At 34.9% G+C, this 72,089-nt stretch overlaps 2 protein-coding genes, 1 long non-coding RNA gene and 1 pseudogene across 4 annotated transcripts; 3 read left to right on the plus strand and 1 right to left on the minus strand.

The window, feature by feature from the left end:
• Nucleotides 1–963: 963 nt before the first annotated feature.
• Nucleotides 964–40,706, plus strand: LOC125680449 (large neutral amino acids transporter small subunit 1-like). Of its 2 annotated transcripts, none has more exons than XM_048920051.2 (11): nt 964–1,085; nt 8,089–8,584; nt 10,003–10,131; nt 12,041–12,140; nt 13,306–13,350; nt 14,868–14,991; nt 21,329–21,432; nt 29,500–29,596; nt 31,514–31,663; nt 32,849–33,023; nt 39,095–40,706. In XM_048920051.2, exons 2-11 carry the CDS (start codon nt 8,125–8,127, stop codon nt 39,172–39,174), a joined length of 1,464 nt encoding a protein of 487 aa, XP_048776008.1. In that variant the 5' UTR covers nt 964–1,085; nt 8,089–8,124; the 3' UTR covers nt 39,175–40,706. The 2 variants fall into 2 exon arrangements, with proteins under 2 accessions (XP_048776008.1, XP_048776009.1); XM_048920052.2 differs by lacking the exon at nt 21,329–21,432 and adding an exon at nt 22,736–22,839.
• Nucleotides 36,049–37,309, minus strand: LOC130051656 (uncharacterized). The gene is made up of 2 exons (XR_008799931.1): nt 36,436–37,309; nt 36,049–36,301 (listed from the first exon to the last, which is right to left on the minus strand). It is a non-coding gene; the product is annotated as an uncharacterized LOC130051656 (long non-coding RNA).
• Nucleotides 40,707–61,712: 21,006 nt separating the features above from the next.
• LOC125680494 (fibrinolytic enzyme, isozyme C-like) lies at nt 61,713–64,218 on the plus strand. The gene is made up of 7 exons (XM_048920128.2): nt 61,713–61,844; nt 62,062–62,129; nt 62,540–62,709; nt 62,845–62,935; nt 63,196–63,373; nt 63,628–63,773; nt 64,021–64,218. Exons 1-7 carry the CDS (start codon nt 61,805–61,807, stop codon nt 64,171–64,173), a joined length of 846 nt encoding a protein of 281 aa, XP_048776085.2. The 5' UTR covers nt 61,713–61,804; the 3' UTR covers nt 64,174–64,218.
• Nucleotides 64,219–65,601: 1,383 nt separating this feature from the next.
• Nucleotides 65,602–66,720, plus strand: LOC125679912 (uncharacterized; annotated as a pseudogene).
• Nucleotides 66,721–72,089: the final 5,369 nt, after the last annotated feature.

A 72,089-nucleotide genomic window follows, 5' to 3' on the forward strand; every position in this document is an offset into this window, starting at 1 on the left:
CATATATGCGATTCGTCATTTACATGTACATACAAAATAATGATAAAACAATTGTGATGATAGTTCAGATTCAAGTTTGTTCAAATTATAACCCCCAGGATTAGGGTAGGGTCAGAATAGGGGATCAAAGTTTTACATAGGAACATATAGGGCCTATATATAGGAAAAGTCTTTAAATCTTTGACAGAAGGTCCATGGTTACTAGAATTAATAGCATGCATCCCCAGGTATAGTTGATCAGATTTTTAAGTTTGTTTTAAGCCCCCCCCTCCCAGCTAGGGATAAGAATCATATACCATGATTTTTTTTTTAACCATGTGACTATTTACCATGGTTAATGCCATGACCCTTCGGTGATAGGATGGGTCACAATGTGGGGTCAATATTTTACATGTTGATTCTCTCCAAAATTACTACAAGCTAAACAACGGCAGGCCGCGGTGATTCAGATGAGCGATATGGCCCATGAGACTCGTGTTTTTATTTCCGTGAATTTGTTTTATAAACAAGATCTGAATATATTTTTTTTCCATTCTCATTTGGGAGGTAAAATGGGGTCTCAAGTTATGCACAGTTCCTGAGCTTCTTGTCCATTTGTTCATATAATAAAGATTCAAAAAAAATTTATGTCCCAAAGATGATTGAGTTCAGTAAAGTTTATGTTCCATTGACAGGCCTAATTGTGTTTTTAAAAGTTGGTGTTCCGTGCCCATTTGCCCCATCCCACCCCGGTGATGAAATTGACTAGTCCCTAAAAAATAAACACGTGTAATACAAGTCCCTGTGGATACTACTCATGCGTAACCATGTTTCAAAACTCTAAAAAAAAACAAAATTTCCGTCACAGGTTAGTACATTAAATACAATGAAAAATCAAGTTAAATATAATATTAGAACCTAAGAAAAATGCGTTGTATGAAATATGCAAAGAAACAATTGTTTATGAATATACATATTGCATCATCCTACATACCCATGACTACTTTTACACCCACCCAGTCAACAACACGTTTCTCCAATTGAGCCATTGAAGTAACGAAGGTGATCTAGTCTATTTGAAGTTTTCCTAAAAAGCAGAGCTTAGTGTGAGTTTCTTTTATTTTCATCTGTCACTTGCAGTATCGTGTTGTTTTCTGTGTGTATTTAGTCCAATGCACACCGAAATCCGCACGGCTCCACGCTGTTGGTGTTAGGCCTAATATTTATTCTTTATGATAAAAATCCTCAACACATGTAACGCATGTTTCCTTAAACTACAACCTATTTATTAAAAAAATAGATGTGTCAGTAGTTGCATTATAAAGATAAATTATCAGTGGAAATAAAGGTACCTAGAAAAATCTTATTCTTTATGTAAAAACGTTCACGAATGTTTTGTTTTTTGTTTTGTCTGGGGTTCAAAATCAAATCGTTTACGTTATGCCTCTAGTATGATCTATGAATTTATGCTTTGTATTCAAAACCAAATACATGCGAATTTCATGGTAAGAACATGTCACTAGACTTGTTCATGAGTCTCCATCCATGTTAATTTTAACTAAAAAAAAAAAAAAAAAAGTTTGCTGTTTTCTGTGTTATTTTACTTGTTCTAAGCCCCTATTTATGTTTTGACATTATGAAAAATGCATGGGAGAGCAGAAATTGAAAAAGGATGAGTTTTTTTTTTTTACTCTAACTGTATCTTAGGAAGGTTAAATTACAGGAAGATTTTGAATTAGCATTCAATGGTTTGGTATTTAATTGTAGATAAACATTATACTTGTATTTAGACGAGATGCATTTTTTGTTACTTGCTTCCATTTCCTGGTCAGGGTACCATGTTTTAGATTGGAAATGCATTTTTAGATTGCATATATATTTTAAAATAATACATTTTTCAACAAACAGTGGTATAGATAAGAGAGGAAAAATAGAAAGATTGTAATGGGCCTGTATGTCTTCACAAGTGACAACATAAATCAAGAATAACTATACAAAATATACTTGATGAAAAGAATGTCAAAATATCTGTTTTGAAATATTATAATCTCAAGATGACTCCCACCCCATCCCCTCCTCTGAAAGCCTACGACTGTATTCTAAAAAATATCTCTTAGATATGAAATGAGTAGTAACATCTAAAAGCTAGATAAAGCCTAAGTATATATTTATCAAGTAGTTCTGTATTAATACTCACACTATTTACTCACCCATTCTCTGAGTAATAAGGTGTAATTCATGTCATACCCCTGTTACCCAATATGAAAGAATATTTAATTGATTGATTGATGTTTTCCGCCACTCTCAACAATTTTTCAGTTATATGGTGGCGCCCAGTTTTTATTGGTGGAAGAGAGAACCCAGATACAATGTACCTGGGAATAGACCACCGACCTTCCGAAAGTAAACTGGGAAACTATATAAGAATATTTAACTGTATAAGCAAACATATACCAAGGTTCATAAACATACACAAATATTAGTGACATCAGAAAAAGTTTACTAGTAAGATAAATGGATCTCTGAATATATGGTTACAATACATATGTTACTGTCGTGTAAGGGTGTGTATCTGATAGCTGCATCTTTTTATACATAGGAATTAATTTCAGGCTATCATATGGTCATATTAAATATATAAATAAACATTGAAACTGATATTAAATCAACTGTGAAGGACAATTTTTTGCAGACTGTTCTCAGTTGTTTGATACTGAGGTAACTACATTATATAATTGAACTTGGAAATTATATTTTATGCAAATTATAATTTATATATTCTAATTTTCAAACAAAACACAGAGCATGCTGACAACTTGAACACACTTATAAGATGGATTTCATATTATTGAATTACTTTCAAATAAAACACTAGAGAACTTAATTGGTTACAATTTTTGTCAATACATATGTTATATGTCTTAGTATGGATAGGTAAACGTGTCTGCAGGGTCTATTAATTGTGCTTATATATATGCTTGATGAATACTCATGTCTGAAAATTGTACACAAATTTGCAGTTAGCTCACATTATCTGAAATATATACCGTTTGTTAAATCTTCAGAACACTTGTACGTTACCAATACTTGTGCTACCAGTTGATAGAGAAATGTAGAATATTGACACATATTCATGTGTCACATGTTTGTCACACAACCATAAGTTTACAAGAAGGAAAATTTAAAGATAAACAGTCATGTTTCAAATATGAAAAAGTAAACCATGAATTTTAAATCCAACCAATGGTGAAAATTATTTGCACTGAACATTTAAATACATTGAGATTGAAATAGGAAAATCATTTTTAATCACAATGCAGTACATGATAAATCCATAATAAAGCATTGGAATGTTTTGATACACGCGTAATCTTTGGTAATGTAGGTAATATCTATGCCAGGGGCGTAGCCAGAAAAAAATGACATGTACAAAAAGTACGGAAGGATCAGGGTGGGGGGAGGGACACCTTGAGGCTCCCAGTAGGTCCAGGGCAAAGCCCCAGTGGGTGTCCAAGGGGTGGGGGTTGGGGAGCCCATGGAAGGTCGTGAGTTTTAGCAATTAAATCACTTATTTTTCATGCTTAAAAACAGGGTTTTTGTCAATTTCCAAAACAAAAAGAATTTAGAAAATTATTTTCTAAAGTAATTTATGATGTGAACTCACTCAATGTGTGTACTTGGACTGACTTTACATTCATTTTACAATTTTTCATGTTTTTCGTTGTTTTCGCCTGGTATATATGGAAAATGTTACTGATAACAAAGAATATCCTAATCCGTCTACTACATGTATATACGTGATGTACATTAAAGTGATGTTCAACTTTCTCTGGTAAGGGAGATTGATGATTTGAAATTCAAAAAGGACTTTAAAGTTGATTGTATGGACATCATGATGTTTGAGGCAGAGATATTTTCTCTGAATTTCCCCCTATAGGAAATGATGTGTATGCATTTGCGCACTTGCATTTAGGCAGCTAGGTGCCTGTAAGCCCTTTTCTATTTTTGTTGTTGTTGATAAAGCCAAAATTGTTTGCACTTTTTTGCAACGGTAAAGACTTTAAGTTGATAGTGCCATGTACCTTTTAAGAAGTACTTTCTCTCAGATACCGTGCATTGATTTATTTTCATCTAATTCTCAGCACCATATCTTTGCTCTCTATTTTGCTTCTTTATTTGTAAATCCTCTTTATTTTGTTTAGATGATTGGAAAGTTTTGATTATATAGTTCAATTATTATTTTATTCTTCCTTAATATCCTGAAAAATGTTGATAAAAGTATTCATTTAGATCCAGAGACCTAATCATAAAATTTGAAAAGATTACAGAAAGGTTATCAATTTCATTGGTGGATCAAAAGGGATGGGAGTTATTAACAGTACTAAGTTGAAACCTTCCCCACCCCCTTTTGGTTGAAAATGTTTAAATTTAAAGGTGATTTTCTGACAGTTTGGAGTTTACAAAAGCCCTTTTAGGTTTGAAAAGGTAAAATAGTAAAGTAGTAAAACAAGATAATCAGAATTTAAGACAAAACATATTACATGGAAGACGCATTAGAACTGAACATTGAACACACATGCAAAGAAATGTTCTTATCACAGTGCAGATGATAATGGGAGTATTACGTAAATGATAGGAGAAGTTGAAATTCAAACAGATAAAGAGCACGAAAATAACACAGACAAGTAATTAGCACACAGATCTAGCCTAGTGATACAAGCTGTACATCCATCGTGACAGTCTCCGTCATGGGAGGACGTTTGAGGAGATGACACTTTTACACTCTAAAGAATTGGGTCGAGATTTAAAATTTTCTGGCAAGAGTTTCATAAGACTGGTACTTACATATCTAAAAGACATTTTCCCATAGGATGAAGTTCTTACCTCTGGTATTTAAAGTTTATTGAGTACTTAGAATTGTTGTGTTATGACTTAAAACTGACTAAATCTACCAGAAAGGTCATTGACAATATTAAAACATTTAATTTAATGGTCATACTTCACTTGTCTTTTGATTTCTGTAACAAAATTTCTTAATTTTTATTAGGGTGTGCCATATGGTGAGTGCCATGTAGTAATAATCACTCTGTCCATCCGACAACACTTTTTATGGCATTCGATAACTTTTGAGTCCAGAAAAAAATAAGGATGAATTTACCGTCCAACCATGCTGAACTACCCAACCAGATACATGCATGTAGTCCAATGGTAGAGTACCTGGTGGAGTATTCATTGCAGGGCTTTTCTCACTTGTCTGTCTTCCAGTTTTTTAAAATCTTCATAAATAAATCAAATAGCTTGGGCTTAGATTTGTTTAACTTTTTCTAGTGTTGTTTTTTAACAAAAGTACTGTAGGTCTTTTAACCAAGGTCATTAAGAAATGAAAACATTTGTCTAGCTAGGTCATAAATTGGTAATGGAGAATTAAACATCCTAAGAAACTAATATTTTAAAGATTGCACACATTGCACCGATCACTCTTGTTCTAGGAGTTGTGTGATGTTCAGGTGAGCATTAAGGCCCATAAGCCTCTTGTCTGACATTGCATTACATATAATTATTTCCTGCTACTTTTTCTACATATTTTTGATAAATTATAAAATCATCAATACCTACATGTATCCCCTTGTCATAGAATCTCGTGGTTATACATATACTGAAAATTTATGCTTGCAAGTTTCAAGACTTGTATACACGTGTACTCTCGCTGACATGGAAAAAATACAAGCATTAACGAAATGACCATTCATATATATGTCTTCAGCGTAATAAAGAAAAATTGGAGGTCATGACCAAATAAATTCTCCTACCAAACTGAAATTTCAGAAAGAAAGAAAACATTTCTCAAATTTTTTCCTCCAATGTTGAAATTTGAGACAGGACAATCACTATGATTCTATTTCAAAGTTATTCACTCTAGAAAAAGAATTTATTTTTGAACTAAACATGAAGGCTAAAATTACAAATTTATGTGTTTCTGCTAACATCCAAGTCAGATCGAGGAAGGGCTACATGTTGGTTGGTAGGTCTATAAGGAAATCAATTAAATTTTGTTCTCTGACTTTATTTAAAGAGTTTTAAAAGAAACATTCTGATCACAATCCTGATTAAGTTGCAGGTTACCTACGGTATGTATATATACATGTTGTATTAACATATTGAACAGGGGGAGGGCCCCCCAGGCTCATTTTACAGGATTGATGCAGCTATTGAATATATTATTTGATATAAATGTCCTTTGAAGTAATTACAAGCAGCAACACCAAAGCAATGTTTATTCAGTAATCTCTTGAACATTATGCTTTGAAAAATTCTGGGGAAGGGATTTAGGATTGGTCAGGCTAGCGGAAACGACAGCAGCCTAACTGAATCTATTATGATCATAAGATATTAAACACCTGACTGTGGTATTGGATAAAGCTGTTACTAATAAACAAACATCTTATCAATATGATATTCTAGAAATTTTTCAGGCTATGTTGGTGAAATCAGCTGCAAGTTAATTTGTGTTAATAACTAGATTTTTGTTTAAGAACAAGGTTGTCTATAAAAAAATTTAAGAAATATATGTTCCAGGTCATAATGTAAATGATAAAATGTTTCTTTGGAAATGGGATTTGAAGGTTGCAAACAATTCAGAAAAAATGCGTAACCAAATGCAGGTTATGCTAATTTTCATGCTCCCTAAAAAATTGGGGGGGGGGGGGGGGGCACATAATCACTGTTGTGTCCATTTGTCCAAGTTCCTATCTCCTTAACCTAGCTTTCATCAGAAATTGATATATTATTGAAATCACTAATATTCCTGGAGACAAGGACTTTTGGACCAAGGACTCTCCATATTTTGAATCCGCTTATTTATAATGACCTTTATTTACAAAAAAAACACACCCCAAAACTGTCAATTTCATTCCACCAAAATGTTGTGTTCATTCCTCTTTAAGGCCTACGGGCATCTTGTAGTTTTGTAACACAGCACTGACAGTGTGCTAATATACATTTATTGCATGATAGTGAGATTGTAAGGTCTGTTCACCCAAAAAAATAATATTCCCCATAAGCAATATGATTTTTCTTCAAATCTCCTCAAGGGCCTCTGTGGCGTAGTGGTTAGAGCATTGAGCTCAAATCACACGGCCTCTCACCTCTGCTCGGCGTGGGTTCAAATCCCGCTCGTGCCGGTGAGAAAGTTTCCCAGTTTACTTGCAGAAGGTCGGTGGTCTTTTCCCAGGTACATTGTATCTGGGTTTTCTCTTCCACCATCGGTGGCCTAGTGGTTAGGCTGTCAGACTCTCGACCGAAAAGTCTTGGGTTCGAGGCTGATGTTGTATCCTTGGGAAAGGCACTTTACATGAATTTCCTTACTCCATCCAAGTGTAAAAGGAGTACCTGGCTATAGACAGTGAAAGATATTGTTAGAATGTTAGTGCTCTAGCACCTGTTACGGCAGCTTGCACTATGCTTCCCAGGAAGCAGAGTAATAATGTATTGTAAAGCGCTTTGAACAACATACGCTGGAAAAAGCGCTATATAAAGCTAATCATTATTATTATTATTAATAATAAAAACTGGGCGCCACCATATAACTGAAAAATTGTTGAGTGTGGCGGAAAACATCAATAAATTAATCAATCTTCAAATCTCCTCAATATTCATGCATTAGATTGTTTATTATACGAAAACAAAGCAAGGCTACAGAAATACAAATTTGAAAATACCAAAGAAAAAAGTGCTGGATGTGTTTGTGCAGCTGAACTTGCCCTAATGGTAGCACTGTCTTTTAGAATGTACAATCAAGGAAATGGAGTAGTGTGATAATCATTTCATACATGTATGTTTCCTTTCTCCCTGAATGTTGATATATCTTATATCTGATCTGTGTATCAACCAAAATAAGGTGATTAAACTGTGTAGCAGGAACTTGTAATCCCACCCGAGGTTAATTAATTTCCTTTTACGCCTTACAAAGTATGATAATTCATTTACGGGAAAATACTTGGACAATTAACCATGTAGGTAAGAATATATTAATTTGTTGCACGTCAAACACGTTACTTGACCAACCAGATTCTCTATTTACTTGAGGTATAATAATTCTTTTTGTTCCAGGTCAGCCTTTAATGATACATTTTGGAAGATACATCAATGGGGTCTTCAAAGAAATCTGATGATGTTGGCGATGATAAAGTCGAGAAGGTTGTCATCAAGCGACAGATCACATTACTGCATGGAGTGGCTATTATTGTGGGGATTATTATAGGATCTGGCATATTTGTGTCTCCAGTTGGTATATTGAAAGAAGTCAAATCTGTGGGCCTGTCGTTGGTGATGTGGGTGTTATGTGGCATATACAACACACTTTGTGCAATATGCTATGCAGAACTAGGAACAACGATACCCGAATCTGGTGGAGAATATATCTATATCAAAAGGGCATTTGGAAAGATCCCTGCATTCGTCTGTCTGTGGATAAACTTTTTGCTAATATGTCCAGTGGGAATTGCAGCTTCAGCGTTGATATTTTCACTTTACATATTAAAACCTGCTTTTCCAGACTGTGACATTCCCGAAGAAGGACTTGCCTTGTTGGCTGCTTGTATATTTTGTGAGTATTTGTTTTTGTATAATTGTCTATCATTCAATTTGTCATTGCAAAAAAAAAGTAATTAGTTAGGAGATTATCATTTACCAAACAATAATGCAGGGAAAGGGGCTATATTTGGTATGGGGCTAATTTGTGCCCCTGAAATGGCTTTTCTAAAGCTATGCTCCCAAGAGCAAGAATGGGGACGAAATTGGGTTTAAATTTTCATATGCCCATCTTTAAGTTAGATGGAATGTATTATGGTACAGTGATGTCTGACCACCCTTCCATCTGCCTATTGGTTTGGGGTTTTCTATATTTTTATGCCACTCTTCAAATAAGGGGCATATTGGTTTGCACCTGTTGGTCAATCTATCGATAGATATGTCAATTGGTAGCTAGACCACATGTTGTCTGCTCAATATCTTGAGAGCCATTCACTTGATCATAATGATATTTCACATGTAGGTAGGTTATGAGTAGAAGGAGACCTCTATTGATTTCCAGGTCAAAGGTCAATCCACTCTAGACATATGAAGATACTGTCTGTTTGTTATCTTTAGAACCCTTTCCTTGACAGACATCAAACTTGGTACACTAGTACAGTGTAATGAGTAGATGATCCCTATTAATGTTGAGTTCACCTAGTCAAAGGTAAAGGGTCAAACTGGACATAGTAATATATTGTTTCCTATTTATTTTAAGAATCATTTGCTTGCTTGACACCAAACTTGGTACACTAGTACATATTAAGAAGTAGATGACCCCTATTGAATTTGAGGTCACATGGTCAACTGTCAATCCACTCTGGACACAGGAAGATGTCCGCTCAATATCTTGTACTGTTTTGTCACTATATGTACTATCAATTAAATGATATGCATGTGTATAACCCTTTCCAATTTTACACCATGGGGGCATACATGTTTCTTAAACATTTTTTGAATACATGATTGTATATTTCTTGTGACAAGACCTAAAATTCCTTTGCTACCAAAATTTCACCTTGAGACATTGACCTTGGGAGTTTGACCTACTTTTAAGAAAAGTTAATCTAGACAATATTTCTTGAATTATTTAAGATAGGGCTTTGATATTTTAGATTTTTATTTTAAAACACATCTGACATTTGTTTGTTCATTTCATTGTAAGTTATAGCCTTCACTTAGACTATAGTCCAATCTGATTCAGGCTATTGAATTTACACCACTGCCGAAAAAAGGTTTTTGGCACACACTATGTATTATTGTAAGTGTTCCTCTAGTGTAGTCACAGGGTGCTTCAGGGGTTGTACACCCGGCATAGAGAACAGAAATAAAAAATCCAATTGAAATTGAGTATGTAGTCGTCTTCATGATAATTCAAACTATTTAGTGTGTAACTGTTGTAGGGCTGTAGTGCACTTTAACATAAATTACTTTTCAATATGTTTTATATAGGTCTACTAATAGCAGTGAATTGCCATAATGTCAAATGGGCAGCAAAGGTCCAGGTGGTCATCAGTATAAGCAAGCTAGTTGCGCTGGCCATCATCATCGTCATTGGGATGTATTACATTATTGGCAAAGGTAAGTTGAGATTACACTCGCTACTGATGGGATCATTGAAGTGTTGACTGGCCTGTGTGTCATGGGTTATTTATAAACTATAGAACATCCAATTTTGACAAGAGAGCACTGCAAATGGAACATCCCTATTTGTAAACTGTATTGTTGAAACTGATGCAGTTTATAGTGGTGCAAAATGGGTGCAAATTATGATGGACATCATCATGATAACACATGCACTCTGTAGTCCCATTACCATGTACTCTTCAAGGTCTTTGCAGTATTTAAATGCTTACATTGTTGGTCAGTTTCTTTAATACATGTTATGATGTAGCTAGCAGAAGTATGCCATGTAAGCTCCAGAACTTTTAAAATCATAGTCTATTACATGAAGTGCTTATTTTTGTGTAAATGATAAATTTATGAATTTTAAACCCTTGTATATCTATAATGATTACATGTCCAAGATCATAGCCATCAAAATTATAATCCTCTTTTTGTCTCTTAAATTTGTCAAATTTTACATCCACCCAGAACATCTGTTGTACGGAGTGTCTTGCTTTTGCTGAGACTGTCGATAGGGAATGCCTAACGACAACCACTCGCAAATTATGAACCTCAGAATGTACACGTATCAACATAATGTACCATCTCAAGATTTCTGGAACACTAGAAATTATATATAAAATCAAACTCATTTTTAATGAATTAAATTTTTTGGTTTTTTCACCAGTGGGTTTTTATTTTAGATCAGATGAATGGAAAAGAGATAGAGAGCAATGAGTGAATGCTCTATGAAAGGCTCAGTGTCAGAGAGTCACAAATTGAATCTGTTTGTAATGTAGAGCAATAGGGGGTACAATTCGTCTAATGAATATTCGAGTACCGTCCTGTAGTATAGATTTCAGTTGTTCCCACCATGACCCCGGTCCAGGCTGGAGTCACAATAGGGGTTGAAAATAATATTTGAAAAAAATAGGTTTTGGTAAATTCTCTTTCATAAACCACAAGAATACAGTAAAATTTAATACATATGGGTCATTGTATGATACTGGTGAAAATGAAGAAGTCTCCCTTCAATATATTTTCTTTGCATTGATAATGTTAAAATAAATAATATTGGATATCATTTTATCCAGAGTGAACGTGAGAAAGAAAATTAGATAATGTTTGTGTGATAATGCATATTCTAAAAACTTCTTAAAAAGTTGCATGAATTATGCATGGAAAATGGGACAAAGATGGGTGCATGTCAGAAAATGGGAATGAAGTATATTCCATTTAGATCAGGATGTACAGTTTTTGATTCCCACTATATACAGCAATAGTAGAGCTGTAATTTACTATAAAATTATGTGTGAAATTTAATGTCTTCATGAAAAAAATATGAAATATAATTTACATTTGTTAGTTACATGTGGTGTTCAAAAATGTTGTGTACTGAACCTTTGAGCATGTTGAGTCACATTAGGGGTTGATAGGAATATTTAGATTGAGTTTCATTACAGTATATAGTCTGTAAACTATAACCTATATAGCTTAATAAATGTGAGGCCACAATGCTCACAATCAACTTGGTCCTGCTGTTTTTCTTCAGTAGATTTTTTAAAAATTAACTAGCTACCAAAGGGCTTTGAAGAGATCATATTTATGAAATATTTTTTGTGCATTAATTTTTCAAAGATAATTTGTAATGAACGAAAAATTCCATTTACTAATTTTCTGTTTTTACAGCTACATGTAGCATACAATTTATTGACATATATATTTTGAAAAGAATTATCAGATCATTAGCTACCTTCACTTGCTTTTTCTATGTATATAGTAAGGAGGTGAGACTGACTAGTACATGTTATTCTACAAAGTCTGTGTATTTTTTAATCTAGCAGAATAATTTACCATTGCAATTGTAATTTTGTTTCCATTTCAGGGGAAACAGAGAACTTCAAAAATGCGTTTGAAGGAAGTGACTACAGTGCTGGAACAATTGCTATTTCCTTTTACTCGGGATTTTGGGCCTACAGTGGATGGTAAATAATTCTCCCCCGAAATTGCAATACAATTTATTATGTCAGTACTAAAAGTTAAAAGCATGAATTTTTCTAAAATGTTATAAGACCTCTGTATCAAGTATAAATCAAGTGGCCCAGGGACCATAATGTTCAAATGATTCATTCCTCCAAAGTTTTGGCTAGGAGCAATCCTAGTCCCTGAACCAGGGATTTAGGCCTCAGGATAGAAGATCACGGAGTGAAAATGCATTAAATCTTCAGATATCCTCTCAAAATTGTGAAATTCTTGCCCATTGGTCAGGTGCACATTCCCCTTAAATATTTTCTTCTCGAACATTGAACAACTTAGTTCTACTAAAATTGTGAAATTCATAACCTCTGGGTCTTTGTGGTTTATAGACTGGCTGAAAATGCATTTACTTTAAAATCTTTAGGAATATATAGGAAAATTTTGTAAGTCTTTTAAGAACCATCATGGGGTATATTATAATATGTCAAACTGATGTACAAGAACATCTCATATTTCAAGTTTGTACGCACCATGACTCTCGGGGTTTAGGTCTGCTCATCCTATAATCCACAGATTCATGGCATTGTCACCCTAGGTAATCAATGTTTTTACTTAGAAACATGTAAGAAAATGTTTTGAAGATGTTTTTTAAAGAACCATTTACATGAAATTCTGTTCTTCATAAATACTATTTTAAGATTTAGCAATTATGAAATTTCAAATAAACTGTTCTGTTCCCTATTCTATATGAATGTATGTCAAGTAAATCATGGTTAATTCATCCAAACTTATTCTATATGTTATCTTAAGTTAATAGCAGAGGGCCACCTGCACTCAGATGAAGGAAATTAATATATCATTTCAGCCTTAACACACTGCAGCAATGTTTCTAATGAGGTGCTCTAGATTAATGGTGATCTCTTGAGTTACCTGCTCTCCCCCCCCCCCCCCCCTCCTTTCCTCTTACACCCCCTCCCCCCTCAATTTGCTCAGTTAGGCCGCCTGTTAGCTGTCTAGAATATTCCAGCTTAATAAGACAATTTAAAGAAAATATTAAAAATTTATATTCTGATAGAACAAGCTAATGGAAATTTCAGATGAATTTCAGACATGAATTTTTATGATGATCGATTGTCTTTCAAATAATCTTGAGAAAAATTTCTCTTTTTTCAGGAGTTACTTGAATTTTCTTGTGGGAGAACTTGTTGAACCAGAAAGGTAAGGTATAAAAATGATATTGGAATAAATAATCTTTTCTATTTTTTTTTTTTTTTTTTACAAATCTGGCCGTGCTTGTGTACATGTGTTAAGATTTATTGAGAAATCCGTGACTCTACAATACTTGATATTACGTGTAACTATAAAATCTTGGTTGCATTGCTCGCTGGTGTTCACAGTGCACCCCTCAAAGTTGGATGAAAAACTTCAAGGAAAATGTTGCAGTAACTGGCTTGTTTCCACCGGGGGGGGGGGGGGGGGGGGGGGGGGGGGGGGGGGGGGGGCAATATGAATAAGGTATTTTTATTTGCTCTGCGTTTTGTATTGGAGACACACAAGTGACATATTGCACCCTGTTTTTGTCAGTTGGTGTGATCTTATGTTAACATATTCAACATCTCCAATTGTACATGTACTACTCGGCCAATTTTTTCTGAAGACTAGGCTCACAGACATTTTGATATGGCCTTACTTTTCATTGTAATTATGCCCCCTGCAAATGTGGGGAAGGGGCATGTAGGAATAATGCTACCCATCTATGTGTCTATAATGAAAATGGTTCAGACATTTTAAAAGCTACAGACCCAGAAACATGCTACTACTCCTCTAATATGAATCAAACTGTATCATGCAAAACTTTAAAGACCCAAGATTTTGACTGTACGTACAATGAGAGATCCAATTCCCACGTGACCAACATTTGGATTTTTAGGGCCCTGCATGAAATGTGGAAGCCCTATAGTAATCACTGTCTGCTGTCTGTCAGCATTTTTGTTGTGATGAGATAACTCAGAGTTTCCACCATACAGTTTTCAAACTGTGCACAGAAATACTCTACAATAACAGCAAGACGCCTATAAATTCTGGGGTCACATTACCTTGTCTGTATGTATGTATGTCAACATCTTTGTTGTGATTTTGTATCTATTGAAACTTGTGAAAGGGAGATAATTCAATTTGAATTTTAGAACTGTAATAATGATGTTATTGATATAGATAGTTTATTGAAAAATAATTATTACCCTACAACATCAAGTAAATATATATGCAAAAATGGACCATTGACCTAGTTTTTGGAAATTTTCAAAAAAACTTATAACATTGGTGATATCTTTTACAATCCTAAGAGTACAGCTTTCATATTTGGCATGTGTATTCCTTGTGGCAAAACCTTTCCATTGGTACCAAAATCTTTGACCTGGTGACCTTTGCATCGACTTTTAACCTGTTTTTAGAAAATTCTGATAGAAGCCATATAAATCTTTTAAACCGTAAGACAATGCTTTCAATATATTTAGCATGTGCATTTCTTGTGAAACACCCTTTGCATTGGTGCCAAATTTGTGACCTTGAAATTGACCTCTGACCTACTTTGAAAATTATTCACAGAAATATTGTAATTAGGGGGGGGGGGGGGGGGGGGCACATCATTGTTTCACAAACACATCTTGTTTAAATGGTATGGATGATTATTCATAAAAAAAAACACCCAAAAACTCATTTTTGATTACTTTCAGAAATTTGCCCAGAGCCATCCTTATTTCCATGACTTTAGTGATTGTGACATATTTGATAGCCAATGTAGCATACCTGGGAGTCCTTTCTCCAGTAGAAATGCTTAAGTCACCTGCAGTAGCTGTGGTAAGATGGCATGTTATCTCATAGTATCTCTATTACCAGTCAAAAAAAATTTAGTCTGCCAAAAGTAGGGAATAGATTGCTGCTCAGATGAGGAAGGTGATCCTCTGTTATTTCATAGAGAGGTGTGTTGCCAGCCTTAGACCTGACAGCATCATAGAATACAGGATTCTTGATTTATATATATTGCATTTATAAACAAAAAAGCAATGGCATTATATCATGCATAAAGATATTTGTCCTCAATCAACTCTGTATTCTAATGCAACTTGTATGTATTCTGTATTTTGATTGGTTAACAACTTTGTTTCCAATTTTTAAGTCAGCATTAACAGTTGCATACTGTTTTTGTTTTGTACTCTTTTTTAGCTCACCTGAGTAAGCTTTTCTGACCGCCCGTTGTACGTCGTCTATCTTACCGTCCGTCTGTAATTTTTTTTTTACATTTTCGACTTCTTCTCCAGAACCACTGTGGCAATTTTAACCAAACTTGGTAAAAAGCATTCCTTGGTGAAGGCTTTCAAGTTTGCTCAAATGAAGGGCAAAGGGGAGATAATCACAAAAATGCAAAAATAGGATGGGGTCATTTTAAAATCTTCTCAAGAACCACTGGGCCAGAAGAGCTGAAATTTACATGAAAGTTTCCTGACAGAGTGCAGATGATTCAAGTTTATTAAAACCATGACCCCAAGAGGTACATTGGGGCCACAATAGAGGATCAAAGTTTTACATGCGAATATAGAGGGAAAATCTTTAAAAATCTTTATCTCAAAAACCACTGGGCCAGGAAAGTACAAATTTACATGAATGAAAGCTTCCTGACATAGTGCAGATTCAAGTTTGTTAAAATCATGACCCCTGGGTGTAGGTTGGGGCCACAATAGGGGATCAAAGTTTAACATACAAATGTATATGGAAATTCTTTAAAAATCTTCTTCTCAAAAACCGCTTGGCCAAAAACGTTTACATTTACATGAGAGCTTCCTGACATAGTGCAGATTCAAGTTTGCTAAAATCATGACCCCTGGGGGCAGGGATTAATGTTTTGCATGCGAATATGGGAAAAAAAATATGGGCCAAGGTGACTCAGGTGAGTAATGTGGCCCATGGGCCTGTTGTTAGTGGTCATGTTAGGAAAAAGAACCTAAAAATTATGGCATCACTGAGTGTACTTGTTGTGCATTGTATATATATGTGTGTGTGTGTGTGTGTGTGTGTGTGTGTGTGTGTGTGTGTGTGTGTGCAAAATTGCATTCGAGTAGGAATAACTGTCTTCTCATTTGACCTTGAATGCTGATTTAACAGTCACCAACATCCATTTGAATAACAACTACGAAATATAAAAAAAGTTATTCCAGGAATGAAATATTTTGGAAATACCATGGATAAAGAATATGACCCACGAACCATGAAAAATGGCCTCGAATATTGATAATTTCCGTTTATAATATTCTTCGGGATAGGCTCTCTGAAAACCCACCTCTTTGATGTTTCTTTCAAGTCGCATCAACTGCGTTCTGATGTACGTATCACTTCTTCGATGGAATCTGACATTTCCAGAGGACACTTTTAATGTCGCGAATTTTGTTATCATTTTTTTCTCGACATGGCGACATTATTCTTGGGTTCATTTTTTTCTTTAAAAGTATTAATCTAACTCTGAATTTTAATTTAAAATTTTTTTTTTTGAAAATCGGGTCAAGGGTGAATTTCCATGTGAATTTCAAGACTAAAGTTGGCGAAATGGTGTGATTTTCCTGGAAAACATTAAACTGCCGTTGGTTTGGGCATTTACCTTACTGTTTTAGACATCCGGTGTCAGGAAATGATTGTGCAATATAACTTGGTTCATATTATGGATGAAAAATATCCTCTTAGATTTCGTATAAAGTGTGCTTTAATTTTTCCAAAATTGGTAGGCCAAAAATGGCATATCATGGGTCAAGTTCTTTATGCAACTGATTGTGATTTATCTTTGGGGGAAGTTGTGTTTCGCAACCCAAATTGAGGTCACTGGGGCCTCACTTTGGTATACTATGGCAACATATAGTCAAATCTTGTCTGGATATCTTGCACACTGCAAGCCTAGCTCCATCAAACCTGGTCCGTTGATGGATCTTAGAAGAAAGGTTTATCACCATCCAAAATTACCTCTTCATCCAATGACCATGGATCAATTATTGATTTGACCCTTCAATGATATTCCCAGTGATAGACTCTTAGCACAAGAAGTAATGAAAGTATACTACTCAGATCACAAAAAAGTCTAGTTTACATGCAATTATAAAAAAAAAAAAAAAAAAAGGTTTGTTAGCTTCCTCCATGAATTTCGTTCTTTATCTTTCAATAGATAAGAATGCTTTTGTGTTTTTTCTCTGTACGTTACAGAAAACTTCAGGTATGTTACAGTAATTCTATTCCAATGTAGTCGCAAATGACATTGTCACAGCTTGTAACGAGGGGTGTGTAAACATAGATAAGTGAGTGTTATTGTAGTTCCAGACAGGTGTTTCATGTACATACAGCGGATATGGGCAGTTACTACACATCACTCATAAAACAAAACTGGAGACCAACACCTTGAGGTTTAAATTGTCAAAGATTCTCACGAGTGGATACCACATGGTATTCAATAAGGCCTGGATCCAAAGTATAAAGTTGAAGAAATAAAACAGATCACCAACACATCATGAGAATGCACTATAAGTTTACTTGGTTGACCGGTTTCGACCATGGGGCAGTTGTCATCAGAATTATACATGAAATTAATTTACTGAAGTAAAAAATGCGGCTGACATTGCCATAAACAATAAAAAATGGGGGGTGGGGGTGTACATTATGAGGAGTTACTTAACAATGCACACACACACGCATATATATTGATTTATATATTTTTCATGCATATAATTACATGATTTACAGTCTTAGTTTTGTTTCATGAAATAAATTTTACTTCTGAAAGTAATAAGCATTAAATTATTGAAATTCTGTCTAATAGGCCAATTTGACAGTACTCATGAACAAGGGTAGCTTCCAGGGTTTATAGGGATGGGGTATATAAAGTGCCGTATAGTCAAGAGTCCTCCAAATTATCAAAATGTATTGTAGTATCAAGAAAATTAATTTATTTCCCTATGTTGACCTTTGAAATTTTCTTATCTATAACTTTCACATTTGTTATTTTATTCATCAGAATCTGTCAACTATAATAATGCTCCAGGGTTAGGCATATGAAATCTTAATAATTAGCTATAATTCACAGTTGTAATCTAGCTCTCACATTTCCTGGGGTAAAGAAGGGAAAACTTGGTTATTCACCGAGTGGCCTTTGGCTGACCCTGCAGAGAGGGATAATTAAAATGACAGGTTGATAGGTCATTTTCAAACAACACAGTTTGTGGAAGTTTGAGTTTGCTTGAACGACTATCCCTATCCTACTCTTGTCTAGATCTCTAAATTTTTTATTGTGTGAGATCTGTATATATTTAAGGCATGCCGATTTGTAATAAGAGTTTGTCAGATTTACTGCACCTATTTACAAGAGATTAGAATTACAATATTCCCTGGAGGTATATTACAAAAATAATATCCACCACCTCTTCTAAATATACATGCATGGTCTGCATAAAATAATGAAATCCATCAAATAGATAGGGGGCACTGGTAGGGTACATGTATTGCTATTGCAATAATTCAGAATGCTTGTTTTTATTAATTAATTAATTGTATTATTTGTACAGTACCCGCAACGTTATTCTTGACATTCCTATCGTGTTCTACCGTGCGTGTATCCTATCGTATCGTGCGTGTATCCTATCCTATCGTGTATCAGGTTTTCCGTTTTCTATCGTGTTTTGCGTTTATCAGGTCTATCGTGTATCGTATTTTGCGTGTATCAGGTTTTCCGTTTATCGTGAAAATCGTTTATCGTGTAGCTTCGGAAACTATCGGGATCGTATATTAAATCTAATGAAAAAGTAAGATACTTTCCGATAGCTTTATTCGTTTTGTTAAAGAAGCTATTTTTAGGAATCGAGGAAAGACAGTATATTTGAAGGAGAACATAAAGCTGTTGATTTTAAAGCAGAAAAAGAGCTATCTGTCTATCCAGAGAGGGTGAAAATTTATCGCAATTTCATTCTGTCTGGAAAGTAGGCAGTGGTTTGTCGAGCAAACCCAGGACAATAAAACTGAAAGCTCCTTCATCTGGAGTTCATAAACAGTTCCTTGTCTAGAAACAATTATTTGTAATTAACACTAACAGAGAAATAGAAAGTTCCCATCTGAAAGGAAAAATCAGTAAATTACATTGTTTATTGCATATATTTTAATAATGGTTCTTTTTCTTCGGAATTTTTTTCACCTGTATTCAACTTATATACCAACTACTGAACTTGTGCGCGTTCTTATCTATCTGATTTTGTGTATCACCCGTGTTTTGACAGTAAACATTCACAGGGGCATTGTATTTCACACATTTAGAAGATTAAGTTTTAAAAGAGTGCAAGGTTATATTGCATCTCCCAAAGTTCTGCTCAATTGGGCACGATTCAGCTGTCATCGTTGGTTTTTTTTTATCTGTACATGTACATGTACACATATACCAATAGTCGTACATGTAGATACTGGAAATGTATGCCGGTTTTGATGATTATTTGAATTTTTTACATGCTAAACACAAACATTTAATTTAAAGCGTTTCTAAATTGCGACTTTAAATCAAGCCGGGTTTCGTATATGTTTTTAATAGTTTATTTATTTTTTGTTAACAAAATATCAATACATATGAATATGTTCCAATTACTTATGACTATCAGTTATCACTCATAGTGTAGAAATATCTAACATATGAGCATATGGTATAGTGCAGTGGATTGAATTTAAAGCGGTCATTATGAAAATAATTGTAGTTGTTGAAAGAGCGGTGAACTCGGAGCTTGATGCAAAATAACCCCCCCTCCTCGCTACACACAAAATATTACTTAGTTTTATTTGATATCCAAGATAATACACAATAGAATAAGAGAACTATTGAAGCATGATAACACTACATTATATTCCATTTTGTTAATTCCCTGATTAATTGCTAAATACTCGGCATCAAGTGTGAATACCACGGGTCCTCGGAGATGACCTGAAAAACAGACGCCCCGTGTCACGGTAGGTGTGGCACGCTAAAAAACCCTCACTGCTCAATGGCCGTAATTGCCGAGCATAAGCCTAAATGTAAAAGCTCTTCACCGGTCATGGTGATGTCTCCATATGAGTGAAATATTCTTGAGCGAGACGTTAAGCAAGATAAAAATCAATCACTCCATTTATGATTCATATATTAAACATTCAAGGTGACAATATACGTTTTAGAATCATTGGCTGAGAAAATTCATATAGATATCTAATAATGAATTCAATACCGTATATAGTTTAGCTTCCGGATTTTACAATGTAGCTGTAATGACGTTAAAGAAAACATAAATAGAATTTTTAAAAAATAAAAAATAAACGTACAACCGTGGATAATTACATTATATGCTTTAGGTATATATTAAGTATTGAAATCCTTCAATATTATTATCAACATAATGAAATTATTTTGTACGTATCAAACTTTCGTTCTGTCTAAATTGTTTCTAAATTTACAACATTTCTATCAGGTTTTCCGTTTATCGTGAAGATCGTTTATCGTGTTTTGCGTTTATCAGGTCTATCGTGAAGATCGTTTATCAGGTTTTGCGTTTATCAGGTTTACCGTGTATCCTATCGTATCGTGCGTGTATCCTATCGTATCGTGCGTGTATCCTATCCTATCGTGCGTGTATCGTGTCCTATCGTTTATCATGTCAAGAATAACGTTGCGGGTACTGTAGCAAATCATTTTTTTTTTTTTGCAAAAAGAAATCTTCAAAAATTAAATTGTGTGTCTGTAAAGTCATCATGAATAAATGAAGTAATTGTCTTGATTTGTGACGAAGCTGTGTAAAAAGGCTTAATTAACTCTGTAATATTTTATGTAATAAAAGTTTGACTTCATCAGTTAAATATGTACTTTCTACTGTATTTTTTCCACTAAACTTCATTGCAAGCTTGGTATATTATTCCACTATTAAACCGAGAGTATTTTTTCACCTGAACCCCCCTCCCTGCCAGAGAGAAATGGGTACACTGGAAACTGTGCGTACAGCAAGAGCTGATCTGTCGATGTCACAAATGTGAACGGAGTGAGTGGTAAACTTTAATTGGGTGATTTAGTGAAGTATCAAATTATCTATGCCATGTAAGAACCTTAAGGATCCAAACCAGGAATGATTTATCAAATGACTACCAGGAACCTCTTTTTCAGACTTTTGGGGAAAGGACAATGGGTATCATGGCTTGGTTGATGCCTGTGCTGATAGCATTGTCTGTTACTGGCACAATGAACGGTACTGCTCTGAGTATGTCCAGGTAACTGCACTCGATGCATGTACTCGGAGCTTATCTTCTGTGATGTCTGCATGTAATAGTTATGCACAATGTGGTAGTAGTTTTGCATGTTATTTTTGTGGCAGAGATGAGTTAATTTTCATTGTGTTCTTAAGATGATCATACTTAGAAATTTAAATCAGCCATGAACATTAGAGAAACTGAATTACAAAAAAAGAAGGAAAATGTTTTATCCAAAAATCAAGTCCTCATTCTCAAAGTACAAAAGTCATGCCCCAAAATATTCTCAAATAATGAAATACTTTCTTTGGTAAAATGAAATATGACGGTTGCAAATATTGCAGAAAAAATGCATATCCCGCATTAGACATTTCATTAATACATGTTTATATTACACAGTTGAATTTTGGTATCTCAAACATCAATATTTCAAATATTATGTCATGGTTATGACAAAGTGTGTTGGCTAATTGATTTGTGGCCAGTCCAACTGAAAAATACTTGTCCCAAATGTAAATACAAGATTTTTTAGTAGGAGTTATCAATATTAATGTTATGACCAATGTTCAACCTCGGCGCCTGTCCATCGGCCTGAAACCAACAAATGATAAATTTAAAACATACATGTAGTCTGCCTGTTGTGCTGGTAAAAAATAATTTTAGGTTTGTGAAAAAAACCTAGACCTTCATCCATAATAGATATGGGTAAAAAAAGTCAAATTTAAAAATATTTTTATAGATAAATAGAAATGACTTTTGATGTAATTAGAAAATTCTAATTGCTTAACTTAATTCTAAAGTATTTCCTAAATGGAGTTAATAAATTGAGCTAAGCCTTGTGAATTTCTAATATATGCAAGTTTGTTAAATCGTACCATGCTCGGTATGGTCTGGGTAATATTTCTAACAATTTCTATAGCATGATTATAAAGTTCTTTACTTATTTGGGAAAGTGACATGTGTTGACGTACATAAAAACTTTGAATATGATCACAAGGCAAGATTTTTATTAATCACTGAACCCCTAGGCCATAGTGGACTCACAGTAGAAATCCAAATATTTCTGTTGGAAATTTTTTAGAATCTTAGTTCCAACACATTAAGAAATGAAAAATCTCAAATGGTTTGTCAAAATGATTATATGCAAACATTTTGAGACATATGTAGTGTTTTGTTTTCCAATGGAGTTTTTGCTTATCTCTGGACCACAGTTAGTGTTTCATAACTTGCATGTTTCACCAGTATTTGAGCAGTGACTCAGGTGAGCATTGTGGTCAATAGGCCTTTTATTATATTTTGCATGTACATTTTTGCTTTATTTCAGACTTTTGGTGAATATTCCATGGGTATTATGGCATGGGTAATGCCGGTTCTTATAGCTATATCTGTATGTGGTACAATGAATGGATGTGCTCTCAGTATGTCTAGGTACAGTATATTCTGTTTCCTTGATTGTGTGTAGAAAGCTTGTTACCTGCTCTCTTGTTTCTAACTCATTTCTGGTTTGACAGCTAACAATCAGTTTGTACCTACTTACTTAACTCCTCGATTAACCAGGTTAGGAACACTTCCCCATCAGCGAGATATTCTCGCAAAAATGCGATTATTTCTCTTTAGCAAGAGTGAGATACCCCGGACAACTCAGAAAAACTCCTGTGGAGTACGAAAAGAAGAAAAAGTGCTAAAATGTCTGATACCTCTGGACTTGAAACAATAACACTCACAATGTGCATTGGATTTCAGACTCTTTCCCTCTTATGCAGTAACTTTGATATGAAATTCCTTGACTGTGATGTCAATTTTAAAGACAATTTGTGTCATGTTGAGTGTGTGTCGAACGTTTTTGATATTGCATAGAATTTGCCAACATATTTGATAAAGACACCAAAATGCCTGTTTATGGTAATGTTTACGTTCTCGCTAAAAGGGGATAATCGCGTTTTAGTGAGAAGATCATGCTATAGGGGAAGTGTTCCCAACCTGTTAACAGTTATGACTTTTAAAGCTGGCTTATTTGAGCTGAAAGCTTATGTGAGCATTTCAATCAAAGTTTGTCCATCTATCTGACAGTGTCTATAAACATTTCACATCAGTTGCCACCAGACCTGCCACATAGCATCCTTTGGTGATGGTTATTCAAGTTCAGCTAAGCTTGCCAGAGCCAAAGGCTTTTCTGACAAAGTTTGTCCCTAATATCTTACTCTGTCTAGCATAAACATTTCATCATCTTTTCAAGAACAACTGGACCAATTTCATTCAGGCCTGGATTTCTCAAAAAATATATCAAACTTAAGTTTCAGTTTTCTTCTAGCAGTTTCAGTTTTCTTCTAGCAGTCAACCGCTGCGGTGGCCTAGAGGTTAGAGTGTTCACCCTGCATGTGAAAGGTCAGGTTTCAAATCCCGGCCGTGACAGACCTAAGTCGTTAAAACAGGTAGTGAAAGTTCCATTGCCAAACGCTTGGCATAAGGTGTGGATGTCACGGGTCCTCAGAGATTGATTTAAAAACCGATATCCCGTGTCACAGATGTGGCACACTAAAGAACCCTCACTGCTCAATGGCCATAAGCGTCGAGCATAGGCCTAAATTTGAAGCCCTTCACCGGTCTTGGTAACGTCCCCATATGAGTGAAAAATTCTCGAAAGGAACGTTAAGCAAGATACAATCAGTCAATCTTCTAGCAGTCAAAATTTTAGTAAAATCTCAGACTTAAGTCCAAGTTTTTACTTAAGTTTATTTCGAGAAACCAGGCCTGAGTTGCACAAAGCATCTTGGTTTAGAGGGGGTTTCAAATTTGTTCAAATGAAGGACGATTTTTCTTTCTAAGGCAAGTTGATTGGGAAATAGGGAATGGTGTTTAAAAGGTCTTCGCACCTGCATGAAAGCTTCCTTATTATGATGCAGATAGTAGTTTTGTGAAACATTTGTACCTGAGGCTTTGATGATACACTGTACCACAATAGGTACAACCCATTAATATTTTGCAGGAGACATCTGCATTTTTACACAAATGTCAATCCTCCAGATTTGTAAACCTACCTAGCTGTATTGTTAATTCAGTTCTCCTGCATTCAGAGATTTTGCCCTGGCAGGGTTCATGCTGTGTGAATTTTTAACTCGCTTGAGCTGAAGGATCAAATAAGCGTTTCTGATCAAATTTCGTGTTCTTCACAATTTCAACTTTCTTTTTAGAACCACATTGTCAATTTCATCTAAACTTGGTAAACACATTTAGATAGAGTGAAGGAGATTTAACTGAAGTGCAATCCTCTGTGTTTTAATGAAATCTTCCTAAAAACTACTGGACTAGAAAGGTCAAAGCTTGTCTTTTTGTATAATGAAGAGTCAAGTTGATTCAGAATCCAGGACAGGGTCTCAATGGGGATTTGAAAATTTACATAGGAATATATAAGGGAAATTTATTTTGTATCCATGTCAAATTCATATACAAGCATCCTCATGTAATGTAGATTCTAGCTTGTTTACACCATGGTCTCCAGACTAGGATTTCTTGAAAAAATTTCAAACTTAAGTTGAGTTTTCTGTTATTTGAGCAGTCAAAATTTGAGTAAAATCTCAGACTTAGTGTCAACGTAAGTTTCTTAATAGAATTCCAGGCCTGATATAGGAAAACTCTTTAAAAATCCTCTAAATGCTTAGTGCAAGAACCATTAATGTACAGTACCTTTAATTAAAATATATCCTAGAATTCTCATATAGGCTAGTGTAGATTCAAGTTTGTTCACATCATGCCCCTAGGTGACCAGGGTGAGGGATGCAGTAGGGGTTCAGAATGTTACATAGCAAAATATACATGGAGGAAAATTCTTAAAAAGAACCACCCAAGTACAATATTACAAATAAGTGTGTAAGCTAGTCCTCCTGTTTTTATTGTACATTCAAATTTGCATTCATACACCCAAATCATACACCCAAATCCCATGGGTTTTTTTAAATGAGGCCACGTTTGGTTGGGTAAAACAAGTGTATGTATAAAAGAAATTCTGCTGAAATCTTCATAAGAACTACAAGTTGATAATTAATCAAAATGATATACATGTACAAACATCCTTATGTAATGCAGATGCATTTAGATTTCATTCACACAGTGATTCCTGGTTTCAGGAGGGAACCACAGTAGGGGTTCGATGTCTAACTTAGGAACATAGATAAAATAAATTAAAGTTTTATAGGGGTACAATATGTCGATGTCAAATTAACATTCATGTTTGTTAAATTGCGCCATGTTCTGTGTGGTTTGAATAGGAGACAATAGTCTCACTGGATTTAATGTTTGATGCGCGAAAATGCAGTGCAGATTAGCAGTATGGCCCATGGGCCTCTTGATTTTCAAACTACTGTCGATGTATTTATTTCCACAGGGTCATATTTCTTCAAAATTGTATTTTCTGTTTAAAGTGCAGGTACGAAATTCAGCAGAATTTTGTACATTAAATTTTTTTAATGTTTTTAAAGTGCATCAAGTGTCTGGTCGTAAAGAACTCATGATCGAGAATAACATTGGCATGCGATATGTCCCTGCTGGATGCACTTTAGAATTACAGCTAGCTCTTAAGATTTGTTAGGGAATGATGAATTCAAAAAACATATCAAGAACAAATTTTCAAACTGGTATGCTCAGCAAGTGCAGTCAGAACTGAAAAGTGACAAATGCTAGAATCTGTCAAAGTTGACTTGTTTGTCATTTAACCATTTTATTTACTAGACTGTAAATGTTATATTGTGTGTACTGTTTTACTTTTTTTAAGTAAAACAATTTTGTGCTTTTGAAATAAATATAAAAACATTTTGATACCTATTAATATCTTAGTTATAAACTACCCAGCTGTTTTTAGTATACCATTACAAGGTAGGGACATTAAGAAGGTACAATGTACTCTACATCGTCATAATGGCTGACTTAAATTCCTTCTAAAACATGGTGGAAAATATAAATATCAGCAACATTTGTCTATTCATTTAAAAATTTCTCGCCTTGCTGAGTAGCTCAGTAGGTTAGCATGTCGACTGCTGAACTATAGATCGTGTGTTCGAGTCCAGCAGGGGTTTTAAATTTTTCTCAGATTGCTTACAACTTAAACTGTATTTTTTGACTAAATAAATTAAATTTGAAAATTTTCGATTTCAAAATATTGTTGTACATATTCTCCACTTTTCGTCCATATCAAATTTCCCTGGTGTAGCATACCTTCTTAAAAGTAGACATCGACTTGTCGACACAAACGTTGGAATTTGATCACTAATCGACATGTGTCATGTGACGTGATCCTGAATGCAGCTTCATTGTTAAGTTTTGGAACGATTCTTCTTCTAATCATTAAAATACTCCAAATGTTTATTTGTATTTCTGTTGCATTAATTTAAGATGGGTCCTTAGTCCTGGATTTTTAGGGTTTAGGTATCATTTTTGTGTTTGGAATCAATGAATTAACATTCAGAGTAATGATTAAAGCAAAACAGTTAAGGTTTTCCATATTAATTTTAATTACAGGCACTACTGAAGTCATGTACCCTTATGCAGATTTTTATGAAATTCATTGGAAACAGTTATTTGCTGTTATTTCAAAACAAAAACAACAAAATATTTTTTGAATTGCATTTATTTATCAGGAAACATGTCAATATATATAACTAAAACACATGTCATTTTCAATATGTTCATCAAGTTTTAGAATAATATGTGCAAAATTATTGAATTAGCATTACTTCCAAAATGTTAAAAAACAAACAAATGTGGACACATTTTTCTTATTGCATATGGTTTACATAATATCATTTTTTCTGTTTATATTAGTAGATGTACATCTGTTATAGTTATTTATGGAAAAAAATCTATACCTTTCCTTAATAATTTCAAATATATAGCTTCCAGAGTATGTACACCCCCATAAAAAATTGAGGTCTGGCACCATACAGCTGAGCTATTGAAAATCACTTGTGGATTAAAATTTTATGTAATTTCATGAAAGGACACAGCTAATGATTCCTTATCACCTTGGTAAAATGTTTGTGAAAAATAAAGGAAATCTACCACATAATGGACTTGATAAATAATTTAATGAAAACAGAGTTATTGTCCTTGGATTCAATATTTTGAACCATATCATTGACTATTCAAATATAACTAAGATTTTTGAAATATGTTATGGCTAACAGGATTATTTATAATAACTATTGAAAAAGACTCCAACAAAATTTATGTTCCAGTCATTAAATCATTGACTTTGCAAAATCCTATGACGTCACAGGAGTGTGGAACTATGTTAAATACAATAAATACATACGTCGATTTGACAATCAAATATAGATATACCTTTGTATATATTACAACTGCGTATAGATAAAACATTATTTTTCTATGAAGTTGTCATGCTATTGACTATTAAAAACTTATAGTCTGCAGGCATCAAATTTAGCAGATTTTTTTCTGAAATGGGAGTTAACGTAAATATGTCTTGCGTGGAAAAATGTACGTCTACAGTATTGCTAGAATATTTTTGTATGTTTTCTTTGGTTCTTAATTGCACCCTGTTGTTTGTTTCAGGGCTGGGGACTTGGGTACACACTCATCACTTCACTACACACACCTTGGTCAGCTGTGATACATACATGCCAACTTTCGAAAAACTCAATGGGGGATTCATTATGCGCATATAGCGACATTTTCCAATTTGAAAAATTCACGTTTTGTTGTGTCACATGTAATACTCTATTGTACATCATTCATAATTCCTTGTGTAACGTTGAATCAATGCATATTCATCATCGTTCTGTCCCTAGGATTCTTCAGACACTTTTCTAGGAAATAACTCACTTGTGTATATAATTTCAGACTTATAGAAGTAGGTTTGAAATGAAACAACCAATCTTACATAGCCTCATTAGCAAATTAAAGTTTCAGAGCTACTATTAACATTGCATTTAGATGAATTAAGACTTTAATAAACTAGTTTTTAATGTTTCCCAAATGGCTTCCCCTCTTCCAACTGGTGTTCTTTTCATTTTTGCATGATTTGCTAATATATGTTAAAGGTATTCGTATTCTAACAAAACACTTGCAAGTTTCAAAGCATTTCCTTAAAAATAAAAAACAACAACAAAACGTTGCCATGCAAGTATAAGTCAATTGAAATTCATTACAAGCACATGCATTATATTGTATAAGTCAATTGAAATTCATTACAAGCACATGCATTATATTGTATAAGTCAATTGAAATTCATTACAAGCACATGCATTATATTGTATAAGTCAATTGAAATTCATTACAAGCACATGCATTATAGTGTATAAGTCAATTGAAATTCATTACAAGCACATGCATTATATTGTATAAGTCAATTGAAATTCATTACAAGCACATGCATTACATTGTATAAGTCAATTGAAATTCATTACAAGCACATGCATTATATTGTACATTCACTTGTGTGGTATTTATTATATTGATTGGTACACATCATTGATGTCTGCATTTCAATATCAGCTGATGTCCTTTTCTTTAAGTATGAGAGAATCAGACTTCAGCTTGCAAGCAATGTTGTCTATGCTGTGAAAACTTAGAACATACCTACCTTACAATTTTCAATGACAATATTATTGATTCATTGAAAAATAAGAAAATTTAAGTGATTCCAAAAAAAGACCAATTCAAATGCACTGTATGTGTAAAGTGTGTTTACAAGCATCGATCTGCATGCTTTTTTTGTGTTATTCTTTCCTTTTGTATTATTTGCATTTATAACATTTGCCAACATCATGAATTTCATTTTAATTCTTTGAATAATTAATAGTAATGGACAATTTGGTATTTTAAAGCAATCAGAATTTACTCCTGTGACTTTTTTTTTGAATGTACATGTCAGACACTTGGCAAAGAAGATCACTATACAGCTGCATATACATGTGTTTTATACTTCTTAAGTTTGAGTATATCATTCCTTCAGAGTCTTGACGTCACAATAAATTCACAATATGAAAGGATAAAAAATGTCATTGGACTTTGTCTTGTTTACTGTGGTGCATTGTTATTTTCATGTATTAATTGTATTTTTACAAAATGTTATAGATTGTTTTATGTGGGAGCCCAGAACAAACAGTTTCCAACATTCATGTCAATGATTGATATGAAGAGGATGACACCGTCCCCCTCTTTGTTCGTTATAGTAAGTATATGTTTCTTAAGAGAGAGAGAGAGAGAGTCATTTAGCAACATTTTTTTTTAAATTTATGGCCCCTGGTGCTTTGGTGAGGCTGTATTGTATTGTGATCTGTTTCTGTCCCTCATCAGAACAGCTACCGTATTATACTGCTCCATCGACTGAAAATTTACCTTGTTTTGCAAATCATTTAATTTTACATGATACATACTTTTTCATTGGTTGAAAAATTATTGGAATATCATATCCAACGAAAAAAAATAAATGACCAAAACTACTTTCTGGATGCTTCGTATTTATATATAGATTAGGGAATCCTGAAAAGAAAAACCTAACAATTCTATCGGTCTATATAAATTTATTAAGCAAAAACAAACAAATATCAAATATAAATAATAATATTAATTGGGCAAAATGAAATAACATGGCTATTTGAGGACAACCCCCCCCCCCCAACCCCCCCCCCCCCCCCCCCAATATAACAATATAACAACACACGTCTGCTTCTGCAATTCCGGGCTGAGAGTTAAATGTATTCCACCAGGGATGACTTTGCACCTTGCGACAACTTCCTTCATGTCACAAACCCAAATACCAGATATACCAGATACACCACACAGTGCCTCAGAGATACTGCAATATTGTAGCCCTTAACGACTCTGGTTTCGAACTCCAGCATAATGTTTATAATTGGGCACCGAAACGAGGCTTCGTACGACGGTACAACAGCTGTGACACCTTACGAATTCACTGTTAAAACTCAAAAAACCCTCTGTAACACTCGTCCACCTGGAAGCCGTGACAACCCTCAAGAGAACCCTACCTGGCATCCCACATCTTGATTATGCATGTGTTCCACACTTTCCGTTTGTACCAACATCAAACTCTGCACTTAATTCCAGTTCCACTCAAGAAAATTCCAGCAATTTTCTCTCGACAGGACTTGTCTCTAACTCATCCTTTTAAAACTGCATTCTTCAGTCCACAAGAAACCTGTTTGCTCAACAGTAAACAACAGTTCGTGGAAGTCGCCATTAGGCCTAACGGATTTAGTTTTATTTTTAAAGTTGTGTATTCACGAATTACTACGCCCATTTGAAATGACATGAATGTAGTCCAAGAATAACTCGTTAATTCAACTCAAATCATATAATGTTTTATCATATAATCTCAATGTCTTAAAATATTAAATGATAAGGAATAAATTCATTATTTTTTCATTGGATGGAGGTATACCACACAAAAAAAGATGGAAAACTTTTGCATCATGCGCTATGCTATTCAGATTGTATCTGAAAATTCTTTGAAACTTTTCTGAAGAACTACAAGGGTATAATTTGTCTTTAAAAAATACAAGCATCCTCATGTACTGTACGTAGTGCATAGATTCAAGTTTGTCCACAGCATGACCCCTGGAGGGGTTGGGGTCAGAAGGAGAGTTTAAAGTTTTACATAGGAATATACATGTATTTAAAAAATTCTTTTTAAAGTATTGTTTTCAAGAATCACAATATGTCATACCTATATTAATGTAGTGTAGATCCAAGTTTGTTTACATTATGATCCATCGGTCATGAAAAGGGTTCACAGTTGAATATTTTTAGGATATTTTCTCCAGAACAAGATGGGAACAATATGTTCAGGTTATGATTAAGTTTATTCAGACCATTTGGACTGCAAGAAGAGATTAAAGTTTTAAATAAAGAACATACTACACGAGAAAATTCTACAGAAGAGTATATACATGTACATGTATATGAAAAATTTAAGAAATAAACCACAAGGCTAAATACTGACAAATATAGTGTTGATTCAGTGTAAGTAAAAGAAAATTTAAATTCTCATATTGGTAATGAGGCCCATGAGCCTCTTGTTTATAATCTTTGCTATTCTGATAAAGTATTGAATTTTTCTTTCACACAGCTGCTTTTGACGATGTTGTACATCTCATCCAAAGACATCTTTTTTCTGATTGAGATGGAGGGATTTGGATTTGCCTCAGTTCTTACCATGGTTTTTGCAGGACAGATATATCTCCGATACAAGGAGCCCGATATTCCTAGACCTATTAAGGTAAGCCCAAAATATAAGTTGGACTACCAGTGAGATATCATGCAATTGAATAGAAGTTTCATGACCTACCATATAATGGATGGGGCATATTTCCATTCAATTCTTTCATTCCATCATAACAGTTTTCCAGAAATTTTGGATGACCTTAGTGGAAAGTTCATATGAGCTTTTCGTTGGGGGTGGGTATATAGGGAGAGATCAGTCGTTGTTTGAGCATAAATTTTCAAGTTCTTAAATACTAATTACTGGACCAGTTTTTATTTAAAATAGCATGAAGCAATATTTGGATGTGTGGAAGAAAAATTGTGAATTTTGTACCCTCCAAGCTGAAGGGTGGGGCTAAATCCCTTTTAAGCCCATTTTGAAAAAGAGGGGCATGTTGTATTGTATCTGGTCTGAGGACCAAGTCTTGTCCATTAAATATCTGAAGAATCCTTTGCTTGACAGTCTTTTGCAAAGCCATAGGGTATTATATACGACAAAAGAAATGTTCGAAATTTCTGAACAACCAGGTAAGATTTCAGATGTGATTCCATTGGGTGACGAAAAGGTCACATGACTCCAAAAAATGTTTTGATCCTTGTATAGTGAACTACATGAGTGGATCAAAGGATCTAATTTTATTTCTGTAAGCGATGTTTCTCGGTTATCAAATTTGGCATATATATCACGTGTGATTTTGTGGCCTCTAACCACCATGACCCACCCACACCCACACCCCAGTGGCAAAGGGGCATGACCTAAAGAAAATTAGTTCCATTTTTGAAAATTTTACTCTTTACTCCAGAACTTTAAACACAAACCATGTGCAAAGTCATGATGAACAAGGAGGCCTCTAACAAAATTATGAAATTTATTACCCCAGAGTCAGGGAATGTGCTTAGATGAGGCTCTATGGCTTATATAATGAAGATGTATTATTTCTTTTAAAAAAATCTTTGAGTGCCCTGGACACTAAACAATGAAACTTAATGCATTGTAATATAAATGAAGAATTGTGAAAATCATTGCCCTCTAATTAAGGCTTCAGAGCTTGACTAAATGGATTATATAAAGGAAGAGCATTAAATCTTCAAAAATCTTCATCTAGCACTGAGACCTACTGCACAATTATTATTGTATGATTTTCATGTGAGCAATGTGGCCAGTAGACCTCTTGTTTTATCAATATTTCTTTTGTTTCAGGTTCACATCAGTCTTCCAATTATTTTGTTCCTGATCAGTTTTGGAATTGTGCTCTTGACATTTTACCAGAAGCCCATGGAAAGCTTCATGGCCCTTGGCTTGGTTGCAGGTGGTCTTCTGTTATATTTCATTGGAACATGGAAACAAAAACCAAAAGAAATAGCAGACAAAATTAGTAAGTTTTAGCCTTTTCTCTGCAAGTTTGTACTTATACAGGTCACTCACAAGAAGTACAAGTCCACATGTCTTTGGAAAAAATTTGAAAGAAAGAGTGAGAATTAAAGTTTCTAGAAGACCAGCATGCCAACCAACAGGATATATTAATCCCTCCTCTCCTGTTAATTTAAGTCAAGGGCATATTGTTTTAACCCCTGTCCATCTAACCCACATAAGGGTACAGGATGTGTATGCTTAACTCCTCCAAACTTTCATATTTTGCAGGGTGTCAGTAAATATATAATGGCTGATGTCAAGAATTTGATTTTCTTCAAATTAATCCCCAACAGGCAGGATGTTGAAATGGTCATATTTGGTGAACTAATGCATGTTGGGTACTATAACTTTTCCTATAGTTTTCTAGCTAGAATTTTATTCATTTTTTTAGGGGTCTAAAAAAAATAATTGTGTGGTTCCAACCTACCCTACATGTATTTTTCAATCCCCAACCATTTTTTTTTTAAAGATCTGGATCCAATTATTGTAATTAAATTTTCTGCTCATGGTTATCCCGAAAATGTTGATTTCACTCGGAAATTTAAGATGTCAAAAAGTTTGGAAAGTATCTTACTTTTGAGCGACATTTAAGTTAGAGATTGATAGGTTGATGCTAAAAAAATTAACCATTGAATTTTTTTTATTTTGATATATGTTTATGATGAAGCTTCGATATAAAACATAATAAAAAATCAATGTAGGTAATCGACCTTGTTTTTGAGAAATACGGCGATTTTAATAACACCTTCCTTAGTCCTTGTAAAGCGTAAAATGTGAAGAAAAATAAGTAGAGAGCAATATACAAATAGAGCTGTAACATTTTTATTGTAAAAAGGATCATAACTTGTCATATATGGTTCCAAACAACCTTTCACATAATTGTATATTATACATCAATTTCAAGTTCAGCAATCATTATTAACATGCAACAACATTACTTCAACAGAGCTACATTGGCTAATTACCTTAAAACAGTGCACAATATTTGCACACAGGGTCATACCTTTGCTTAAGCTGCAAAAATATTACCCATCAAATTTCTTATTTTATTTCATTAAGTGGTCAGTCTATTAGTAAGTAAAATATATGAAAAAAATTATACACCATAATGGGGTTCAATATGGAACTAGCAAAAAATTCCTAACCCCACCCCCTTTTTACAAACTACACATTTTCGTAAGAAAAAGGGTTATTAAAAGATGTTGTAAACAATCCATCAAAAACAGCTTGCTGAAATTCGAAGATTCTTTGTAATACCTTTTTTAAATTAATAAATATAATACAGAAAGTATGTATTTCAAATTTTAGCTTATATTTTGTTGTAGTTCTCGTTGTTGACCTTTGTGCACTTACACTCAGAATATAGATTTATCATATGTCATCATATTTGATGATTAATATCAAGAGTTTTCCCAAATAAAAATCCCCACAAAAAATTGAAATACAATTTATATTTGTTAAAACAAATGTCTCCATTACAACCCAACCCCTTTAATATACTACATGGTATGGAGGAGAAAGAATGAGCAGGAACATGGACGTCATGAATTGCACTCGGCGCATTGAGAAGAAAGATTCAGCCAGCAGAGATAAACTACTGATCTTTTTCTAACTTAAAACGTTTAAGCATTCCCAAATTACCTCTTTGAAAATTGAACATGACAATAAGGTTTCTATAAGCTATTTCAGGGGCGGATCAGGAATTGAAGTTGGGGTGGGGTGGGGGGGTGCAACTGTATGAGGCAGGGGTCTTGGGGCCGCCTTGAAGGGGGGAGGGGGGCGATTCCCCAGGAACTCCTGGATTTTGCAGATTTTATAGGGCTTAAAATATGTCTCCTATGTAGTCATTTTTATTATTTTCTGTCATTTCTAATAAGGTGAAATTAATAAAATAACGCAAATTTTAAGGGTTTTTGGAAAAAATAGCAGTTCTCCCACTAAAAGTAATTCAATAAATCAAAAGATTTTGTCAGACATTTATTTGTCTGAGAGTGGAGGAAATTATGGCTTCTTTTATCGTAGATATTTCTCTAAACAAGAGACCACGATTTACTTTAAACTTGAAAATTTTAGGGGGCTCGCGCCGGTTCCCCCCCCACCCCCCCCACCCCCACCCCTTATATCCGCCAATGCATTTATGTATGTGCTCTTGCAATTGACCTTTTTGCACTCACAATGATTGCATTAATACTTAGTTATTTTTCATACATTTTTTTTTTATAATAACCAGACACGATTACCTATTATAAGAAATTGATATGATTATACAGCATAATGCACCAAATATGTTTAAATAGGCCTAACAACTTTATATTTAATATCAATGGAAAGATTTCCACCCAATCAACCCATGGATTGATTGATTGTATCTTGTTTAATGTCTCTCTCGAGAATTTTTTACTCATATGGAGACGTTACCAAGACCGGTGAACGGCTTTAAATTTAGGCCTTTGCTCGGCGCTTACGGCCATTGAGCAGTGAGGGTTCTTTAACGTGCCACATCTACTGTGACACTGGGCATCCGTTTTGAAGGTCATCTCCGAGGACCAGTGACATTCACACCTGATGCTGAGCGTTTGGCAATGGAACTGTCACTACCTGTTTCAACAACTCAGGTCTGTCGCGGCCGGGATTCGAATCCTGGCCTTCCGCATGCGGGGCGAACGCTCTAACCTCTAGACCACCACCGCGGCTCGACCCATTGATCTCAAGGCTCATATCAGCTATCTTGCTCTCACAAATATATATGTCTCTTCATAAGTTTATGAGTCCTACTTGTAGTCTCACACTGAAACAAAAACTCGCTTGGATAACTTAGAATGCATGCATATTGCATTCACAGTATATATGCACTGTGTGTGTAAGGGGGGTGGGGGTAGAAAATGAGAAATTTAAACACATTGATTAAAGTTATAAAATTGGTGTTTTATTTTCATTTAGAAATGTTTACTGAATTTGATATATCAAAAACTTAGAATAATCAACAATGACACTTCCTCTATATTTATTCAATATTATTGTCTTAAAAAAGACATGTAATACATGAGTACATGTACTTGTTTTCCATTAAATTCACACTTTAGAATAGTATGTTGCACAATATATCCATTGCTCTGGGCTCACAAATACATTATTGATTCTATCCAAGTCCCACATTTTGCAGAAGTTCTTGAATTTTCTCTGTAACCTGTAAAGTTGTGGGGTCCAGGGGATATGACATCATCAATGTAAATGAAGTACCTGTTATAAAAAATATATTCTGTATATTCAAATATTGAAAAAAAGATGAATATCTAATATACTAAGAATTGTCTTTATAAATGTCTGGTGTTAAAATGAAAAATTCTATCTTACTAAGATAGAAAATATTGTACCTTTCTTGGTGATTTTCATGGCAAATTGCTGTTGAAGTTGTTGGCTGGAAGCCCATTTCAACTTGCACTGGTCCTTAGGATGATGCTTAGAAAAAAATCATCATAATTGATATTTGCACAGTCAGTATTAATCATTAATTATACTGTGTCAGACAATGTCAATTTTAAAATTGTGTGTCTCAATGCATGTTCAGTGAACTTTAAAATGCTGATATATTGAAAATTACACACATAAGATGTATTTTATTATGTTAATTTTTAAAATCTTGTCTGAAATCAGTATTACATATGTAACACTACATGTATGTTAAATGTGTGCAGTGCAGCAATGTGAACTCTTGCAGTAGTAGTACATCTGCATGATTGTTATTTATTTCATATTGTTATAGTTACCTTCTATTTAAACTGTACATACCCTCCCACCCCCAGGTCCTTAATGAGGTGAATAAACATCATAATTATCATATTACAATATGAGATGACAGATATGTTTTCATAAACTGCCAGTTCATTCTAATAATATCAAAACAAGTCAACTCTAGATTTATCAGACCTGTCTCCTTTACGGAGTGTGGGTCAAGAGAAGGACATACATATCTTATTTTCATACAAGACATTTATTTGCCTATGAGGGAGGCTTGTGATTTTACAAATATTTTAAATAAAGTTTTGTAGACCTACATGCTTGTATGAAACATGAAACCCCAGATTTGAAATATCTCTTAGGTCAATGAAATTTCAAGATACTATAAGTACTATCATTTATACCAAATAGAATTTTAGTGCAACCCCCCCCCCCCTCAAACTTGTGAGAGCCCTATTTTTTTTCCAAATCTATCAAACATAGTATCATGCATGTTTTTCATCCACTGAAAGTACAGCCCTTTTTCATAATGTGAGATAATTATCAATAAATCATGTAATAAGAACCACACAATTGGGGTGGGTTTTTTTTTTGGCCGACGCTGGATATTTGCACGATTTACTGCAGGCTCTGACATGAAAATCCCTTATATTCCCGTGTTTCTTCATTATCCTACTGTTCTTCCCCCTGTTCCCCCTGTCACCCTCAGTATGCCCCATACAAAACCTCAGTATTCCCAAGAGTACCCCTATATGCCCCACTGTGTACCCCAGTACATCTACTTTAACCCACAGACTACCCAAGAATACCCCTGTAAGCTGAACAGTTACAGAATTTAGAATTTTTACAAAGTTATTAAATGTGATAATTTCTATGTACATAAACATGCATTTTGTATATCACATGTTTAAAATTGATTTATCATAGCTACACTGTAATACAAAGTTTTACATAGAAATACCCCAGTACCAGGTATTTAGGAAAATCTTTGAAAATCTTCTTAGATATGTGCATCTTCATGTGGTCTAGATTTATATAGGATAGAATAAAGTTTATTCAAACCATGACCACTGGGTTCAAACGGGGGCCACTAGAGAGGGGGGAGGGGGTGGGGATATAATGTCTTAGGTGGAAGAATTTAGTAGCTTAGGTGAGCGATGTGGTTCATAGGCCTCTTGAATTTGGTTCCTTCTCTAATAATTTTTTCTTCATAGGAAAAAAGGTATTATTATAGATAAATTCACCAAATTGTGAATGGTATAATGATACATGCATTATCATATATGTGGAAACAATTGTCATGTACATAAATTTAGAATAAAGAATAAGTTTTCCTTGTTTTCAATTTTAAAAGGAAAGATTGGGATTGGAAATAGCTGTTTTTGTTGCTTTATATGTCACAACAATATTGATATAACTCCCCAGCATTCCAGAATTGGATAAGATGGTAGTACTCCATCACTGTTTACATGTATGTGCAACATGTGCACAATTTGTGTTTATGGTTAAATCATGCACTTTAATAAACTAAACATTGTGCCATGCTTACAATTTTGAGTTGAATAGTCAGAATTTGATTACTCATTTTGAGAAATTGTACCCTTGTGGTTCTTAAGATGTTCCAATGATAGTTCACGTTATTTGTATCTAAAACTTGTTACCCCAGTACTGGTATCATTGCCTTACCCTGAACCAAGGGGCTATGGTGTGAACATAATTTTATAATATTTACATATCAATTAGAAAATCCTGTTTGTGATCCCACCCTGGCCCCAAAACCGTAAACTGATAATAGGCTGAAGGTTAAATTTCAAATCCAGCCAACTTTTGAAATAATTTTCATAAACAAATAAAATTTTCAGCATATGTTTGCATTTAATATTCTTAATAAACCACATGATTTTTAAACATCTGTGCTAGATGAATCTTAAGTTGTAAGTAATCAAAATTTTTACTTAAGTCTATTCTCGGTTTATGGTGGGATCACAAATGGGATTTGAAGTTTTACATAGGAACATTCCTTCAAAATCTTCTCAGGAACGGCAAGGGTACATTTTGTCAAAATCATTATTCAAGCATCATCTTGTAGTGTAGATTTACACCAGGTTTAAGGTGGTGCTACAAGAGGGGAAAGGGCATAATTGGGAGTTTATGTTTTACGTGGGAAAATGCAACTTAAATGAGCAATGTGGCCCATGGGCTTTTAATTCCTGTATAACTTGTCGGGTGTGTCTCCATATTCATTGTTGTATACTGAGTTTTGTAACAGGTAGAATGGGTTTTTTTAACTTTCAGATTCCATTACTATCTTAATCCAGAAGGTCCTTCTTGTGATGCCTCCAGATAGCAGTGCTGATGAATTGGACTGGGAATGATAGTGATTATTTCCAAGGCAGAACTAGCTACAAGAGTGACTATAGATAATAAAAAAAAAAAAAAAGGATGAAAACATTTGCTCCCAAAAGTACAAATTTTCTTGTGAAAAAGAAGAAAACACTGGATGAAGTTTTATTTGAAATCTATTTTTTTGCTGTGTATTTGTGTGTGTATTTGTATACAATTTTTTACTCATTGGATTGATAGGCACAAGCGAGTTTCTTTTATCACGAGTTGTCAGTCTGTAATCATTATTCATGTTGTTGTGAACTTTTAATATTTTCAACATTTTCACCAGAACTACAGGGCCATTTTCAATTTCACTTGCTACAAAATATTCTTAGGTAAAGGGAATTTTGTATTTGTTTAAATGAAGGGTCAATCCCATTTCCAAGGGGAGATAATTCTAAAACACATCACCAGAAAAGCCATAAATCACTTGAAAGCTTCCTTGGACTCACTTTTTTCCTTCAAACCATGCCCACCTGAGTTGGGGAAGGACCACAATTATGGTTTTAAAGTTTTACAGAGGAATATACATAAATTTCTTCTAAAATTTCATTCCACGAAGCACAAGTCTACATTGATTTAATACAAATTTAAGATATGCAAGTGTCATCGTAATGTGTATGTTCAAGTTAGTGGAAACCATGACCTTCAAGGCTGGGACTGGGCCACATTAAGAATTTTAAGTTTTACTTAGGGATATACTGGAAAGATCTTTTAAAGTATTCTTTGACCAGTTTACATTTTTTCAACTCCAAATATTTTTATGTAGTGTAGATTTTCAAGAGTTTGTAAACATGACCCTTGTGGTTGAGGTTAAAATGTTTATGATATGTATACAATTGAAACATAACCAAATGACAATATACAATGTAGATGGCCGTATTTCTTTTGGTTCAATAATTTTATTCGCTAGTGGAATATTTCTGATTATTTTTTATTTGTTTGGTACACTTTAGTTTTAGCTTTTATTTTTAAAGGTAAAATATATTTTTTAAGTGAAAAAAAAACCTCTTTATATCACAATTATTCTTCAGTTGTTGCTATATTTTAGGCTGATTTATTTAACTACCTGCACTGAACATGGAAAAGTAGCCAAAAGGCACAAAAACGATTTTCTACAAATAGTCACTATGTAGTGTGTTCTTATGTTCAGAATCAATGCTGTTCAACAGTAATTGTTTGCAGTGAAAAAAAATCATTTGAAGGATGTATTTATTTGGCACATAAGGATGTGATACTTTGCCTGCATATGCATAATATTTGAGAACATGTACACATATACATTCTCTGGACAACACCCCCCCCCCCCCCCCCCCACCCCCACCCCCACTCCTGATGGGTGTCACAGTCTTTGTTTGTGTGTCAAGCTAAGATCATTTTTAGATGGCTTGTATTTTCATGCCAGAGGGCTGTTAAATTCTGATATAGCAGACATGAAGTCAAGCAAAAATCATGACAGACATGTGGAAATATAAAATATGTCAATGTTATCAGTTGATATTAAAATGGAAAGATCAATAAATTGCCTTAGTTTTATTATTATTAATAAGTTTTGCATGTTTTTTTATTTTCACACACTCTTCGTTTTTTGGAGGGTATGTACTGTTGTCTGCACAAATGCTACAAACAAGATATGTGTCTTCATTTTGGATTAGATTTCCTGTGCTCGCAATGAAAAGTGAAGATAACAAACTGTGATCAATCTCCTGCAAAATTAAAAGTAGGGCAAACATGGAGCCCTGGACACATAAGAGTAATCCAAAGTCCATATCAATATGTAAAGAACGGCCTAAAGTTGGTATGGAATATCGGACAGCATTCAACCTAACAACAGTTTGTATTTGCAAATAAGATCATTATAATGACCATAGAATTTGAGAAATGCTGACTTCAAAGGAGACCATTAAAACCCTGTAGCATTCAGTTATTTGTCAATAGCTTGCCTCAATTTAAAATTTGGTCATACGCAAAACATGCTCTCATATATCGAATCAGTTACATAATAGATATAAACACCATATGCAGGTGATATGGAATATTGCTATATAAATATGGGAAGTTGACGATGGAGAAGCTGAAGTCATCATGGTTGTCATAAAGTTGAGTTGTGAGTTTGCTTTTAACATCTATGTTCAATAGAATATCCAACTATGAAGCAGATATGGAAGACTCTGTTCAAGTTTACTGTGATGCATCGATTCAACATATGAATGAAATTTAATGATTAAACATTGTCGATATATCTAAATGTTCAGTTGAAGGCCACAGCGAGAGCATTTTTCTTCTCATGTAGAAGCTTTTCAGTAAATTTTGCCTCATACGAATAAAAAAACCCAGGTAGGCTAATAAAAGAACACAATTTGTGCCCATGGGAATTTCAACAGATTACTGGTTGACTTGATCTTCAAAGGCCATATAGATATTGTCAAAGGAAATCCAGCATCATTTTAATATCAGCTTCAGTGTAGTTTAATCGGAGGATGTCATCCCAAGATATGAATATTTTTGGCCAGGTTGCACAACATACAAATGGCTTGTAGAATGGTGGGCGAGTGTCCTTGTAATAGGGTACCTATTTTGTACAATCAACTCCTCTCGCACCTATAACTTGACGTTCCTCAAACTTTGTACAGTTGTTATGGATACATTAATGATGTGCATGTGTCATTTTTAAAGTGATCATTTTTCGAAACATATGCATTCAGGGCCGTAAATTAACCTTCAATTTGGAGGAGGCAGGAAATTAGGCGGGGGTCTGGGGGCCGCCCAGACGCTGAGCACATTTTGTGCACACTGAACACGTTTAGTGCAAAATCCTTGATTCTAGGGCCTTCTAAGATGTTACTTGACTAACTCATTCTAAAAGAAAGATTTGGAATGCTTTTTAAGGGAGGTATCATGTTCTTAGTTATTGGAAACAACATAAATTCTAAGGAACTTTAAATTTTGATTTTTTTTTGGCTCAAAAGTTGGAGGAGGCAGCTGCCTCCTCCGCCTCCATGTAATTTACGGCCCTGGCATTTAGTAATTTTTTTAAGCATTTCTTGAATAGACGGTACCTATTTTTGTCATCAACTCCTCTTACAGCATTTATTTGATATCTTTTAGATCTTGTACAGCTGTTATGGGTGCCTGTGTCTTTTTGGAAGTGTCGGTCATTTTTTTAAAAATGTACTTGATGTAGTTCAACTTTGTCATTTTTAAGCATGGTACCTACTTTGTGTAATCAACTCCTCTCACAGCTTTTACGCAACATTTTTCAGACCTTGTACGTTTCAGATGTTATAAAAGCATCGAAGATATACTTGAGACATTTTAAAAGTGCTTCTAATAGCAAAAGCTTTCTCAAATCAACATCAAAACACACAACCATTCCTCGCGATAAATAAAAAACTAGACTTTTTGATATCATCGACTGTTGCTTCTTCAGCAAAAATGGAAATATTCATATCTAGTGATAAGTCATCCAAAACTTTGTTAAACACCACTCTGATTCCAATCTCCAGTGTAACGGTTAGAGAAGATCTGATTTTAGTTAGATTGTACTCCAGTGTAACGGTTAGAGAAGATCTGATTTTAGTTAGATTGTACTCCAGTGTAACGGTTAGAGAAGATCTGATTTTAGTTAGATTGTACTCCAGTGTAACGGTTAGAGAAGATCTGATTTTAGTTAGATTGTACTCCAGTGTAACGGTTAGAGAAGATCTGATTTTAGTTAGATTGTACTCCAGTGTAACGGTTAGAGAAGATCTGATTTTAGTTAGATTGTTTTCCAGTGTAACGGTTAGAGAAGATCTGATTTTAGTTAGATTGTACTCCAGTGTAACGGTTAGAGAAGATCTGATTTTAGTTAGATTGTTTTCCAGTGTAACGGTTAGAGAAGATCTGATTTTAGTTAGATTGTACTCCAGTGTAACGGTTAGAGAAGATCTGATTTTAGTTAGATTGTACTCCAGTGTAACGGTTAGAGAAGATCTGATTTTAGTTAGATTGTACTCCAGTGTAACGGTTAGGAAGATCTGATTTTAGTTAGATTGTACTCTGAAGCATCGTCGGATACCCATGGCTGATCTCGTCTTTTACTCATCATGATGACTCTGCAGTTGAAATAAAAAAAAATATCCCGAAGTTTCTCATTGACAACATCTTAGTTTTTAGTGATCAGGTCTTTCAACAGTCTGTTGAAAATTCCATGACCACAAATGGTGTTCCTTTGTTACCTGACATGTATCTATATTCTTATGAAGCAAGGTTTATTCAAAAGCTTTTACATGACAAGAAAAAATCTCTTGCTGTGGCCTTCAACTCGACGTTTAGAGGTATTGACGACGTTTTATCTATTAAACAATAATCATTTTCATTCATATATCGATTCGATACATCCATGTGAATTCGAAATAAAAGACACCACAAGTCATAGTCCTTCACATCTGCTTCGCATCTTTTTGAAAATGAATATTAACGGCAAACTAACAACTTAACTTTATGACAAACGGGGTGATTTCAACCTTTCCATTGTCAACTTCCCATATCTATGTAGCAATATTCCATTATCACTTGCATATGGTGTTTATATCTCTCCATTTATTCCATACACAAGAGCTTGTTCTGCGTGTGATCAGTTTTTAAATCGAGGCAGGCTACTGACAAACAAGTTGATGTCACAGCGGTTTCAACAGTCTTGTTTAAAGTGAGCATTTCGCAAATTCTACTGTCGTTATAATGATCTAGTTTGCCAATACAACCTATCAATAGGTCAAATGCTGTCTGACGTGTTTCATACCAATTGTTAGGCCACACTGGTTTTGACTACGGATTTATAATTACTCTGCATGTTTACCCGATCAAGATATAAGGCCCACGGTGGGTGGGACCGATCGACAGGGGATACTTACTCCTAGGCACCTGATCCCACCCATGGTATATTCAGTGGTTCGATTTTGCCCAACTCTCTATTTTGTATGCCTTAAAGGAGTTATGATAGTGGTCACTGTTCTTTATCTTCACCTTTCATTTGCTTTAGGTACGTCCACTAGGTTGTTCACAATTTAATATCTTTAGCATTGTTGTTACTTTGTTCGTTGTGTCTTTGCACCATCTCTAATTTTTTTAATACCAATTTATAAAGTGTAAGGGTGTCGTATTATATTCCCTACTCCATCACTGAATAGCATCAATTAGTGTAACACAAGGCCTCAATGTTCAAACGACATTCTCACATATTTTCCCCACAAAGGAGGTCTGGTGGAATTAGCTTTATCAGAGACCTGGACCACGTGTCTGTGGGAGGGTGTATTACTGATATGTAAAACTATACACTTTGTTGATGGGATTGCATGATTCGTCATTCTCCTATTATTGTGATGATTCTAGGTCTTGTTAAAGTTTGCTTGCATCTGAGGGTGGTTTTATATCCGTATAGAGAATGCAGCAATCTGCAAAGAGTCTCTTTGTCATACCTGAGTAGATCGTTGATGAGTAGTAAGAACAAGAGCATGTGGAGGTTTCTGCCAGTGAAACTCCTGATTTGGCTGGTGCTGGTGCTGCTTTCAAAATGCTACCTTTGTAGTCATAATGACGGAGAAATGGTCGCAGTGTCTCGAGCGTTCGTTTCATGACTGGGAGGATTAGAACCCAGAGCGTACCGTTGCCACGTCATACCCATGACGTAGACGTAAAAGTACGTAAGGATTTCTCCTTTCCGCTCTGCATTCAGAAGTGAGAGTTATATGGCATGCCATACATATATTTATTCCTCTATAAAGATATCTTGTATAATTTATGAGATATCTCATATTTCTAATAAAATATCTAATAAATTTTATAACAAATCTCGTATAATTTAAAGTTTATAAGATATCTCATAAAATATATAAGATATTTTATAAATTATATAAGTTATCTCATGATATCTTGTATATTAAACAAGATATGTTATAAAGTTTATATGAGATATTTCGAAAAATAGAAGATATCTTATACATCTGTAAATATATTTCTATAAGATATATCATAAAACATATACAATATCTTATATATTTTATAAGATATCTCATAAATCAATCTCTATAAGATATCTCATAAACTATATAAGATATCTTATAACTTTTATAACATATCTTATATTAGAAAGTCTATAAAATATCTCATATAATAAACAGTTGATATGATATCTCATAGAAATATATAAGATATCTTATATTTACTATATAAGCTATTTCATTAACTTTATAAGATATCTTGTATATCAAACAAAACATCTCATAAAGTTTATGAGATATCTTATGAAATCAGTTTAAAAATCATAATTCATATACATAAATTAAACAAGAGCGAAAAAGACGAGTCACACTGCTATTTTTAGGTATAGGGCACGGTAGTTTACCCATATACCCCTCGTGGAACTGCTCCGGTCCTGTCAAAAAGTGGTCCCTGGTACTGTACATAGTAAATACTCAACCTCTCGAGGAACGTATTTCGCACGGAATGATTGGGTTATGAACACTGATCTGGTCTGATATGCACTAGGCTTGTGTCCACTTCCGGAGCACCAAAAACTGAGTTGTAAGAGGTACCCCCTATTCTCGTCTAAACAAAATGGATAGCAGGTCCAAAGTCAGTGTCAAGAATCTGTGGCCAATGGATGAGCAGACGAAGATAACAATGTTAACCCAAAGTTTCTGTTGAACGTGTGGATAAAATAGTATTTTAATATAATTCCTTTGAAGTTATAGATCGGTTGTTTGCCATGCTGACTCAACGAAACACCATGGACCCAAACTCACTTTGATGGCTTTTGTTTGCTTGCTTGCTGAATTGTTATACTTACCTTCAAAAACTGTTCACTCATTTAAGATTTCAAATGCAGATGCAATTTTTAGACTACTGCATAGTCCTCAGGTCCATGGCGTCCCAACGCCTGCCAGGACACGGGACCTCAGTTTTAGGGTCTCATATGAAAGACTCGCTATACGCGGCTCATACAAGTTTCTGAATTCCGAGCATTTAGTGAATGAGCAGTTACAACATTTTCACGTCTTAGTTTTGACTCGGCCAAGGTACAAGCTGTACTCGACCCCAGCACCTTTAATTCGATCAACTGAGTACCTCATTGTACTGGTCCATTGTTGGATAACACCGTTAGCCCAATATTTAAGTGAAAAGTGGGACTTTATTGGCCCAACATGTTGAATATTGAATTAACGTTGCATGGGGCAACATTGTAAAATGATAATATGTGTAAATCTAATCCTAGCAAAACTTACTTTGATAGCCCAGCTTTAAATTCAAACGTTGGACTATCGCCTGCCGACCGTTACTAAAAGGTGATGGAACGTACTCACACTTTGGCCCAGTGCCATATATGGGTCAAAGTTAGCACAGTCATACTCAGAAATTAACCATTTTCAAACTTCCAGAAACTCGCCACGGTTTTCGATAAATCCCGGTTTATATATAATCAGTGGTTGATATCGCGTAAATTCATTCTTCATTTCCACTCCGGAAAAATAATTGTCGGATGTAACACTCCTTTCATTACCCTGTTTTTGCCTCTTCTTAAGGAGGAATGTTACACCAGAGAAATGTGATATTGATGTAAAGCGGAGGATATGTGCAACAATATTTTAAAGTTGAAAACTTTCAAATTTACTATATTATGTCAAAAAATGCAGTTTTAGTAGAAAGCATTCTGAAAAAAAAAAAATGAAAACCCCTCCTGGACTTAAACCCACAATCTACAATTCAGCAGTCGACTGTTAACCCACTGAGCTACTCATCTAGGCAATGCTATTCGAAATGTATAGACAGATATTCTGCATGGTATCTATATTTTCATCCATGTTTGAAAAGGAGGTCAGCCATTATGACGATGTAGAGTACATCCTAAAAACATCACGTGTCCTATATAAAAATTGAATTTTTTCGTATTCAAATAATGCATTCAGTGGTCTATTTTGCAAGAATGAAATTGCAACTCGCGTTATACTATCCACGACACCTATCACTCCAGTCCAATCTATACAAGTATATTTGGAAGTTTATTCTATTTTTTTTTCGTCATTCTTTGTTGTTCAATTCTGCATCTTTATAGTTATTGAACTTATTAGATGTAATATCGTAAAACACTTTGTTGCTGCAACGCTAATATTTCTGGCTGTGTAAGGGGGCATGGATACTACACATAAACTGAACGTTTTCATAATTTACGTTAATTCATTAGAACAGATCGATGTCCTTACAAATAAGCATGTAGTGTTCTTTGAAGGACAAACTTTCAAAAATGAGAAAGTGCACTGTACATAATATGTTCAAGAAGTTTGTCGATCATGAATCAAGTGAGATCGAGCTGAGTGTTAATCTAACCTGAGTGTAGAACAAACCAGCGCTGCATAAGTTTTGTCCCAAAATGTTTTAAATCAGTAATGTACACAGTATACCTGTACATTGTACAAACTGACAACTCAACTTTATGACAAACGGGATTATTTCAGCTTCTCCATCGTCAACTCCCATATTTACGTAGCAATATTCCATTATCACCTGCTTTGATATGGTGTTTATATCTCTCAAATGATTCGATACGCAAGAGCTTGTTCTGCGTATGCTCAGTTTTCAAATCGAAGCAGGCTACTGACAAACAAGATGATGGTACAGGGGTTTCAACAGTCTCGTTTAAAGTCAGCATTTCGCAAATTCTATGGTCGTTATAACGATCTAGTTTGCCAATACAACGTATCACTGGGTCAAATACTGTCTGACGTGTTTCATACCGATTATTAGGCCGTTCTTGGCACACTGATTTTGACTACGGATATCTCCGTTTACCTGATCAAGATACAGGGGTCATGGTGATCGGTCGACAGGGGATGCTCACTCCTCCTAGGCACCTAATCCCACCTCTGGTGTGTTCAGGGCTCCGTGTTTGCTCAACTATCAATTTTGTATTGTGTATAGGAGTTATGAGATTGATCACTGTTCGTTATCTTCACCTTTCATTTCGATTTTCTTGTTTCTTTTTTAAATTAAGTATGGAGACTTCAGTGATTCGTTGTACCATCTCCACAAATTATGGTTTTTTGGTCCACTCCGCTCCCCACTGAAAACCGTGGTAAAGTAAGTTTCGGTTTTTAGTAATACTACTTTTACCCTTGCCCAAACGGTGGTTCAATGTTTCGTCATCCAATTCTTTCAAACCATTATATGCAGGAGCAGTGTACGTATACAAGCCATGCACTGTATTTTTTGCGATTTTTTTATGCACCCCAAAATGTGTAAAATAGCAAAAGCTACGATGATTATAAGCATTTGATAAACTGGATAAAAGAGAAAATCATAACTGTAATCCGAATTTGTTTAGGGAGAGAAGCATGTTCAACCGTCTACGAATGCAAATATTGCAAATGGTGGCCAAGTAATGGGACGATGCGATGTGAACATTGGACGTAAAGTGAAAAATGGAAACGATTGTACCAAGTGAATATGATGGAAATGTGACAAAAATATCTGCGAAAACAAATCTTCTTACTTTTGTGGATGTGGCCTTGGCGTTGGATAAACCGCAAGTTGATCACACGTATGCATCTCACAAAAGATCGAAATTTTCTAATCAGTTTCAAAAGGAAAGGGATCATAGCTATTCCATAGCAAGCCCGGTTGTTCTGTATAAGTCTTTGGTAAAGGAAAATAATGTAAACTCGTGTGCATGTCCCGGCAGTGGTAGTAGAAGAAAAGATGTCACAGAGTCAACTGACCATACCTATGCAAGAGAAACAGTGAAACAGCATTGTTCTCGCTCCAAGTCTTCTGCAACTATGCCAAGTCAAGAAAATTCCAACTTTGAGCTGTTGTCAAAACTTTCAATCACCTCTGATCATACCTATACAGACAACCATTCAGATTGTACTTCATTTACAACGAGAACACGGAATAAATCATCTCTAATCAGGTTTGATCACTCCTACGTGTACAAAAACTCGATACCCAATTTTGTCGAACAGAGCTGTGATGCGACCTTACAAAGACTGGAGTATGTGACACCCCCAATAACTGAGCGACCCAAAGATCATAACTATTCCGGGTCCTGTGAAAGCTTGGATGAAAATTTGTCTGCATCAGAGACTGATTCCTGTGATGAGACAAACGAGAATGTGACGAAAATAGCATTTACAGCATGGTGCCAACTTAGGAAGGATCACCCATATTCATCGTTTTAAGATATTGGTGGGACAATATGAAACGCGTTGTTTTTATGTACAATGTACTTTCATTTTGAAATAAACTGCATATTTAAGACACTTTATGTGGTTTAATTATTGGTCAAATATCGGTCTAATCATTGTATATATTTACTTGTAAATCAGTGCATTACAAAATAATCATCCTGCAGTATGTATTGAAATATTGCTATATTGTGCTTGATATAGATTTAAAGGGAAAGGAAACCCATGTTAATTATGAATTGTCAATCAATATTACTTAATATTTTAATAGGACAATTTTCATAAAGGTGCCATTAGGTCTATGCTTACCAGAAAAAATTCATGACTTGAAAATTTTGACATCACAAAATAAATCAAATACTGGAGGGAGGTTCTGTACTGGAAAACATAAAATGTCATTGACTATGTCGTATGGCAACGATTTCACTGCTGTTATTTGCCTAAGAGATAAATCCCTAAATTGGGTGCCTCGAGGTATTCACAGTATTCCATATTGGGCAGCTGTTGATTCAACCTACAGCATAAATTTTCTTCAAAGTAGACTTACTGCAACACCTTTTCTTTTTTAATTGTTTAGTTCATACGAATGGAGAAATATGGTAAATAATTATTTTTTACAATTTCGATTAGAGGCCTTATGTTCAACTTTTTTTTTTTAATTGAGATATCTGTTAGTTTCAAAATTTAATATTATTTTGGATATTGACTTGCATATGAAAAGCTTTTTTTTTGGTGGTATAAATTTTATGTATTTCATTTGCACAATGTACATGTAGTATTAATGTGATATTAGAATATTTCTTGGCATATCTATTGACCCTAAAATAAAACTTGTCCAAAGAAGGAATGTAACTAATGATAACCTATGTGTTTGAGACTTGGCAAATCAGTTTATCATACAAAGCAGCCTTGAACTAAAATTAACCTAAACCACTATTGCTAGCCATTTCTAGATAACTTTTCTTTACCTGATAAACGACTGTCATGAGGATGTAAACCAAAATATATATAGTGATGTCACAAAGCCTCTGTCATGCAAGTTAGGTGGAAGAGTGACATTCAGTTATAGTTAATCAATATAATTTGTATTCAAAAGTATTAAGCTGAATTATCTATTAATAATCTATGAACATTAATTATTGCTCTATCTAAGTAATCCTGATTACTTCTAATAAGAACAGATTTTTCTCTTACTATTTCAAATTTTATTCAAAGGTGTGTGCATGCAATCATGTATACAAATGCTGAAATTTGGTAAGTGTGAATGGGTTTAGCATGTAGAATTGAATATAGGAAAGTAATTTAATTATAGGATGGATTCTCTGAAACGCAACTTACTTAATTTTAAAACTTTAAGGGACTTGGGATAATAAGGTAGCTTATATCTGTACATTGAAGACCATAATATGTATCATAATGAAGAGCCATATGTACACATTTACCAATGAATTCCAATCAGAAGAATTGGCTCCTATCTGTCAATTAGTATTCTAGAAATAATAGTAACGTTGAATAAAAATAGCATACATATTTCAATATACATATTATACATATTAGCTCACCTGTGTTGAAAACTCGAGTGAACTTTTCTGATCACATTTTGACCAATATCTGTCCATAAACTTTGCACATTTTCAACTTCTCCTGAACCACATGTCCAATTTCAACCAAACTTATAAATATTTTTCAAAAGAAGAGTCACAACACACTTTTTTCAAAGAGAAGGTAGTTTAGAAATAGTGAAAATATGATAGAATCCTTTGAAAATCTTCTCTAGAACCACTGGCTACGAAAAGATAAAACGTGAAAGCTTCATTAATGAGTAGAGATACAAAATCGTTCACAATCATTGTTCCTGGGGGTAGGTTGGCGCCACAATAGGGGATAGAAATTTTACATAAGGATATATAGGAACAAGAGTACCGCAAACTGTGTAGCATACACCCTCTAAACAGGGCACTGATGACAAAATTTCAGTGCAATATCTGTATCCATAAACAGCATAAAGAGAAAAAATTCAGGAAACTATTTGACCTACTTTTAATCCAAAAGTAGGTCACGGTAACCAGTTTAAGCTGAAATGCATACTGATCCTATTTCTCCGAGAGTGTTGACTACATTTTTGGGCAATACCTCTATCCATAACGAAAAAAAATCTGCAAATTTTTTGACATACATGTACTTTTAACCCCAAAGTAGGTCAAGGTGCACCAATCAAGGTGAAATGTAATCTCTTGCGCTTTTTTAGGAAGAATTCAACGATGCACATACATCCATTACGGGGGGGGGGGGGGGGGGGGGGGGGGGGGGGGGTCCGGAAAACATGCCATCGGACAGACAAACGCACGCTGAAATGTAAAACGAACATGTTTTCCTCCGAGAGGAAGCATTTGATAAATTTCAGGGCAAAATCTGTATCTCTAACGAAAACCCACAAAACTGTTTGGCATACACTTAGCCCTAAATTACGTCACGGTGCGTGCACCAATCCAGCTGAAATGCAAACTGATCTTGTATCCCTTCTAGAGAAATTTCAGGGTAATATCTGAATCCCTAACGAAAAAAGTCCGGAAAACTGTTTGACCTACTTCTAGCCCTAACGTAGGTCACGGTGCACCAATCCAGCCGGAATACAGTCTCATTCTTATGCTTCTTGGGGGAGAAATTGTAACCGAATGTCAACGCTGTACATGCATCCGTTACGGAAAAAAAAAAATCAGGAAACCATGACCGGACGAACAAACCAGCCAGCTGGACGTGCCATAACATAATGTCTGATGACGGGTGTATAGAAATCTTCTCAAGAACAGCAGGATCATGAATAGTCGTATTAACAAACAAGCATCGTTAGGTGGTGTAAATTCAAGTTTGTTCAAATCATGGCAACCAGGGATAGGATGGGGCTTCTAGTACAACAGGGGATTACACTTTGATATGAGCAAATATAGGGGAAATCTTTTCAAGAACAACACTACTGCGATTCGTCATTATCAATATACAAGCATCCTCAGGTAGTGTAGATTCAAGTTTGCTCAAATCATGGCCCTAGGGGATAGGTGGGGCCGCACTAGGTGAACAAGTTTTTACATGTACATTTATTGTAAAATATCTTCTTTCCAAAGCCTGCAGGGCTATGATTGGTCGTCATTAATATGCAAGCATCCTCAAGTACTAGAGATTTAATTTTCTTCAAATCATGGCCCAGGAGTTGGTGAGGTTACAATGGGGCATCAATGTTGACATGGGAATATATATTATTTTTGAAAATTTTCTGATCAAAAACCATTGACAGTGGCGGATTTAAGGGGGGGGGGGGCGCAGCCACCCCCCTAAAATTTTCAAATTTAAGGTAAATCATGGTACCTTGTTTAGAAAAATGTACTAAACGATAAAAGAAGCAACGATTTCTTCCACTCCCGGAGAAATAAATGACAAAATCTTTTGATTTCTTGAATTACTTCTCTGGGAGAACTTAATTTTTTCCCAAAACCCTTAAAATTTGCGTCATTTTATTAATTTCACCTTATTAGAAATTATAGAAAATAGTACAAATGACTAAATAGGAGACATATTTCAAGCCCTATAAAATCTGTAAAATCCAGGAGCTTATGGAGGCTTCGCCCCCTGGGCCCCCACCAGGGCTTCGCCCTGGACCCACTGGGGGCCTCAAGGCCCAGACCCCCGGCCTCATAAAGTGGCACCCCCGTAACCGCAATTCCTGGATCCGCCCCTGATTGATTAGATATACTAAGATGCAAGCAATCCGATGTAGTGTACATTCATATTTGACTAGAGTTGGCTTAAAGACCCCCCCCCCCCTCCCCCCCCAAAAAAATACACCGTACGGTTGCTCCACGGATGACTGAATGTGGACGGAGCTTATCCATGGTCAATGTTATTTACCTGGCCAAGAGATCGGTTGTTGTGTATATTTTTATGATATACACAGGAAATTTCTCAGGTTATTACAAATTATGCTTAGTGTCTTGATTTGTGCAAAAAAAAAAAAAAAAAATAAATAAATAAATTCTACCTACATGCATACCGCATTTCTATTTCCCGCAAACCTTCAAACTTGGTCATATTTATGTATTGCAAATGACAGGTTTAGCCCATTTCTAGACCTTTGCTTTTTAAAACTTCTAATTAAATTGTTATATATCGTATATAAATAATTTCCGAAATATAATATTACCCGGCGTTTCCAGGCACTTCCTGGTGTCCTGGGAGTTCGCGGTGTCGTGGGTGTAGTAGGTAAAATATCCATGTTTCGAGAGAATGAATAAATCCAAGTAGATCTGTGTACATGTAGGGAATCAAAATTTTGAATGAGAATATATTGGAAATTTGAAGAGAGAAAAAACCAAGCAGGGCCACACTAAATCATGTGAATATGCAAACATTCTGAATTTATAGGTGTTTTCTTTTCATGGACCCTGTAGTTGTGGTGGGGCTAAAATCTCGGGATCAAATTTTACACAGTAATCAGGCGCGTAGCTACGTTTACGTCAAAACGTTCGGGCGTACACATAAAAAAACCCACCTATTTTTAAAATGCTACAAACATAGGTGAAAAATAAGTGTCTGCAGTATCTGCGGTACATTAGTCTCCCTATTGGTACGCAAAAGCAGGAAGATGGCCCTCATTTACTAGACTGACTAGAACTGTAAACTCTTCTGAAACCAGTAAAGAGGTTGATTGATATCTGCATGATGCGTTTTATTTCATTTGCATGTTTTGATACCAAAAGTTGATACTTGTAGTTCATTGATCTATAATACACAAATTTAAACATTTCGCTATTTAATGAATTACAACTTATCTTGCTAAGCAAATCACTGATAATGAAAGGATACCGGAAAATGGCACAATACAACATAGAAAAAAATAAGACAATAATCCCTCTGGCAAACATACAAAAATAATTAAAATTGTAAAATTTCAATTACCTATGATTATTTTTTCAAGATCTTAACTGCGATGAGTCCTTGCTTTTTGGGGGTATTTTTTCAATTACAAACATCGTCTACGTTTCCTAAATCCCAGGAGCTTCCGGGGGCCTTCGCCCCCCGGACTCCCTACCAGGGCCCTGCCCTGGACCCGCTGGGGGCCTTGAGCCGTACAATAGGCGTACACATTAATGAACTCAGGCTACGCCACTGGTAATACATGAATATAGGGGGATCGAGATCTTTATCTCCAGACCAGCGAGACCATCTTAGTCTTGTTGATATTGAGACATCCCCATGTTTAGTAGAGTGACGTTCAGTCACATCCCATGGGGGTAGGTCGGGGTCATAATGGGATCTAAACTTGTCATGGGATGAAAGAGGGCTAAGATCTTTAAAAAACCTTCTTTTGAAGAACAGCAGGGCCAATGTGATTTAGATGATCTTTGTGGTCCATGATACTCTTGTTTAAATTCACTAATAAGTAAAACACTTGATTGGAATTGTTAGTCAGTCTGAGTCTTCGTAAATTTTGTCCATTACGAAAGCTAGGTAGGCTCAGTTTTGAAAAGTGAAAAAATCCAACTCGCTATAACGAGCTAGTATCTCGTTATAACGAGTCAAGATATTTTTTACTCTTTGAAAAATGAGTCCAGCCGGCTTTCGTGGTTTTGAATTCATGCCTTGATTTATTTCTTTTATAAATGTAAATGCGGGCTGGCCAAGCTAACAGCAGTTTGGATTTATTTCTGTTGTTGAATATCACGAAAACAGTTTTCAAATATTACCGGTAAGTTATATATAAACTTACAAACATCTTCAAATTGATATACATGTACTTTGATGATTTATTTTACAAGATATGTAAATATACAAATAATTACGAAGTTGACACGTGTTTTTGACTTGAAAAATAGTAGATTAAGAAAATATTTTCAATTTCTTGTACTGACGATTTTTTTGTTCATGAAATTGTATCACTGCGACAACTTGTTTTCAGACTAATCTTAGATTTCGGGAACAAGAGAAGGTCTTACAACGTTTCCATAAGATATATCCTTATAACGATTTACATGTAGCTATCTCGTTATAACGAAATATTCATCTCGTTATAACGATAGCTAATTCGTTATAACGAGACAATTAACTCGTTATAACGAGATACTAACTCGTTATAACGAGATAATTGATTCGCTTTTATGAGTTAGATTTGTTTGGTTTTTTTTTTCACTTTTCAAAAATGAGCCTATCCGGCTTTAGTACTTTGTAAATCTGACCTTACCACCTAACTCAGCGACACCCACTCTCCCTTACCACCTAACTCAGCGACACCCACTCTCTCTAACTACCTACCTCAGCGACACCCACTCTCTCTAACTACCTACCTCAGCGACACACATTCACCCTTACTACCGAACTCAGCGAAACACACTCACCCTAACTACCTACCTCAGTGACACACACTCACCCTAACTACCTAACTCAGTGACACACACTCACCCTAACTACCTAACTCAGCGACACACACTCACCCTAACTACCTACCTCAGCGACACACATTCATCCTTACTACCTAACTCAGCGAAACACACTCACCCTATCTACCTACCTCAGTGACACACACTCACCCTAACTACCTAACTCAGCGACACACACTCACCCTAACTACCTACCTCAGCGACACACATTCATCCTTACTACCTAACTCAGCGAAACACACTCACCCAAACTACCTACCTCAGTGACACACACTCACCCTAACTACCTAACTCAGCGACACACACTCACCCTAACTACCTACCTCAGCGACACACACTCACCCTAACTACCTACCTCAGCGACACACATTCATCCTTACTACCTAACTCAGCGAAACACACTCACCCTAACTACCTACCTCAGTGACACACACTCACCCTAACTACCAAACTCAGCGACGCACACTCACTCTTACTACCTAACTCAGCGACACACACTAACCCTAACTACCTACCTCAGCGACGCACACTCACTCTTACTACCTAACTCAGCGAAACACACTCACCCTTACTACCTAAATCAGCGAAACACACTCACCCTTACTTCATAACTCAGCAACACAAACTCACCCTTACTATCTAATTCAGCAACACACTTTCCCTTACTACCTAACTCAGTTATCAACACACACTCACCTTACAACATAACTCTGCGACACACACACACCCTTACTTCATAACTCAACATCACACACTCACCCTTACTACCTAACTCAGCGCCACAAAGCCTTACTACCTAACTCAACGACACACACTCACCCTTACTACCTAACTCAGCGGAACACACTCACCTTACTACATAACTCAGCAACACACTCATCCTTACTACCTGACTCAGCGACACACACTCACCCTAACTCAGCAACACACACTCACCTTAACTACCTAACTCAGCGACACACATTCACCCTTACTACCTAACTCAGCAACACACACTCACTCTTACTATATAACTCAGCAACACACACTAAACCTTTCTACATAACTCAGCAACACACAGCCTTATGACACAACCCAGCGACTCACAATCACTCTTATTACCTAATTCAGCGACACACACTCACCTTTACTATATAACTCAGCAACACACAGCCTTACGACATAACCCAGCGACTCACAATCACTCTTATTACCTAATTCAGCAACACACACTCAACCTTTCTGTATAATTCAGCAATACACAGCCTTACGACATAACCCAGCGACTCACAATCACTCTTATTACCTAATTCAGCAACACACACTCAACCTTTCTGTATAATTCAGCAACACACAGCCTTACGACACAACTCAATTTCAAACATCTTTTCAGAGGATGTTTTAAAATTCTAAAATATCTATAATTTTATCTTCACTATGTACTTTGTAGTTTCCATGGCGTTTCCTTGCAGTGAATGGTCTTATCAGTAAAAGGAATTACGAAATCTTGCGTACAATTTTTAACTATCAAATAGAAACTGAAATCTTGTAAGAGTTCATCTGCAGGAAAGAGCGATAAATCTTCCGAAGTAAATTTTGCTGGTAAGGTAATAAGTTAGTGTGAGTTTAAAAGAGAACAAAGGGCCTTCTTATATTGCAATTATTCATTACTCTCCTACATATTCTGAAGGCGTGTGTCCACTAATATGGCTGAGAGAAATGTTTATAAGAAACCATATCCTCTTCCTACATCGCTCTTTTGTTATTTGTAGTGCGATATATTTATCACTCTTCTATAGAATTTCAAATTCACCAACTGTTCGATTTCCAGATCATAAATCAGTCCTCTATCTTAAACCTCTCTTGACATAATATGATGTAAAATGACCCACCTGATTTACAATTCTACTTGTGGTCCTGTAAAGTACTTTGTATTTTTTGACACGTGCAAGTTTCTAATAATGGTATCAAAATGTCGAACTCTGTCACTGCACCAATAGCAAACTGTACAGCAGAATAACATTCAGCAGTAATATATTTCTGGTCATAGGAAGCTGATCGATTTTGATGATTTCAATGTTTTTCTATCTAATTTTTGGAATTTGCTGAAGGTTTCAAATTAGTCCACTAATATTAAATTCAAAAACAGTAATTATACAAATAAGGTATACATGTATATATTTCTACAAATTATGTCTTTGCCGTTTCGTATGATATGATACGCAATTCCACATCGTCTGTTTTTTGTTGAAAATATAAGCGATCTTTTTTCCATAAAACAGAAAACCTCCAATTAAAAGTGAAATTGTACAATCTGAATTTAGGTCTCTCCACTCCATTACATTTAATTGTTTATTTTTCGTAACTTCTGCAAGATAATACTACAAAAAGAACTATGGGGATATATATCTCCAAACAAGATTGTTTTTGAAAAACTTTATTTTATACAATATTGATCAAAACGTAATATTTAGGTACAAAGGTGGACCTCTAGGACTCCGCACACAGCGGTATGATGGGGAGGCACAAGGACGCACAATACCAAGCGATACCCGACAGTAATCATCAGGGACCACGTCATATGATAATTCCAAGACTTCATATAATCAATTTCCACAATAGAGGATACACTTTCAAAGATATGGGCTTGGTAGAACATTTACTGGACCCAGCAATGTATTTCTGTTTGTAAGGTTTTCATGAAGTTTTTGAACCCAGCATACATGTAGTTATGGTAACTCATATTTAGCCATCCCATTGATTGGGATATTTTAAGTGTTTAAAACGGAAGCGTGCTTCTGAATTCTATTACTTATTGTAAAATGTTAAAAAAAAACAAAACAAAAAAAAAAACAAAAAAAAAAAAAAACAACCACACAATTTGTATAGTATTAGTTTTAATTGATTTGTAATGTATAATTTTACATTTATATGATATCCGAGAGATTGTTTATTTTGGTTTGTTTATAAGGATTTCATTGTTTAAATCATGGTTCGATTAGTAGGCTATATTAATATAGTCTATATATTTTTAATATGAATAGAGGCTGTTGAATATCCACAAGATGTCGCTCGTTTTCAACGCTATACAGGCGAAATTTTGACCAATGAAATCCTTGATACCAAATTGAAATGAACAATCCCTTGGATTAGATAATCCAAAATCTTAACTGAAAGAAGGCGTTCCAATGGCAAATACTCATATGAATTCCACCAGGGAAGTTTTCACCATTACTTTATGATGTAATTAAATATATTATAATAAAATACTTACAATTACAATACCAACATGTCAACTTTTCTTAGGGATATAAATACTTGGATGGATTCTAAAAGCCATATAAGTAGAAACTTAATTCACCGTTTAACTGCAAAATGAGTTTTATGAATATTCGTAAATGCATACATGCTGTCCTACATGGTTTTTAAAAAACACTAGGACAAACACGAACCCCTGGAAACACCAGAGGTTGGATAAAGTACGTGGGAGGAGTGAGCATCCCCTGTTGACCGGTAACACGCACACAACGCATTATCATGCTGCTTATTTCACCATCTATTAGATATATCTTCAATAAAACATCCCATAAAGAAGCAGATGTCGAGGACTTTTTTGGCACTTTTTAGTTCAAGTTCACTGGGATGTATAGAATAGAAATGAATGAAAAAGAGTTTTGTTAATAGATAAAACATCATGCATGGATCTTAATCTCAAGTTAAAGACTACAGCAAGAGATTTCTTCCTCTCATATATCCAACATGGTCATTTGTAAACAGGAAATGTCGCCATGTTATTCGATCATTTTCTCACGTATATGCAAGGTGAAGATAACGAACAGTGATCAATCTCATAACTCCTACAAGCAATACAAAATAGATAGTTGGGCAAACACGGACCCCTGGACACACCAGAGGTGGGATCAGGTGCCTAGGAGGAGTAAGCATCTCCTGTTGACCGGTCACACCGTACATAAACGTTGAATGTTAAACTGTTAGTGAGTTGGTAATACGATATTTTGGTTAAACATTGGAAAATTTCAACCCAGTATCTTTTCTAGTAGAATAAATTAGCTGTTCATCACTTTGATATCTCTTGACATCGAAGAAAATGGTACATGGTTTAGATGTACGGTACGTGCATAAAAATAAAATACGACACTTATGCGTGTATACATGTACAAGTAATGACGTGTAGAGAGTATATCAATCTCTCGCTGTTCTCGGTTTAAAAGCTCCACAGCTGGAGTAAAGTAGTCACCCATTGCCTCGATGATCTTGATAGACTTCGAGTCGTCACAGATTTGATAAAAGTACATGTAGGGGAACACATGAAAATTGTTGGTATTTATTTCTTCAAATAACAAAATGCATGCAAGCATGAAAATAAACTATACGATATTATATCCAATATTATTAATATTATATACGTATATTAATGCAATTGTTCGAGGGGATGGAACAAATGCCCAAATGAGATATTTCAGACTGGTAGCATTGGTTATGATAATTCAATTCAAATCTGTATTTTATCAATAGGCCACATTTGTTCAACGTTTTGACAAAATTACACATGTTGTAGAGGATAATGACGAGTAACTTTATTCCGATGTGCCTTGTATCACAGTTGCAGCTACATGTATCTTATTTAACAGTTTCGTATCCTAATGTTTTCCTTAGAAATTATGCAATGCCCATAAGTTTACATATTTTACACTTGTATTAAGATTTTCTGCAATATATTTCTCCCATTATTGTTTATAAGTAAGGACTTCTCAACAGGTAAGAAGAAACATACACAAGGTTTTCATTCATTCTTTATTATTTTTTTTAATTTACTTTGGATGATGTTTCGAGCATCGGTTTTTTTTTTTTAAAAACTATTCTCACCAATCTTTAACAATATTTAGATTTGACCAGTTTACTACATACACGTGTACATGTATATAGATCGGGGCATCACACTCACGTGACAATTAAGGCCCATAGACCTCTTGTTATTGAAAGAGCAGCTGTCTATGGTGTCAAAAAGCCTTTTGTTTTTAGATTTATCATGTTGCAAATGTAAATAATCATAAATGTTGCAGATGTTTACAGAAATCAAAATACGACATATCAATACAACACATTTAGCGGTGTTGGTGCAGCAAAACTTTGAATCGTTATTACGGTATTAACCGCACAACTACCCGTAAGGATAGGCAGGACAGTGGTATGAAAAAACAAACGAACTAATAAAAGGATGACATTTCTACATCACATTTTGACTGTGCTGCAACATGTAATGAAGACGTTTGGCTTATGGCTGTCATATCGTTTCAAACAGATGTATTCCGTTTAAAGTGAAGTGTATCCATGATTAAATAGAATATACACTGTAGTTAATAGCTGATAAAACTACTCATCGCAACATTTATTGACACATACTACAACTGAATGCTAGACAGGATTGTACTGCATATTCACAAATTTTTCCTGTGGAATATGATGACGTCAACGTTGGATAAAAATAATCACAACAAAACAAATAGAAGTAAATGAATAAACAAATGCACGAAAAATGTAATATACAATACATGATTTATGCGCGAGTTATTTGGAGTCCTCCATACACATTTTCAATCAACGTAGCATTACAAAGTATTTCCAACTGAGTAGATTTAATTCATATGTATCAGTGTGTTAAAGCGACAGCATTACCTAAGAACATATTATGACAAACTTTATCAAATGCATTTACAAAAGCACTCGAAAAATGTCAAAATCATAGAGGGTGTCATTAATAAGGAAATAGAACATTCGTGACAAAATATAAATTACCACACATGATATTTTTCTTTGATAATAAATTTTAAGTACTATCGCTCGTAAAAATTGAGAAATATTACGACACAGTACTGTGTGAAAATATTCACATGCTCCCTTCAAATCATATAAAAGCCTGTCGTTTTCTGTATCTGTATTGCGACTGAAATTGCTTCTAAACTGAGTGAAAGATGCAGATCGTGGTATTTCTCACTGTCTTCGTTCTTGCGGGTAAGCCTTACGTTGATTAAGCGAGTCTACTAGACTATCTACTGGATGTCGATTTAAATACATTTTAGTTTCCTTGATGATTTCCTTTAAAACATGTTTTGTAAAGAATTGAGACTTAAACCAGAGTCTTATTAAATTTGACAAAATATGACAAGACTTACAAAGATTCGGTGTTTTCTAAACATCACATTTGCTGTCAATCTTTGCACATTTTCAGTGTCTGGAACACCGACCATCTATCAACCAGCCAAAGAGATCCTGAAGAATCTGGCCTTAACACCAGAGGTTTGTCTTTTAAGACATAATAAATTAATTAAAAATAATTGATTATGTTGTCTCACTTTCAGTTTGCGTGTTTAATATGACTTCTTTTGTACACTTGTACATAGTATATACATTTTCTCTCATTGAGACACCATCGCGTTCTGAAATCGGATACACAGCATGGTGTTAAACAGTGAGGATATTAATGTGATGATATATTTTCCTAGATTCCTTTGTAACTCCAAAATCATTTTTGCACTCGTTGAAATCTAAGAGTAGTAAAATTTTATATTGATCAATTCGACAATGTGCATAACCTCATGTAATATGAACCATCTTCTTTAATGGCTGAAAAAATGACTGCTATTTTGGATTTGGTACATAAAGAATAAGAACCTGGTAAGTAATTTCAAACAAAGATATATCTCCAGGTTGCAGATGGCCTCCATCGTATCGTAAATGGAGAGGAAGCCGATGTAGGAGAATGGCCATGGCAAGTATCCCTCCAGTACCGTCAGTTTTCATTCCTGCAGCACAGTCATATATGTGGAGGATCTCTAGTCAAGGCAAACTGGGTCCTGACTGCTGCCCATTGTGTTGAGTAAGTTGAAAGTTTCCATATCGAGTTATTTACATAGTTATATACAGATTGCATTTGTGGAATCATGAAATTCATATAAATATTTCAAATGGTTTCTACACGTTTGCTTATGATCTGACATTTCTAAATTTACAGCGGCCTGACAAGGAGTAACTTGCGGATTGAAGCTGGTATCCATAAAGTGTCAGAAAATGGGGTTACCAAATCCATCACAAGAATCATAATGGTATAATTCTCAATTAAATGTTTCAAGAATAAAACTTTTTTCCATTTCCTTTGCTCATGTCCTTATCGAACACAATATCAGAAGATCGCGTTAAATTGATATGGATCATGTCTCTATCCTAAGTCATTATGCACCCGGTATATCAAATCATTTCATTAAATTTGATATAACGACTGAAACAAATTTCGAATAACATTAAAGATAAATTATGTTGTATCGTGTATTTGAACTTCAAATATCTTTATACTGTTCGGTTACAGCATCCACAGTACTCCTCCAGCAGTCCGGGTTACCCTAACGACATAGCCTTGTTGGAACTGGAGTCACCCTTTTCCGTATACGGGAACATTCAACTTGCCACACTACCTACTGATAAAAACGAAGATTTCACCTACAACACTGACTGCTACATCACCGGGTGGGGGAGAACTTCAGGAGGTATGTTTAACAATAAAGATTCATGTATATCAGTTTGTTGGTGGTAAGAGGATTTGGAAATGTGTCATTCCGCAGACAGTAAATATATTAATTATATTGATTTATCTTATACAAACATCATACTGAACATTTTGAATACGCTCGTTGGTCGTATATGAAAATGCATGACGTGATGTAAAGGTACATAATGATTACTTTAATTTTTTAAGATGGATCCCTACCCGACGCTTTCTAATGAAAATTTCTTATTTTAGGTGGATCCGTTTCCGACACTTTAATGGAAGCTAAGATGACAAACATCCAGAATACTGAATGTGGAAACTACTGGTCCGGAGTCAGCGGTGCCTCTGTATCAGATTCTCACATATGTCCTTATGAACCGAATAAATCCGCTTGCAATGTAAGTTTACTTTTCAGTACCAATACAAAAAGAAATCATTAAAATTCTCTTAATGGAAACATTTTTGTAATTCTCCCTGATCTACTTTATTCCAGGGGAAAGGTGTAGTCTCTAAATTTTGAGATTTTCAGAAATTTCAATAAATCACTTGGTTTACTCTAACTTCTGCACTGCAGAGACAGCTCCCTCTAATTCAGAGACATTTCGGTAGGTCACTTGTTTTAATTCAACTTCTGCTGTATTTCAGGGAGACAGCGGTGGTCCCTACGTCTGCAACAAGAATGGTGGTTACATGTTGGCCGGAGTGACCTCGTGGGGAATTAGCACATGCGATGGGTCGTACCCAAGTGTGTATACCAGAGTGTCCAAGTATCTGGACTGGATGGCCAATTACATCTGAGGTCATTATCTTGAGTCAAGAATAAATTAAAATTCGAACACATTGTTTGATTGGTTTGTTTGATATTGGTAGGATTGGTTAACTATATTTTGTTAACCGAATGGTGACTGTATTATCAGCCATAATACTATCCATCTCATTGCGATCCAGCCTCACCCTCCAACACCTTCCAAATGCACCAACATCTAGATAGTGAAGTTGAAGTGTGTTGTAGTAACATACATATGGGACGTATGGGTTGTCCCATGGTTTAAAAATAAATAAATATAAATAAATAAGGACCATCGTGTACCAACACGTCTGATGACTGTGGTACTGTCTTTTGATGGCTGGACACATACATGTGGTCATAGGTCATAAATCATAATGAAATAAAGAAGTAACTTATATTTATTAAAACTAAATAAAAATTAAAAAAAAAAAAAAAATAAAATAAATTACATCTATATTTTTTATTTATTTAATAATTCTTAATAAGAATTTTTTTAAATTCATTAAATAAGTAAAATAAAATAAAAACAAAAATTAATAAGTAAATTAAAATTAAATATTTAAAATATTTATTATTTATTTGGATTTTAATAGAAAGTAATAATTAGTAATACATGTAATTAGTAATATTAGTGACCGGTAATAGTAATAGGGATGTAGGTATGTATATACATGTGAAATAATTAAAATATATACAGAAAAGAATTAGGGTAGGTTCGCCAAAACAACAATTATTAAAACAATTGTATTTATGGTTTAAATGCGTATTTTTAGGTTTTCAAGGTGATTTATATTTTGGGTCGGAGTTACCCACATTGATATTTTGGGTCGGAGTTACCCATATCTATATTTTGGGTCGGAGTTACCCACATTGATATTTTGGGTCGGAGTTACCCAGATTTAGTTTGGGTCAGAGTCAACCATTGCTATTTTTATAATGGGTTATGCATTTATGTAGATTATCCCAGGGATTGGTTGTACTTTAGATTTCATTTAATAGTGGTACAAACCATATTTCTTGATGTTTGTCACCCTGTTTGGGGTGCATACTTCATGATTGAGTATTTATACGTTAGGCACAATTTACTCTCAATACCTATTTTAATTTGTGTCGTTTTACCTTATTTCTTAATGAAATTATAATTCAGTTCAAAATCACAATGACCATGTGGTCTGCTGATATTGCATTAAGCAAATATTATTATCATTATCCTTTTATATCAGTTCAGTTTTCTTATGCATAATAAATCATTATTCTACTCTTACATTTCTGTGTGTATGGCAGTTATTACATACTCACCCTTCATCAGTTAAGCATGCACCTTGTGCATTACATATGTAGGTGTATACTATGTATTTCTACACTGATTTGACATTTTTCGTGGCAAATTGGTTGCTAAATAATGCCACCTTTCATAATTGACAATTTGTTGTAAAATGTGTATTGCTACAGGAACAATGCCACCCAAGCCCAGCCAGCGCCTGTCAGCAAAGCGCAGGAGAGTCAATTCTCCGGGTAGCTCAGAAGCTCCCAATTTCACATGTGCAAGTGATTCAGTGCGAAATGAGCCGAATCCCATTCAATCAAGTTCAAGTGGAGTGAACACTTTAGCCTCACAAATAGACTATGCAGAATTAGCAAAGCATATAGTTGCCCAACAGAGACAACAAGGAACAGAAATTCAGCAGGAGGCATCAGCACAGCCACAAACTATAACTGACAGTACACCCGTGAGCTTATCTATGTTAAATGGCAGTGAGGGAAATCAGGATGTGTCGGCCTCCAACTTAAGTTCCTTGTTGGACAATGTTTTCACAGGTGAGTCGGCAAGTAGGTCACAAAGTCAAATGCCAATAGAATTGTGTGATTCTGTGCCACTTGGGGCAACAGTGTCACAAAAAATAAAACAAAAGATATGGAATCACGAATTCGTAGATTTAAAATCTTTATTTCCATCCTCAGGTGAAGACCCACTGGCCATTACGGTCAAAGCTGGTAAAATAGAGGTTAACCAGGCATCCAACAATAAAACGCCACTAAGCATTAATCAGTGGACAGATGCTTTCTTAATCTTTGCATCAATTTACTTGCAAAAGTTCCCTAATGATGCCTGCAATATTCTTAAATATGCTTTCACAGTTCGTGAAATCAGCAGGCTCCATGTTGATCAAGCATGGAGAAATTATGATGAATCCTTTCGTCGTATCAGGGAATCTTCAGTTATTCCCTGGGAAAGGCCAATTGCTGAATTGCGCCTGAAGGCAGCATCAAGCAAACAAACCCCAAACTTATAAAGCTAATAAGGGGCAGTCCTTTCGTTCCACCGAAGTTTGTTTTGCCTACAATAAAGGTCAGCGATGTAACACCTCTCCCTGCAAGTACGCCCACTTATGTCAAGAGTGCAATGGCCAACATCCCAAATTCAAATGCACAGGGGCAAAGTCAAACTGGTCAACCTCCCAGCCCCAGTCAAACAATGCAAATGCCAGTTCTTCCAATCCCAATAAACCCGGTAAATTTGCTAAGTAAGCTCCAGGGTTATGACCCTCTTAAACTTAACTATCTGATTGAAGGCATTAGGTATGGTTTTCGACTTGGTTGTTCAAAGTCACCATCAATTCATCCTCCACACAACCATAAATCTGCTTATTCTTATCCTCAGGTAGTAGAAGAATACATTACCTCTGGCTTATCAACAAGTCGTATCATGGGTCCATTTGCTGTACCCCCATTTCGGAATTTTAAGACTTCACCATTAGGCGTGGTTCCTAAGTCTGAGCCAAATAAATTTCGTATCATTCATGATCTTTCTTTTCCTCAGAATGACTCAGTAAATTCTAACATACCTAAAGAGCACTCACAGGTTCAATATGATTCCATAGACACAGTAGTGTCCCTTATACGTAAGTTTGGCCGGGGATCTTTGATGGCAAAGTCAGACATAAAGGACGTTTTTCGTATTATGCCTGTTACTCCACATGATTATCATCTTCTCGGGTTTATTTGGAGGGATCATTTCTATTATGAACGTTGTTTACCTATGGGAGCCAGCTGTTCTTGTCAGATTTTTGAGAAACTTAGCGAAGCTTTGCAATGGTTTATGATGACAAAATTTCATGCCGCGGGTAAGTCACACATTTTAGACGATTTCTTTTTTATTGGTCCCCCTAATTCAGAGAAATGTAAGGTAGATCTTGCAGCCTTTCTTGCACTTTGTCAAAGAGTTGGTATCCCTATCAATAAGGAAAAAACTTTTGGTCCTCTAACAAAGTTGGTGATTTATGGCATAGAAGTTGATTCAATTGAGATGATGAGTCGCTTGCCTCAAGATAAGATTGACAAATGCCGTAACCTACTTCTAGCTTTTGCTTTACGCAAGAAGGTAACACTAAGAGAACTTCAGTCTCTGATAGGAGTTTTGAATTGTGCATGTTCTGTTATAATCCTGGGACGTGCTTTCCTGAGGCGTTTGATTGACCTTACCATAGGAGTTACCAAACCTCAACATTTTATTCGTTTGTCATGTGAGGCTAGAGCAGATATGTCTATGTGGTTGCAGTTTCTTGATCAGTTTAATGGAAAGTCTGTACTCTTTCCTGAATCTTGGGAATCTTCTGATGTCATACGTTTCTACACAGATGCTTCGGGTTCGCTAGGCTTTGCAGCTGTATTTGGCGCCAAATGATTGGTTGGTTCATGGACCGATGAGATGGCTACCTTTCAAATTGCTATTAAGAAATTATTTCCCATTGTTTTAAGTCTTGAAATATGGGGTACTCAGTTGAAAAACAAAAAAGTTCTCTTCATGTCAGACAATTTGGCAGTGGTACAAATCATTGTTGAAACTACTCAGGAAGGTTTTCTTTGTGTAAGTGATGTGGGTTGATTTTAATGTCCATACCTGTATTTTGTTGCTCGCAAGCTCACCTTGGATGGCACGGGATGTGATCTGTTGATCTCATCTTGTGGCCAATTTTTTGATGTGCCATCTTTTTGCTGCATCTTTGTAAGGTTGTTTTTTTATTGTAGTTGATGTAGACTTTTATAGATAAATTTGGGGGATCAGACATATTGAATTATTTTGTCATTGTTTATTTTCTTTCTCTATTTCAGTGACATTTTCCGTGGATTGTTTGTGAGTCTGATCCCCTTGTTAGTAGTTTGTTATCTAGTTCGTCATTTGAATAAATGACATTTTTCATACTCAGTTTGCCTTATGTTTATATCTAATATGATACAACAAAAACTAGCTTCGGTGACCTTTCTCAGCATTTTAAGACATAAATAAAATTTTGATAATAGAGTGACACTAGTTATTAGTTATTAATTATAAATTGTGCCAAACAAGAATTTTGAGGTCGTCGTCAGGCAAGAATTTTGAGGTCGTCGTCAGGTGCTACACCTCAGACCCTGTACCATGTTTCTGTAGCTAGATCCAGCTCGTAGCACGACATGGTTCCATAATTCTTATTCGATAGTATGTATTATGTGTATAAAACTGAAGATGCATAATGTAATAAGTGGTGAGTTAGTACTTATGTTAAAATTGTATGACGGATAAATTATCAACCATATGATAAGAAGTGGTATACTTAATTAGATAATATATAGATTTAATTAAATAATGAAAATATAAAATAGATGCAAAATCACAAATCGCATACATCCAACAAGCTTAGATATATTAAATATAATAGTATGAAGCAGGCCTGCATGCATACAAACTGCGACATTGCATCTAAATGGTTGAAAGGAGAAGTTTACTACAAAATACACACGTATAATAACATACCTGAATTTTATGTATATTTGCATATACATGTACTTATAATATACCTGGATTTGATGTATAGCTGCATCTGTACTTTAACTACATGTTTATATAAACTAATACGATAAAAACGCAAAGTTTACATTTATAATATTAATATGCTACCATACTTATTATATGTAAATGTTTACATACTGATAAACATATAGTTATACACGATAGAAAACCCGAATTATATGCTTAGTTGTTTATATAAGTATAACACATATAGTTGTTTCTATATTAATAAACATATAAAATTTAACATTAGAATAATGATGCTTAGTGGTTTCCATACTTATAAACACACGAAATTGTTTACATATTTGTAAACATGCACGATAAAACCTTAGTTATACGTATAAGTAAAACTTTGCACTGACCAACCGGAAGGAAACTTACGAATGATATTGGAAGCTACAAATCATGCAAATTGAAGATGGCGAATGAATAGATTAGTTACGTGGCAGCCGCAATCGGATCACGCGTTCGTCCTTTTCCGTAACCGGTAAGAAGACTCGGACGTCGATCGGCGCAAGAATTGCATCAAATAGATGCATTTCTTCGCCGGAAGCGCGCCCGTGGATGAGGTTAAAAGGCCAGAACCAAATCCCTGAATAATGTGTTATATATATTTTCACCACAGATTCAGTTTCGGTACCGTTAACGTCTTATTCACTGTAATACATAAACATGTAAGTGGAAATTGATATTAGTACAATACCTTAGATGTGTATAATATCTTAGATGCATTTGAAAGTTCACGTTTCATAGTGTCACGTACGACTGTGACGTCATAGTTACGTTTATGTACACGTGGCAACAGACACTGCATGAAAAAATAACTTTACAAAACTTTACTTCGGAAGTAAATTCTCCTAAAGGTTAACCAAAAATCAAGGTTACCTTTGCGTCAACTTTACTTTAATTAAAGAAGCAATGGTTATGCGAAATTAAACCTATAAAGATCACCTTTAAACTCCTTTACTTTCAACATTTGGCTAAAGATGACCTTTTACGATTTACTTCGCATTAAATATATTCTTTAAGTTCCTTTACTTCTAACAAATTAAAAAAAATGTAGCGAAAAGGGGGGGGGGGGTGGCTCTTAATCTGCCATTGTTAGCACATTAAAAATTAGTTTTAACAAAAGGCATAGTGCTTCAGATATTGACTTTTTGTACAAACAAAAATGTTTATGGATTGGATATCTTAAATGTTATATGTAGATATATATTGTATATATTTAACTTGAACACATCAGATCAGAAAACAATGAACAGATTTTCTCCCATGCCCCACAAAAACATATTTATGTTCCCCAAACAAAGTTTGGGAACATATTGTTTTTACTCTGTTTCTTATTATTATGTTCCCCAAACAAAGTTTGGGAACATATTGTTTTTACTCTGTTTCTTATTATGTTCCCTAAACAAAGTTTGGGAACATATCGTTTTTACTCTGTTTCTTATTAAGGTCTTCCGTCTCCTGCGGAAGACCTTACTATTATTGTTCGCGTTCTTCTTCTTCATTATTATTATTATTATTATTATTTTCCTTGGTAGTACACGCGTTTTTCTCAGCCATTTCTCGATCGATTTTCACGAAATTTTCAGGAAAGATGTCTTTTGGTGACGAGACTTTGCTTGCAAAATTTCGTGCTTGACGTCACTTCCGGTCAGGAGTTATCTCTCTTTTAGTGACTTTTTGAAGGGCCTTGTTGTCCACGCATCTCCTCCGTTAGTTTTGAAGCTAGAGTCTTGAAATTTCTACACAAGATAGAGTAAACATTTTAGAAGATTTGTGGGGGATTCGATTTTACCGGAGGCGATTTGCCTAAACGCTCGCCTGGACCTGAAAAAATGGATGCCAAAATTTGTCGCCGATTTCGGCGATTTTTGACCTTTGATCTCCAATATCTTTTTTCTTGCAAATATTTTGTTAAAACATGTAGAACAAAAGTTGTGCACATTTACGAGATCTTTTCGAAAATATCAAGATTTAGGGGCTAGCCCCTTCAATTAGGGATCTAGAAGGGCTCAAAGTCTAGATCAAATATCTCAAAAATCGTTAATATTTTTGTATAAGTCAAAGAACAAAAAATGTTCATCTCAACAATCCAAATCTATTCCTATAAAAATTTAGGTCATATATTACGTAATAAGGGGATTTTAAGGGCCAAAACTATAAATTTTTTACCCCTTGTATCTCGAAAACGACAAATATTTTGAAAAGCAATAAAGAACAAAAGTTGTTCAGAATGATGATCTGAACAATATGCATATTTTGTTTTTACCCTATGTGGCCCCGTTAAGGAGCTACAGTTTGGCCCCTAAAAATTACTTCTAGAACTAACTCGAGAACGGTAAAGAATTTCTAAATACTTGTTGAACAAAAAATGTTTGAAATGTCATGACCTTTCTTACGATATCAAGCAAAAGGGGCTGACCCTTTAAATTAGGGGCCCAGAAGGGTCCAAAGGTTTATGAGAATATCTCAGAAACTATTAATATTTTGTAATAAGTCATTGAAGCGGAAATGTTCATCTAAACGAGCTTGTTCTTATCCAATCAAAAAGTAGGTCATATGTTACGTAATAAGGGATTTTAAGGGCCAAAATCATAAATAATTGACGCCTCATATCTTGAAAACGACAAATTTTTTTGAAAAGCATTATTGAACAAAAGTTGTTCAGAATGATAATCTAAACAATATGTACATTTCGTTTTTTCCCTATGTGGCCCCGTTAGGGAGCTACAGTTTGGCCCCTAAATATTTCTTGTAGAGATAACTCGAGAACGGTAAAGAATTTCTAAATACTTGTTGAGCAAAAAATGTTTCAAATGACAAGGCCTTTCTTACGATATCAAGCAAAACGGGCTGGCCCTTTAAATTAGGGGTTCAGAAGGGTCCAAATGTTTTTGAGAATATCTCAGAAACTATTAATATTTTATAATAAGTTGTAGAAGCGGAAATGTTCATCTCAACGAGCTTGATCTTATCAAATCAAAAAGTGGGTCATATGTTACGTAATTAGAGATTTTAAGGGCCAAAATCGTAAATATTTGACGCCTCATATCTTTAAAATGACATATTTTTTGAAAAGCATTATTG

Source organism: Ostrea edulis, chromosome 2 (genome assembly GCF_947568905.1).
Source record: "Ostrea edulis chromosome 2, xbOstEdul1.1, whole genome shotgun sequence".
Classification (NCBI taxonomy): domain Eukaryota; kingdom Metazoa; phylum Mollusca; class Bivalvia; order Ostreida; family Ostreidae; genus Ostrea; species Ostrea edulis.

Coding starts and splice junctions, on each gene's coding strand:
- LOC125680494 (XM_048920128.2), top strand. CDS start 61,805: ATGCAGATCGTGGTATTTCTCACTGTCTTCGTTCTTGCGG. Junction 63,374..63,627: donor GTGGGGGAGAACTTCAGGAG/GTATGTTTAACA, acceptor TTCTTATTTTAG/GTGGATCCGTTTCCGACACT. Junction 63,774..64,020: donor CGAATAAATCCGCTTGCAAT/GTAAGTTTACTT, acceptor GCTGTATTTCAG/GGAGACAGCGGTGGTCCCTA.
- LOC125680449 (XM_048920051.2), top strand. CDS start 8,125: ATGGGGTCTTCAAAGAAATCTGATGATGTTGGCGATGATAAAGTCGAG. Junction 10,132..12,040: donor GTATTACATTATTGGCAAAG/GTAAGTTGAGAT, acceptor TTTCCATTTCAG/GGGAAACAGAGAACTTCAAA. Junction 12,141..13,305: donor TTTTGGGCCTACAGTGGATG/GTAAATAATTCT, acceptor CTCTTTTTTCAG/GAGTTACTTGAATTTTCTTG.